This window comes from Anser brachyrhynchus, assembly GCF_964034855.1.
Source record: "Anser brachyrhynchus genome assembly, chromosome: 18".
NCBI classification, from domain to species: domain Eukaryota; kingdom Metazoa; phylum Chordata; class Aves; order Anseriformes; family Anatidae; genus Anser; species Anser brachyrhynchus.
Window position 1 is genome coordinate 2,151,168 of NC_137711.1, and position 60,948 is coordinate 2,212,115.

General features: G+C 39.4%; 1 long non-coding RNA gene across 2 annotated transcripts; it reads right to left on the reverse strand.

The window, feature by feature from the left end:
• Positions 1-33,549: 33,549 nt before the first annotated feature.
• Positions 33,550-60,716, reverse strand: LOC308179844. Of its 2 annotated transcripts, XR_013940626.1 has the most exons (4): positions 59,812-60,716; positions 37,832-37,927; positions 34,850-35,036; positions 33,550-34,001 (listed from the first exon to the last, which is right to left on the reverse strand). It is a non-coding gene; the product is annotated as an uncharacterized lncRNA (long non-coding RNA). The 2 variants fall into 2 exon arrangements; XR_013940627.1 differs by lacking the exons at positions 33,550-34,001; positions 34,850-35,036 and adding an exon at positions 35,639-36,006.
• Between the last annotated feature and the right edge of the window lie 232 nt (positions 60,717-60,948).

The window sequence follows — 60,948 nt, forward strand, 5'->3', positions numbered from 1 at the left end:
AAATCTAAATAAAAAATGAGGTGATACAATGCTAATAAAATTACCACTTAAATAGACTGGTCTTGGTTTTGGAAAAGAATTTCAAAATTTTAGCTGTAATTCAAAAACTGTGATTGCAAACAGAGATATAATCTCCAAATATTTTAGAAGGTGGAAATCCATTTTCTAACCAGCCCTACTTATGACTGGGTAGATGGTTTACTTATCCAAACTAACACTGACCTTCAAAAATGTTAGGGTTGATGTCAGTGTTTGGGCTGAGGTTTGGTTTGGCTAGTTCTTATTTTTCCATAGCAGTTTACCCATCCCTAGAAGAGATGCAGCTCTGAAATGAAATGAAAAGAATAATGCTAAGCACACATAGGCCAAACCGAGCTTCTGCTTAATAAAAATAATAAAAAACCCTCTTAACTCATCTTTATCTGGTTGCGCACAGTGCTTTTTAACACAGCAGCTGATCACATTATGAAAACCATCAGCCATAATAGCAATGCCTGATGAAAAGGAGGAAAGAAAACAGATTTATTAAACAGCTAAACTTTGTTTACATTGATAAATGAGCCTTTCTAGAGATCCCAAAGTTCATTTTAAAACCCTTTTTTAGCAGCTATGTAGCTGGCCAGCTGCGGGAGCCTCCTGGGATTCCCCCAGTGTCGTTCGCAGAAACCTTCCTTCTAAGTTTCTCCCGAGGTCTCCTGAGCTGTGCCCAGGTGCTGAGATTTAAGGATGTGCTATTCCTCACATCGGCTGCACAGGATGGACTCTCGCCCATACTGTCAGCACCCTGCGAACAAGAAAAGGCCTTCTTTGTGCGCTCTCTCAAGGCCCTGCACTGTGGCTATCTCATTCTGTTTCGAATTAACATTGGTGGCGATTTCCGCTGGGTTTGCTTTGTAGAAAGACCTCTATGTTCTGCGGCGGCTCTCCGATTGCAGGGCGCCATGGGAGGCTGCAGGCAGATGCAAATAGTGTTGTCTCAGGTCGCTGCCGTGGTTTTGCTCGCCTAGGAGGCTTAGAAGCAAAGAGATGGGGGTTCGGCCATTAGCGGGCCGGGTGGGCACAAAGAACAGAAAATTGGGTTTTAAGATATAGGGCGAGCTTTCCACGATGTGTTTTGTGCCAAACAGCGATGACTGCAACGTTGAGTGCAAAAATTCTGTCTTCCATCCTTTGGCCTCCAAAAAAGATGGAAAGGTTGTGCGTATTCATTGGGATAGCTGCAGAAATCAGAAAGGATGAGGCTAAAATACATTATTGTTACAAAATATGCAGGACAGGATACAAAAGCCCAATAGTGTCTAGTGAAAGAGCTGCAGAGAGTATTAGATCACAACCTAGACGTGATATAAATTTTAATCCAAGGTGCCGTGTTTAGACAAATCATTCCTGAGTCGTGCTCCAATCTCAGAGGTCCCATGTACTCCAACCACCAGGAAACGTGCGGAGCGAGGGGCAGCGCCTGGCAAGGAGTGCCGACTTCCTGCGGCTGCATTTTCCTGCACTCGTAGCAAGATCACAGACAATATATATAGGCCTGTACAAACATACAAGGATGATTAATACTTCCTTGTGATTAATGGCATGTTTACTCCAAGGAATTACTCAATAATTACATGAATGTTTTTCCAATCCTTTGATATATTTTATTACTTTACAGCAAGCTGCACCGTAGATGCATCATGAAATACGGAAAAAAGCCAGGGTCAAAGCTGTGCTTCTGATGCCGTGTCACCAGCCCTGCTCGTGGCCACAGACATCCTCTCAACAGTTTGGTTTGGGCTCACGGGTTGTGAATTGCCCCATGGTGGCTGAGCTGACAGTACAGAAAGTACAAAAAGCCTTGTCCATGTATGTATTTGGTAGAAACCAGTTTCAAAAAGGGAAGAGTATTGTACTCAAATTGCGCCCACAGTCCCAGAATAGATGGATGTTTTTGCAAAAGCAGACGGGAGAGTTAACTTGTTGACACTGTACTTTAAACAGTAGGATTCAAAGTCAACAGAAGGTTGGTGAAAATATCTCTTCAGATCTATTTATTTATTTAATTGCATTAAACAAAACTTGCCTTTACTTCCCAACAAACCAAGAAATAAACCGAAAATGGGCCAGTTTTGCCAGCGTATTCCAGTTTGGCAATGCAGATTTAATGCAGTTCAATCAGCATGGTTGTGGGGTTAAATATCCGAAGAATATTTTGCATGTCATGTATTTTTCAGGCATGCATCTAACAGCTCGGTGGAACCGTAAGCATTATGCCCAAGCGGTCTTCCTCATTGCTCCCAGGAGCACTGGGGAACAAGCAAGGCTTGAGACCTTAAACAGAAAACAGCCAAAGCAGCTCTGCAATAGCATTAAACGTGCATCGGTGCACGCACACGCTCTCACATACACATACTATTTTTCCTCCTTCCTTTTCCTTTTTCCTCTCTTCTTTACCACTGCATTTTGCAATGCAGTGGTTTTTTGAACATATCTCTTAACATGCAAATGATATTTGTAAATACAGTTATAGTTAATAATAATTACACTCTGCATTTTCAGGTAGATTGCAAGCTATGTGAAATGTGGAAACTTACAGCAGGAAATACGTTTTTATTTATATTTTGTGTAAACCTGTTTATTAATTAAACGTTAAAAAGTCAAAAAGAACATTAAAATGATCACTACTTATGTTTATCTAAAAATATTGTATAAAAAACAACCCTATAATAACATATTATATAATACTATATATATTAAATTTTATATATATTAAATATAATATTTTAAAACATTTTCCCTCACAGCATTTTATTATAATGGCAGACAATCTAGCACATACAGTGGTCTGAGCACAGTAGGCTTACTGAAAAGGAAATGCAAGTTTCAAAATGTATATGCGGTATCCAATTGCATTACAGATACAGCTTCGGCTATAACGAACTATTTTCCTAATGACTGTCTAGAGGAAAAAATCACTGAAATGATGGATTAGACATCTCTTATAATTGTTCATTTAAAAACCCATTCATCTCCTCTAGACTCCACGGTGAATTGCTATAGACAGACCAGACTTTAGAAGCATTATGAAAATGCAGGACTTGGGCAGGAAGAGCTCAGATGGGAGGAGATACCAAAAGTGAAGGGAAATGTAAAAAAAATAATAATAATAATTTCCTCCACCCAGCCCTAAAGAATGATGCCCACTTTAAGGAATTCCACAATGATAAATGGGTTTCCTATCACCACACTGATCCAGAAATCATTTTATTGTCCTTATAACATATGTAATTCTCCCCATCTCCTTCCAAAGACAGAAACTGTTTCAGGTTTATGCCTGAGCAACCTTTAGGCACCTTACAGGATATTTGGGAGTATTCTGAATTCAGGCTTTTGTTTTCTAGCTTCTCTGGTGCAAAGAGGAACGGATTTATATTTAGTCTGTGTTTCTGTGACTATTTTATAAACACAGGAGTTCTGAGACAAAATAATAATAATGTGAAAATGGACCAACCGCAGTGATGGCAAATATATGGATCACATTTTAGTTTACAGTTACACAGAAAATGTTTTGCTAAAGTGGTGGTCCATAATGTAAGACTCACTTTTAATTACCCAGTACACTCGTATTTTAGTCAAAAAGTAAATAGATAACAGAGATAGAAAGAAGGACAAGAATTTCAGTGATCATGAAGTCATTGACCAGACAACCGAAATGACATATTTTATTAATTTAACTTTGGCTGCATAGCCATAGCATTCCATTGCCTGCATAAGAATGTTTGATTTTAAGCTTTTATCTTTCCGGAGAATATTTTTTGCCCTTAAATATGTGAAGGTTATTTGTCTAACTCTGTTAAATTTCTAACTGCATTAGCAAATACTGTTTACTATTATTTAAACTAAAGTTAAAATTATTAGATATGAGATGAGGGCAATGAAATAGGAAACAATAACATTTACTTTTCCTTGTCCAGTAAATAATAAATACTTTAGATTTCTTACTTTAACTGTTCATTTGACTTTCCAGTCAGAAACATTATTACTAAATATATAGTTTAGTATATCAGTAAAGAGTCGCTATAGGAAAAGACTAGATGTTAAATTACATTTTCAGCTATCTTGACATGCCGTATTTGGCACAGCTTTCTCAGTGAACAAGCTGGTCTATATATTTCTGAGGAATTAAAACCATATGGCAACACCTTAAAAAAAAATCCTTCCCTGGAAGCATCCTTGGCGTTTTCAAAATGTATATGAATTAAATATAGTCATATTTATTTAGAAAGGATCTGTTCGGATTAGACATAGGCCCTCACTTCTGCTCCAAGAATGAAACTGCCAATATACTGCTCTAAGTCAAAACTTAGTGACTTTGTTTCTAGTAATAGCCTCTTCGTCTCTAAATTGAACAATGTATTTTATTTTGGCTAAGCTCAACTTTAGTGATGACTGTTAAATTAGGGCATTGATTAGAGGATGGGAACTTTCCCCTGCCAAGCCAGATAACTGGTATGATAATATTATCACTTAAAGGAGATTCCGGTCTTCAGTGTCATTGGAAGGACTTCAGAAGACTTTAAATTAAGAGAAAATATTTGGATAGATATTAGCTAGTGCTCTGTGAATCAGTACTGAAACAGGGTTGGAGCATCCCTAGTTTAAGGGCAGCCGGCATGTGCAGGAGGCAGGAGACCTCAGAGCACAAAGCTCCTTCCAAAATTCACATTCAGGAAACAGGACCAGGAAGGTGGCACAAGTGAGCTCTGGACAGATACAGTAGTGCTCCTTACGTTCATCAATGGTTGTCTAATATTAACATTTAGAAGGTCTCCAATCTCTCCAAGGTGATGAGGAGGAGGGGGTTGCAGTGCCTTCTCTTCCTCATGCACTTGAAATGGAAAAATGTGCCTCTCTTGTTGAATGACCTGGTGACATTATAAGCTTTGACAAGAAGAGAAAACTCCTCCAACTCCTACCCAGCCCAAGATGTGGTCAAATATATGACTTAAGCGGAAAGCATTTGATTAGATGAATGTAGGTATATAAAACCATTCAATTTGGTATAGATATTTTGATATAGGAAACATATTTTCAATTTTGTATTTTATGTCAGTGAGGAAGCATGTAAAAACTTTTCAGCAATATAATACCCTAAAAACTAAAGCCCTCAATTTTCCCCCTCCTCTTTTCCTATATACTTCTTGTATATTTGCACATTTGGCTATGATGACAATTAGTTCTGTGCTACGGGACTGGATTGATTTCGCTTTCTGGGTCTCGTCCAGCTAAAACGTTACAGGTTCAAATACAGAAGCCTCTGGTTAATGAACTCCAGAAAGTGTAAAATACTGAGGCCCTGCAGTTACACGATCACCCTTCCGAACAGAAGCACTAATATCTAACAAGGCGAGCTACTGTTCTACCCTTTAGAAGAAGCTCATAAAAAGTAGGTTTAATTTGTCTGGGAAAAATAGACTTTAAAAAAGTGGTATAAGTTCCCTGGTGGAAAAACATGCTTCTATTATGAAGCCTTCCCACCAAATGTCTTGGAAATTAGGCAAAGTTAACATGTCCAGTTGGAGCTGAGCCAGGAACCGAACAGTGGATGTTCTCTTGTAAAACTCCTGAAAGCTGCAAGTAACCCATAAACAGTTTGCAGAGTGAGTCAAAATGGACCATTTTATGTTCCCTAATGGAAATACAGCTTATTTGTACATGGATTCAAAGTAACAATGTGATGTCATCAAATGATTTAAGGTCAGAAGCATAGCAAGAGTCAATATACAGTGGTGGATGGAAACATCCTATTCTTACTGAAGTATTTTGGAGGAACCTCCAGTACTAGGGTTTGTCTTGGCCCTTTGGAGCTAGTACAGGAAAACCTCAGCAGCTCTATTCCTGGAATTGTAAGGTGGGAAGTTTACTGTAACCATCAGTCTAAGGTGGGCTTCCAGGACTATTAGTGAAGTTTGCATTCAGCTCAGAAGAAAAGAGAAATTTCCCAAAGAAAAGCACACCTCTGACTGACATGACCAAACGATCAGTGTTCAGCCTTATCTCCAGAATTAACACTGAAATTTGCAGATCAGATTAAAAGCACAAATGGTTTTGAATCAGGTATTCTAGTTCACAGATTTGCTGTGGAAAAAATGCACACCTGAAAAAAGTCTCCCTTGAGGATCAAGCTTCCTCCAAAGCAAGGGGAGGCGGGATGTCCCTCAACCTTTGACTTACTGCCAGAGGCCCTTTTCTTGCATTCTGAAATGTGAGATTTGATCTCTTCTTTCACAATATGATTTTAATTTGTAAAGTGGTTTTGAGCCTGTGGCAGAAAAACCAGAAGGTTGAAGTGTTGTCCAGCACTGATACATGTTTTTTTCCAAAACTTTAGAACCAGATGGGCTAAGAAGAGTCCTTCCACATGTCTTTGAAAGGCAGAAAACAGCAGTGGAAAGTTCAAATGAGGTGCTTGCAAACAGATAAATATGCAAATTTTGCCCAGATAATATAACTCCCATAGATTATTTAGAGCAGCAAAAGCTTGTTCATCAGCAGTTAGCTTCTTAACTTCTTGAAGTAAAGTTTGACAGTGGCTCTTGAGCCATTTCTAGTATTTATCTCATGCCATTTAGTTCATTACTGTTATACTTAATTATTAAGATAAGAAAACATACACATCTTTTGGATTTGGATCTTGTTTTGCAGTTAGTTATAACAGTTATCTTTTGTTTAAGAACTTACTATATACTGGTCTAGCTCAACTGCTTACTGAAAAAGCCAATACACAATCTCTAATTAAGGATGAATTTTGGAACGTGAACTTATATCTGAACTGCATGTTCTGGTCTCAGTAAGAATATTAAAAGTTTCATAAGAAATAGTATAGCTGACATGAGTGGATAAATGGAGAATATAAGTAATTAATAGGAAGGATTCTGATTAAATAACTGAAGATACATGCATGGATCACAGAGCACACTCAGGTAGCTCCCCAGGACATTGCATTCTTTACAGTCCCAGCTGGCTTTCCTTTACAGATGTTTTCCTACATGGTTTGGTGAAGTGAGTAGGATGACTACAAACAAACACAGGCACAGCAAAATGACATGAGATTACCAAGGTCAGATGGAGGTAAATGGTAGAATATAGTAGATTTCTATTCCCTGACTTCCAATCCATGGGTCTTTTCTTATTCCATGGATTGCATGGTTCATCTTGTCTAAGAAAATTTCTGAAACAAGTTGACAGCTTGCTCTTTGAAAAGATATGGGAAATATTCAGTCAGTTATTGAGAAATTTTTGGGAAACTTTCATTTGGGAAAAAACAGTTCATTGTTTACTGAAAAAAATTAAACCTATAATTTTCAGGTTTATTTATTTTGATGAAAACTCCTAAATCAGTTCTACTTATTTATGTTTGCAAGCAGTGCACTCATTTGTCTTTAATTTTGGCGGTAGCTCAGTTGCAGATTCAGTGGAACAAGTCACTATTTAATCACCTTTCTGTATTTCATGGCAGCTGCCAATTAGAAGGTGGGAGAGAGGTACGGATAGGCAAGAACCATCTGGTGTACTCTAAAAGTAGATAATTTAGGAATGACATTTATTTGTATAAAAAATAGTGCCTTCTCTTACCTACCTGTTAGGCATGGCCCTTTCATGAATCTTGCCCACTGTTGCAAGAAAAGCAAATTGGAATAAAATGAGATGCCAAGAACAGCACTTGCTGGTTGGGAACATTACTGTTTTATTATAGGAAAATGCCTGTATCACACTCATAAAGAAACTATTAAAAATGTAGGTAGGCTACCCTTTCTACCTCCTTCCACATACCCACACCTACGCACAAAACCTTCCTTTCTTCTGAGCCCCAGTTTCAGCCAATTTCTTTATGAGGGTTGTGTCTAACCGAGCATCAGGAAAGTCACAGACAAGGAAGGGTATGAGTGGGAGGAATCATTCTGTTGCCATTACGATTTCATAAAATTTCAGTCCAAAAGGTGTAGCTTGGGATGCAGTGAGGAGTTCACTCATACACACAAAGTCTGCATAGGAAAGGAGTGCCTACAAACCCAAATATACACATCAGCATGTGTAGGCTCGTAACCTTTGTACTTGTCCTGCAATAAGTAGACATGATTCTGAAAGATTTAATTAGATACACGCTAAAATGTTGCTGAGAAAAAGAAATTCAAGAGGAGAACTAACAAACTGCCTTCCTCTTCAGCCTTTTGGTTGAGCTGTGTGGAGCTGGAGTTGAGCAGAAGCCACTAAATAAAGCAAGGAATTTAAATGTTGTTTTCTTGCAAGTTGACTGAAACCAAATATACTTGATAACAGGGCTAAGTCCTTGTGGGAGCTGAGCCGAGTCTTTCACACATTTCCTCAGGTAGGAAACCGCTGTGCAACATTTCAAAGAAAGGTCCCTCCCATTTTTCTTAAAAGAGCTCTTTAGTGACTCCCTAGGTTGTGGTTTCTGAGTCCCACACACTGGACATGCCACTGGTTCTTTATAGGACATGGTATATGGGAGTCTCTCAGGAACATATTTTGCCTCGTTTACAGATCCACACTCCCACCCTGTGGCATTACCTGGCCTGGAAAGCCCACAGAAGAGAGCTCCCTCGCTCCAGCCAGGCCCATAGCCTTGCTTTTGGGGCACGCTCTTGCCTCCAAGCTTATAAATAAGGATGAGTCTCAGGGATTACACAGAAAAAAGAGGACACAATTCAAAACTGTTTTAGAGTAACCTTGAGGACAGCAAAACTCAGAGCTCAGTCCTCTTCATGCACAGTAAAAATTGAAATTATGTTCACTGTATCAAGAAAGATCCTCTGGATTTCCACCAGATGGGACAGAGGAATTTAACATCTGGAATTCATCCAAAGGCTAAAAGATCTTATAACTATAATGTCTGCGCTAGACTATTTCATTTCTATACAACATTTTCATTTCCAATTAGAATATACATGCACTCAAATCACTATGCTTGTAACTTTCCTATGGCAGCCTCTCACAGAGGGTTAGCACAGCAGTTCTTGAGAACTATTATGGCTTCAGCCTACCCTGTGTTCTCCACATCCAGATTCCCAATTTTTGTTATGCCATTGTAAATCTAGAGAAACTGCAGTGATTTTAGTGAACTCGGGCTAGTGGAAAGCCAAAGTAAATACAATGAGTTGTCAGAGAAGTTATATCACATCTGCACTAGGATAACTGAAAGCATAATTTGCACTATTTTTTAATAATATGGTGTCCTAGCTCATTAAGAATGAGATCCTGCAAGCACTTACATACACTTACATACGTGAGTAACTTCCTTCTTGAGAGTAGACCCTGTGCTGTCTATTTTTGTGAAGAATGCCAATATGCCAGATTTTGGGATTTCAGCAGAAACCACCCTGACTTACACCAGCTAAAGCTCTGGTTTACCATGCTCATACAGAGAAATGTCTGCTGGGTCCTTCTGATAACGTCCCCAGGAGACAATAAAAATAATAGCTAAGAAGCCTCGAAACAGGTTTCTGGCAAACACTGTAAATCTGTAGAGCAGAAAATCTTGAGACTTAGGAATGGGGTGGTGGGGATGGTAAAAGACTTAAAAATAGGATTGGCTTCGAGTGACAGTCTCAGAGTCAGAAGAGAGATGAAACTTTTGGCTCCTTTGAACTATTTGGCACTGAAATCATACAAAAGCTGGGAAGGAAGTTACAATTCAGAAAGAAATCCTTCATGTTCAGATAATCTTCTTGCTAGCGGAATCTGATCCCTCAATTCTCCTTCCTGTGAACCAACAATAAAGATAACTCTTGTCACAGCCACTGCTATTACTGCAACGGAGCAGAACAGGCTTCCCAGCCAGCTGTATCCCACCACAGCAACAAGCACTCATTACCACATTTATATTTCAGAAGAGTAAATGACGTTACATCTTGCCTAAACAGTGTGCTGGTAGCACCAGACCCATTGGGAACAGATGAGCAAAACGAGAGCAATAGAAAGGATAAATTCAAAGGTGAGATCTTGGTCCCATTAAATGCAGTGGTAGCACTCTCACTGTTTTCTAAATCTGAGTTTTGCCCCAGTTTAGATTCCAGTGACACAATTTTCCGTGGTGGCATGGTATGACTGAGGTAAAGCATTGCATTCAGCTCCTTCCATTTAAACTATTTCTGGGATATAGGAATGAAGAACGGAGTTTGTTGGGGGTTTGTTTTCAATGAAAAGGTATTCCAATATGCCTTTAAAAAATATGTTCCAGAGAAAACATAAGGAAATTAAGTTTGGGTATGGCTACACAGCCATTTCCCCCCGCCCCCAGCCCAGATTCACTTAGAGACATTAAACAACATCTTGATATTTCATTTTGAAGGCTCCTTTCTTCAGCCTTTTAGAAACAAATTTTACCTTGCATACAGTTGTAAATAAAAAAGTAACAAAATCAATTCATCATGGACTTTTATGAAGTGAAGAGAAAGCTAGCACACACCATTGGTTATAAATTGATTTCTGAAGGCATAAGGACCAATAAAGCGCATTTCTTATTTGCCCCCATCTACTTGCGTGGAGTTTCCTACAGGTCAGAAGGCACACGAGCTAAGGTCAACCCCTAGGGTGTATAATTTGCAACACAGTGCCTTCATTTCAGAGCTTCCCTGCCACAAGGCGCAAATATGTTTTCCTTGGCCAGAGGAACTGTATGAAATAAATTATTCTGCAGCCAGTCTGACAGAGCTGGGCATGGGGTACAGAGAACTGGACAATTTCCCAGTGGCCTCTTGCCTAGAATTTGTTCTGAATACATGAAGCTGAGCAGGATTTGCAGAAGACAGATGTGGAGAGTGTGCATTAATTCCCAATTCAAGTTTATCTCTTCATGTCACAAAAGGACAATGTGTTGCTTCAGCAAATCCCACTTAGCAGAATGCGATGTGACTTCTGCCATAGCTGGGAAACTCAAATGTATCTGTGCCTTAGCATGTTTAAGGTGCTCGCTCTCAAACCTACTGTCTTATCATATATTTCACGGCTGTACAGAAAGACTTCTAGGTTAAATTCGTTGCTGGTGTAACTCTATCAAAGCCATGTGTGCAGGGCTCTTGTCACAGGTTACGTGTGAACCTTACAGCAATAGTGCTTATCTGATAAAGGGGAAAAAACAGGACATGCAATATTCCTTTTGTTTTGAAATATATGCTTCCATTTTGACCAGAAAAAAAGAAAAGAAAAAAATTACCCTTAGCTTTTGCTTTTAGACATTGAAGGTCAGATTAAAAAAGCTATTTTGGTGAAGAAAGTCAGCAAGATGAACTTAGGAGGTTTGCTTTTAAAAATACAATTATGTATGATCATTAAGTAAATACTCTGTTCTGTTTGACTCTAGACACGTACCTGTCCTGTCTCCCAAATCTTCAATATATTTAATGTTTAAATGCACACGTACAACAAATGCAAGGAACACAGGGCAGGGACGAAGGAATTGGGGAGAGGGGAGACAAGAACTACTGGTGTAGTTAATACAAAAATATTAAAAAGCTAACCAAGTTACTGAGTTTGCTATTGGGAAAAAAAATCATGTAAATGAGAATTTGCCATTTACACAATCATACGTTATGACATTGCAGTGATACAGACTTTTGGGTTTCTTAAGAAATAGACATGCAGATATTGCTTAACAGACAATGCTATTCAAAGACTCTAGCCTCTCAGGCAGAAAGGTAATATATGCTAACTATGGGATTTTATATCTGTAGAATAATATACATTGTGCCAGCAGGTGGAAAATAACCACTCTCTTTATTATATAGTCTTAGCATGCAAAAGTTGAAATATTAACACTATTGAACACAGACCTACAATCACCTCTTTCTGTCCTGCAAGAATATTAATGCAATTTCACGGAATCCACCCTAGCAGTTTATGAATTTGCAAAATAAAATACAATAGTCCTGTTAGTAAATTCAGGCAGCTTTCTGTCCAGTGTCAGTTTTTTCAGTGCTTCTTGATAATATCTGTTATCTACCCAGAAGTTGCCTGAGACTCCTAGCTACTACAACAGGTGATACCAAGCCACGACTGCCTTTTCTGCATATTTTACATGTTCCCCAAGGAATCTGAAAGGTAACAACTGCCCCATATGTCTAGGTAGCTGCAGAAAATCTCCCCTGAAAAAATCTCCCCACAATTACGTGCTTGAGTGGCTGCCACGGAGGCAGATTAAAGATCCAGAGGAATCAAGAACTGTATAGTTGGCAAACACTAGTAAAGGCCAGGCTGGAATTGCCGTGAGTACTGACTCCTGAAAAGAGTAAAAATAGAAAACATATATCTCAGCAGCTCCATGTCATGGAATACCATCAAGATTCAGAACAAAGGATAAATCATACAGATTTAAATAAAATAAATTTGTTTAGAATGAAACTACATTTTTTGGTGAGGGAGAAGATAATTGTAAGAAAACTTTTAGCTGACTTCCTGGAGAATCTGTTGATTAAGAAAGAAACCTTGATTTTTAAATTGAGGAAGAAGCCTCGGATCCCTCTCTTTCTCTGAGTTATTCTACACATTTACTGAAAAGGAAAATACTATGACACAGGAAAAATGAGGTCCAGAAGTTGTTTCTGCACTAGGTCACACAGTAGCTGCTTGGAAGGACAAGTCCAAATTAAAGGCAATGCAAGGTGATGGTTTCATACACTGAAATTTTGACTGGATTGCTTATTGAAGCTTTTTTTCTGCCTGAAAAACAAACATTTTAAAACAGCTGCATCCCACATTGCATATAACAAAGTGGAAAATGCATTCCTTTCAGCCTTCAAATTTGAAAGCAAAGAACTAATACAGCAAAAGTCTATCAACTGTGATAAGATAAATCCTACATTATTAAAAGTGAGAGGAAGAGAATTCTGGTGCTAGTGACTATCTGAGTGTGTTTCCAGAACGTCTGGCTATTATTTCATCTTGAATATTCATTCAAAATAGTTGGGAAGTCAAAGCACAGCAAATATCTCCTGGCGCTTGTTGGACATACCTGGTACATTATTTAATAGTTAAGTGGGTAATGGTGTGAAATAAGCCTACAAAAACCAACACACTTCATAGTTAATATTTTTTCAGAGTGTAGTTAAGTTACTATGACACATCTGTCATAACTCTTATGGGGTGCTTCATAATGTGTCTGATCTTATATACTCCGAGCTGTAATGTATCTCTTGAACTGCACTAGACCTATGGAAACTGAATATCCGCAGGTCAACGGCAATATATTTAATAGTGTCAATAGAGTATATAGTTACAACGGCAGGGTGTAATAATGCCAAGGTCTCATCTTGTCCTAAAGGATCTTCTTTTCCACCTGTGCACTGACTTAGAAAGCTTTGCAATTCATTTTCCTGGAGGAGATCAGCACCCAGGTGGGATTCTGGCATCATGTTGTGTGCTGCCATGGCACAGGGCTCTCTGCCTGATAAAAGCCCTGACTTCTGCATGCATCAGTCCTGCAAGGAGCTCTCTGAAAACTCCTAGGCAAGGAAAGGAGAGTGTCACAGAGTCCTGTGAAGCTGATGAATGCTTTCATGTACTGGACTGGACAGTGAGGTAAGAATTTCCAGTCTGAGAGACAGTCCTACCATTACATTTTAGCTAAAAATGCTCAAACTGAAGGTGAAAAAATAGCATTCGCGTCTCATTTTCCATAACTGAAAAAAAAAAAAAAAAAAAAAAGAAAACCATAACCTGTTGTGATGGTGCTTGAAGCCTCAGCCGGGGCTCCCAGTCCCTGAAGGCTGTGGTGGGAGAGGTGAGAGAGCGAGGTCGCCGAGAGGCCAGGAGGGCTGTGAAGCCCCCACGCACCCTGCTGTAGCAGGTCAGCCTCCTCCACGTCTGGATTCAGGGATAAAAATCATGGGGCAAAGCCTCCCCAGAGCCTTGCCTCTTCCTCACGCAGTGACAGACTGATTTCATGTAACGCTGGCCTCCTACAGATGGTTATTACTCAACTCCTGTTCTTTCATTAACACAGCATCTCTATTGCAGCTGAGAAACTGTGCCAGTGGAGAGCAAACGATGGTGAAATCTCCAGCTGTTCTCCAAACTGAACCTCCAAAAGGAGCAGATGTTGCCTTAGCACACCGGGAAAAACAGACTGCTTATTAAGGTTGCCTACTACAGACTGCAGAGCCTGGCACAAATTGCGATTAAAAACAATCTACCTCATTAATCCATTACATTTATTATTTTATAACTTTACTGAGATGAAGAACTGTTAATACTAAGGATCTGCATTCTAGGTGAAAGTAAATTTGCATTCTTCAAATTTATTATAAAAAACAGGGTGTCTAAAAAGTTGAAGGAATAACTGAGCAGCACTGCCATAACTCATTTACTCTCTTGTCAACATCTCTTCAAGAATTGTTTTAACGGATGGCATGGGACCATCCACAGGGGCTGAGGTGAGCACTTTCTAAAAGCTGGATCAGTCCACACAGCTTTAGCACACTGACCCCTCCTTTTTTCTCCAGTACCCTGTGTCAACAAGGTTCTTATATATATATATTTAATAACCAACAATGCAAGAGATTGAATGTTTACTAATGAACAAAGTTGCATTTGGTACTCTTGCTATGCCTGAGAAGGACCTACATCAATACCTAAGCAAACCAAGAATTTTGTTCTATTCTTGGAAGTGACCCTTTTGTATCCACAACTGCTCTCCAGGCTTTCAAATGAAGAGGAGCAGAGAGGCAGAGAGTGATCTGCTTGACGGCAGGTCTGGTACATCTGGGCCTCAGACACCTACAGCTATGGGATTCCCATTCAATACAGCACGAAGTGTGAAATTTGGAAGTCTTGATTCTCACTAGCAAACTGTGGGTCTGGGCTGGCTTTGCTTTTATTTTTTAATCCACATAAAAGGAGAAGAATCCAATGTAACAGCCAGCTACCAAAATTATTCCTGTATTACCAGCAACGAAGGTTTGAGTCTTGAAATATGTTGGATTCCTCCACACTTTGAGAATGAGGAGTGGATTGTACTTTATGGGTACCCCTGATTAATTGCTATAGTTTTAGGTCAAATTGTCTCACAGAGCCCGAGCTCTGCTTCGTGTTAAGTGCTGACTTCCAGGATTTTGGCTGAGCTCAGCAGGGAGATGGGAGTCATTTCCAGGGAACAGACTTAGCTCCAGATTCTGATTTCAGAGAAACCTGAGGGTGTCCGGAATATTTCTTCAAACCTAAACCCTTCTCCCTGGCTTGGACAAAGACACAAAAACCGACTCCACTTAGCTCAGTCTGCAAGACAGAAAGAGGGTGAGCAGAATTGTGAGTTCTTGATAACATTGTCCAACTTTGAAATATTTACTGGACTTCCCTTTTAATAGAGTTAACATTATCAAATGATTTGAGGGGGCATATTAAATGTGGAGCAGACACCTAACCGTACGGCTACAGGGGCAGTGCGTCAGCTCCAACATTTAGCACTTATCTCTGCGCAAAAGCAGGTAACTCCAGAGCCTCCCATCCCGATGTCTGGGGTACGGGCTTTGCATACAGCACAAAGCTTATAGCTGAAAGGGTTAATGACAGGGTTTCCACCTAGAGGCTCTTCTTTAAAAATGAAACGAAATGAAATGGAAAGAACTCAAATCAAATCAAATCCTCCATCCTTCTGATAGAATGGTGCTAAAAGGTTAACTTACAAAATGGTATTGCTCTTGGGCCGATCCTGTGGTGGCTCTGTGGTTTCCGCCTATATAAATTTGATAATATTTTACAAATGCAGTATATGAAATATATTCTTAACATGTGTTTAATACATTTACAATCTATTAAAATGAAAAACAGAATATGCTTCAAATACTGCTTGGCTATTTGCTTAATGCAGTATGTCTGGAACATGTTAAACATTATTTTAGAGGTAATTGAAACATTTCACACACATTCACCCTGCGTACTGTATGTGTGTACTGCGTGCACTTTGGGGGCAAATCTCGCCCCGAGCACACAGCCTGAGTATCCAGGCTGCAGACCGAGAGGTCCTGTTGGAGGTTCCTGGCATTTCCCTTCCTGCAGAGGTGCCCCGGTCCCCATGGCTCTCCCAAGGAAGCATAATTCCTCTCTTCCTTCGCCCCACTGGCTCACGGCCAGGGGTTCCTTGTAGCTTAGGGCTCTCTGCATCTCTCAGCTTCAGTTTTGCTGAATAAATTTGATCCAAATTTACTTTGGGCAACTGGTTACCGAGGCACAGCGTATTATTTCAGCTCACTTCGGCACACAGCCTGTCAAAGCGGCCATTAAATACTTCTCAGATGAATATTTATGTAAATACACATGGTACAGGAATATTCCTGCGTAAGTATTTGCTTAGTTTCACAATATGTTCCTCTCACTCATGCCAATGTTCCCAAAAAGTGAACAAGGTGTATAGAATAATGATGGAGAGAATTCCTCGCTCTTACTCAAATAAATGGCCACAAAGACTTGATTATAGTATTTTCCTTGTTATCTCTAAATAATCATTTCATGTCCCATATGTCCCCCATATTAATACATTATACACATGTATTTAAGGTGATCGAGTGGCTATCCTTACTCCAGGGAAGCAGTGCAGTTTAATGGACACAAGTGAAAAATGTGTTTATTTCCAATGGAAAAAAATAAAAATGAAACAATTGTGATGTGTCCCATGCATCTGACTTCCCTATGCCACTACCTTCTCATTATCTGCCTGTGTACAAAATATACTTTTCAGACTAGAAACTTAAGCTTGACTTGCCATACAGCTTTATGTTTTCCCATTCTTTCAACCTAGCTCAACAAATAATAAATATTTGTATATTATTTATATATGTATATATAATATATATGTATATTATATATTATTATAAGAAATATAATAATAAATATCATAAATATTGATAGAGATAGTAGTTAAGCTTCTAGCTGCCTGTCAGAAAAGTTGTACTTCGTGTTGAGAGATTTGCTGCTTGGAAGAAGGCCATGTATGTACAATGCAAACTCCTAAAGCTAAAAAGTCAGGGTTTGCTCCATGTGCATGTGGATGTTTTGCTTAGCACTTAGCATCCAACCCCTTTGCTAGAAAAGGAGCTAGGAAAGCAAATTAATTATGGAAAAAACATGAGAGATGAGAAGCGAGAAGATCCTTGTTCCCATGAAAACAAGATAACAGCAATAATCAGCCATTTTCTGTCTTATTCTTAGCTGGCAGTCTCATACAGTATGGGCCCTGATATCTCAGCTTCGTTTTCCCAGTAGAGCCTTTTAGTACATGTACTGCCTCCTCCTAATTTTTTTTCATCTTTCTAAAATCTTTTCCCTTTGCCAAGTAATGTGGGCAGCTATAAATTTGTTCTGGTTGTGGTAACTACAAGTTATTTATCATTTCAACTTTGGTTGAGACACAAATTTTAGCTGGGAGCCATTAGAAATAATAATAATAAAAAAAAAATCATCAAAGCTTAAAACAGCCTAAATTAGGTCTCATTACAGTGGTTTGCGGATGTTCAATAATATCTGTATGATCCTTTTTCTATAGCTTCTTCAGTGAGTTCCCTTAGTACATTCATTCAGGTAAGATGGCCCTTGAAATGAATTCATACAAGAAAGTAGATCAATCATTTTATAAGGACAGCTCAAGCCAGAGAGCATAATTTTAATGTATCATATTTCTGTCCCTCTTTGCATTTGGGCTATACCTCAAGCAAGCAGCTAATGGAAAGGAGAGACTGTACTCTGTATTCCAGTTTCTTCAAAGGAAATAACTTCTTTCAATTTGAGGTTGTGCTGGGTAATTATTCTTTTAAAAGAAGAATTATTACACAATAAATAAATAAATAAAACCTCCTGTTGTCTTAATGTGCTCTATTCGTGCAGCCAGACGTTTTAAGATATTTTGTAGGAATTTCAACTGGAAGACAGTTGCTGGCAAGTACTACATAATATGAAAGGTTCTTACTAAAAGGAGATTGCTAATTGCAGTCATAAATGCCCTACGTACCAGGACCTGAAAGCCTATCTCAAAGGCAAGGGTATCTCAGATTCTGAATGCCCCCAGAAAGTTTTTATTTGAAGCTGATTTTCATGTTCATGGTAGATCTTAAATGTAAATGTTGTCATCGATACTAGGTCTGTCATCTGAATAAACCAATAAAAAAATAGAGTTGAAAGAGTCCAGCATGGCAAAAGCCCCAGTACTGAATTTCTTCAAGTAGTGCACAGGGGGTGGAATATTACACATTACGCAAATATTACACATTTGGTGTAGAAAAGAAGTGGAGAAGCTGTACCACTCACATCTGTAGTGATGGTTTCTGTACTTTGTACTGACAAGAGCCAAAACCCTAAATCGGCCCCATGGTTTAGAAATAATTTCTAGTCCTCTGGATAACAAACATTATTAACTCTTTCTGCTGGTGTAAAAGGCTTTTTTTTTTTTTTTTTTTTTTCCAGTTTTAGTGTCTGAAGTTTTCTCACCATTTTTCAACTTTCACCTAAGGGCAAGGAAGGGCAAATATCTATCTACACAATTTGCTTCTCATTTCAAAATTCTCAGCATTCACAATGCTGTGAAACAGAGACATGGCCAGCAAAGAATTTTAGTTTGTGTACTTTACATTTTTGGCAAGTCAGGTTTTATTCCTTGCTCCCTTTCCTTTCATCTCTTCTTCTCCTTCAAGCCACTCTGTCCAAACCCAGCTTGCCCTTTCAGCCCAGGAGCCTAAAGGAAAGTTTGTAGATTAAAAATTTGAATAAACTTCATTTGAACAGTAAACAAGCAAAAAATGACCACATTGGTGTCATATTCCTGATAAATATTAGGCCTGACGTAGGTTGGGGTTTTTCTTTGGACTTCTGCTTGCTGTTTGCGTTCCAGGAATACTTTTTTTTTTTAATCTTTTTCTTCTTTTTTTTTTTTTTTTTTAACTAGGTCTTTTCTTCTTCTTCTTCATTTTATTCTAATTTATTTTTTCATTATATTGTATTGAAGTTCTCAAAAAGTAGACTTTGTGTCTGAAAAACAACCAGACATGCATGTCCTCTGAAAAGCAATTTCCACATGAAAAGTAAAGAAAGCTGCCAATGCAGGAATTATTTAACTCAAGCAGAACTTATTAACGATAAGGCACTTCTGAAATATCCACCGGATTCTTTGTCCCATCCGATGCTGAGTTATAGCTTCTCATGTGACTCGAGCAATTTTTAAAGCAAAGAATGGCAAAAGAGGGACAGAAGGCACAAGTCATCATGTGAAAGAAATGGAAAAAGACAGGTTTTTGTATATGGTACAGAAAGATGGACCATAAGATAAGACTCAGGAAATGATCACAGGTCTTCAGAAATGGGTGAGATTATAACAAATTAGACTTTCCAGGTCTTGGAAGCCTCAAGTGTTTTATTATTTTATTTTATTTTATTTTATTTTATTTTATTTTATTTTATTTTATTTTATTTTTTATTCAGAGCAGTGTTTCAAATATAGGAGTGGTTGAACCACAAGGAAATCTGACTGCCCACATACTTTTTCCAGTGAGTGTCTTTCTGAAAACAGGTGACTTTGCTGGTGAGGAATGAAAGGTTTTAAAAATCTGCTCAATTGCTAAACATAAAATAAAGATTAATCAACATGTGGGAGATCTGAATACCATCCTCTACTAAAAGGCTCAAGTTCCGAATTCTTTTAACAACACAAGTAATTTCAGCAAGCCCTGAATAAAAGTGTTAGGGTAGAATCTAAAGAAATTAAGAAATCTGAGCCCAATCCTGCACATTCCATTGAAAAGGTTTGCTTGGACCAGTGGTCCCAACAAGGAGTTGTGTCCAGTCCAGAGCTCACTGGAGAGTGTACAATAATTTTCTTTATCTTGAGGGGGACAGGATCAAATCATAGGTGGGATAAAGCTACTCAGAAAAGTAAAGGAGCCGTCAGTGAGTTCACTGCGTTCTGGGACCAGCTGAAAAGAACAGGCGGTGCTGAACAGGCAACCCGGAATGTGACTGGGAATTATCTGGGAAATCTGATGATGCATCCTTGAGGAGACTGGCCCCATCTTTAGCCCTGACACAAGACCCTTCTTATATTGAAGCTGTTTTTAAAATCCTGGACAAATTCTGCAAAATATGTTTTAGTCAGCATTCGGTTGAATTTTAGTGATGGTCAGCTATGTTTTGTCTTTTTTTTCTTTTCTTTTTTTTTTCTCTCAGTCTGTTCACCTTTATCAGTCCTGTTTTGCATCCCTTTGTTCAGCCTGCTATTCTCTTAGGCTGAAAAGTACCTGCGGCAGGGTCTGCCTGCCTTTTATTCTGTGTTTATCACAGAAGGGACCTGTCTGAGATCTACACACACCGGTAAATAACAATACAGCTGATGGCTTTGTTTCGATAGCATTCATGTCCTACTTTCTGAAAATACTGCAACAGTTGAATTTATGATAATACCTAGTCACGACAAGTGGGATCTGAGCTGATAAATACCAGAAGAATGAATGAGCACTGCAGTCAGACAGCAAGAGCATTCACCTGATCTCTCTGGATAGGGAATAAATAAAGAAACAAACAATTCTGAATGTTAAATACCCTTAATCAACTGATCAACAATAACATATATGTTTAGTTCAGTATTTTTCTTCAATTATTCAGATTTTTTTTCCCTCCACTACCATTGCATTATCTATAAGAATTCTGCAACTGCTCCACCTAAGGCTGTGGTCTAAGATGGGCTGGGCATGTTTATTTGTACTTAGACTGGAAACCTCTAAAAATAAGTTATAAACCAGGTGTATCGAGAAGTGATGCTAAGTGACTCAAGAGGTGGCATCCAGCCCACTGAGTCAATACTGCACTGAAGATCTGGCACCGAGTGAGGACACAATGTCTTCTTGCTGGAGCCTTATGCAAAACAAGGCATCAAACTTCCAGATTTTCATACGTAATATAGCATATTGTTTTCTCTTCCTTTTCTTAGGTTTCATGAGCTTGCAGCTGGGAAAATGAATCTAGGTTTTCTGAATAAGAGACAAGGCCTGTTGGAATTAAGAATGGGTTACTCTCAACGCATAGCTACTCAACACTTTGTCAGGAAGCCCAAGTAGATGGCAGTGCTGGAACATCCCAACCTAATTCCAGGCTGCCTTAAAGCTGGAGGACTTGACTGGGCTCTCAAGCCTGGACTCACCAGTCCCTGATGAACAGCAGCAGCACAAACTCACCATCTTTCCCAGTAGGACGCATTTCCCTCCCAGCATTACAAGCCTTGCTGCTGGAGGGAACAGAAATTGCATATGTTCTGCAGCTAAAAAGATGACTCACGACTACTGCCGATAGTGTTTGTTGTACAAATATTGCTCAGACAAAATAAACAAAATAATCACTGGCTGGCAGTCTCCCTCTGCCACCGCAGAAATGGAAGTGTCATCTATTTTGGTGGTCAAGCTGCAAACGGGCAAAGAGATCTCAGCCTCGCCCCGGTACCGAGAGTGACACCACACGCTGTGGCAGCCAGGAGCTGAAACATCGGGGGCCAGGCCAACACCAATTTCATATCCAAAATCGAAAGGAAAGGAGATCGTAATACATGCCAGGAGAGCAGCTTTGGCATTTACGTTTCCTGAGTGAAGCAGTCTTTCAGGGAGGGTCCCTTGCCCACACCGATACGGCCGGACACAGTGCCAGCCACGCTACCGCAAAAGGGACAGCCGCTGGCGTGTCCCACGGCAAACGCCTCCCGCTGGGACAGGGATGCTTCATGGCAGCCCGGCTACATCACTCTGTAAACCTATTGTTGTTGACTTGCCATTACATAATTTCCACCAGCATAAATCAGCGTGTGTTTAGAGATGAAATTTGGTCAGCAGGGTCTGAGAGCTTTCCAAGTTTCATGGCTAGTTAGCTCCATATTACTTCCCCAAATGCTCCTATCTTTGCCTGCTCCTACAGAAGTTTCCAGTCTCATTCTAAATGACTTATTCCTTTTTTTTTTTTTTTTTCTCTAAGAAAGTAAAATCTGTGTGCTTTCTTATTAAGCCACTTTATTCTTGGCAGGCTTTGAAAAAAGGCCCTACTTCAGCAATTTAAGCTTTTCTTCCTGGAGGCACAATACTCAGACACGAGGAAAAGTAAGTCAAGAAGACAAAATAAACATTTTTTTTTCAGGAAGACTCTAAGCCAACTGGAACTTTCAATGAATGATTGAGAGACTAGTGCTTTTGATATGCGCAAATACATCCCAGCGATGCATACCCCATGCAGGCACACACCACAGTGCTGCATATTGCAGACTTGTAGTGGCAAGGGGGGAAACTCTAAGAGATATTGGAGTTTGTCTCCAACACATTGGCTTCGAAATGCACATACAGCTCAGTAAAGGTTGTACACATTTATGAATAACTCAATTAAATTTCTATTACCTGGAAAACAAAGGAGGAAAGGAAAGAATCACTGTTTTTGAGTTGTTCATAAAATATTCCAGAATAGCCCAGGATCTAGAGTGTTTGACAAAATCCTAAAGCTTGCATTTACTTTCTACTCTCCATTTACCTGCTCAAATAAGATAAAGCAAATATCACTGGATTAATATTGTGGTCTTACTCAGACCAGATTTATTAAAAAAAATATTCATGATCTTTAGTAGTATATCGCACTCTGCTGTCTTCTTTAAACTGAAGCATTTTTATCTAGCAAAGAGGATCCAAACGCCTGATTGGAGAATGCACCAAAATAATTAGTGGGAAACCAGTGGGAAAGTGATTCACACAGCTACAAAAATTACACTAATAGAAATTGCCAAATAGTTCTGGGCATAGAAATCATTGCCTTGAAATATCCTCAAGCACCTTGAGCAGAGGACACCCATGTACAGATCATATGTCCTAGAACCTGTACAAATTGACTCATGAATTTGCTCATGGATGTCAAGACAGCTTCTTGCTCCTAACTACTTCTTTTACTGAAGACAAAAGAGCAGAACCTCCCACACAGGAGGCGGAAAGAAATGCATTTAATCCATGACCCTGCCTGACTGTACAAGGTTTGTGTGTCTAGCACTACTTCAGGGCTTCACCCTTGAAGTGACCAGGGAAGAAAGTCGCAGTGAGAGGAGTTCTGGAACCTCTCCAGGCAAGTTCAGATTAGTTTTGTTCTTGAGGATGAAGAAAACTAGGGGATTAAAACAAACTCTGAAATCATGGACTCTTCAAAATCAAATAAATGCCAACAGTTCCTGCTCTAATTACCCCTGCAGGCAGCAGTTTAATTCATGAGACTGGCAGAACCGCATAGGGCAGGAAAGCAAACCATATCAAGGTGGAACTGAAACCAGAGGACCAGCATATTTACTGTGATTGCAAACGTCACCTTCCGTGTGCTTAATGCCCTTGAAATTTATTCCATGTTTATGTGATTGATATGGGAGAGAGAAATGCAGTTCAAGCCCAGTTCAACATGGCCCGTGAAACCTTCTCTATTCAGATGGCCTTATACACGAAATAGCTCTGCACCACTTCTGTTCCCCTATAACTGAAATTGAATTTGAAGTTCAGGTTATGCAACAACATAGCATTGTCTCATTTTATTAAGGCCACCAGCTTCTGGAGGTCTTTGGCATGTTATTGTTCTCAATTAACACACTTCTCCTCTTTCTCTCTGGAATCCTTCCCGCTGGTTTGCATTGTAATAATACCTCCAACGTATAGTCTCCGAGATAGATTTCAATTTGTGAGGCCAGTTCACTTCATAACCCGCTATTCACAGCCCCCATTCTAACATGCTGCATTAATTAGGAGGAAATTAGTAGAAACAAACAAACAAACTTTTTTTTTTTTTTCTTAAGAGATTGCATTTGTGTGTGGAATGAATCTTTACATTAGAAAAAGCAGTCAGCAAACGAAGCCAGACAGTAGCTGTGTCTTTTGGCAATGGGAATAATCTAATAAAACATCACCTTTCAAAGACAAAAAGAGAAAGAAAAAATCTTTCTCTGGACACTCAGTAACGTCACCTCAGCACGAAATATATTCCACTCTTGGTTTGTGTTTTTTGGACCAATGCAGCTTAGGATGGTTGTTATCCCAAGACCATGCCACCAGAGTTGGAATTAATAATATAAACGGTGCGCCCAAGCTCTGATTGACAGCTCTGATTCTGTTAATACCTTCTAGTTGGTCTTCTACCACGGTCACAAGTTAAAATTTATTTTGACAAGCTTTCTGATGGTTATGGAGGCTAGAAGCTTTATACCGGGGTATCCAGTGATTAAATATCTGGCATAGATTATCAAAAACTATAGGGAAAGGCAAGGAAGGCCTCTTGATGACAAACTAGATCCTGCAGTGCATAGAACTTGGTTTTAATTAAGTTATTACCTTCCTTAATAGGAAGTAGCTGTTCCTTTGTTCTTTTGCAAGTCAGCAGACAGTAACTGAGCGTGGAATGTAAGCAACTCAATTAAGGAAAGGCTGCCTTGACGGATGCTTGCCTGTACATGGAGGTCGCCCCGCTAAAGTACCTGCTGGTTTCTGTTTCACCCGGTGGAGACGGCCTCTGCAATGAGCAGCACAGGATTTCTGGGGTGACAGTGTCATGGCTCAGGCATATAAACTCTGCGAGGGTCAAAATGAGTAATTCAGGATTAAGAGGAGAGCTCCTGGGCTTAATCAGTGGATTCATAGTAATTAAAGGCAGAAAGCTCTATGAGTCAACCCATTTATTTCCCAGGGCAGTGGCAGGACTGTCTCTATAGTTCATTTTCTATAAGGCCTCAGTGCACTGGATGAGTATTTCAAAGATTTTTCATAAGAGAGACTTCCGTATTCTGCCTCTGTATAATCTGTTTGATCACCTGTACCAGTAGCATTCAATAGCAGTAACAGAGAAGCCAAGAAAAGCCTATTTCTTCCTTCACTTCCACAGCAGTAGCTTATAAATCTAGAGCCACCGCTGTTCCAAATATTATGATTGAATCCAATTCTGATTTCACTGATAGCAATTTTACTTCACAAAATGTCAGCAACATCAGCATTAAGTGCAAAATCAGATCCATTAGTTTTCACTTTAATCTCATAAAATTGACTCTAATCACTAATTGCAGCAGGAAAAACCCGACGTGTTGAGTCTGCAAGCAAAACTAAAATCAGTTATTGTAGAAAAGGGCAGCACAACTCACAGAGGGATGTCTGAAATAATCCATTTCTATTCTTTACCCCTCTGGAACCACCTTTCCTGCAGACTTAAAAATTCCCTGTGGAGTAAAATGTGATATCAAACTCACTCCAGTCACCTAGTCTTTATAGCATAATATTAGTTGATGTAGTGTAAGACTATAAAATCCCATGGGATACTGCAGAAAACTGCTATGTAGGCCATTCTTGTACAGAATCAATCAAGAGCAACAAACATCCCATACCATAGCCCTGCTGGTGACGGTTTGTATGGAAGTGCAGTCAAGCACAGATGCTACATATGGTCACGAGAACCGCTCGTATAGAGGGAGTAGCCACCCAAAACTAACTTCAGACTATACACTTTACAAAGAGGTAATCCCCGTGAAGGGTTTATTAGGAAAAAAGAGACAGAGAGTTTAAAAGAAAATGAGAAAAAGGCCATTTTCAGAAGTCTAAACTTTTTTGGTCAGAGCCTACAAGTGAAGGTGTCAGTCACTTCTCTCTCTTTGTGGATTACTGAACCTGTGTGCGAAGGTAGTAGAACTGTTGCAATGTTTAAGAAATGGGTATTTAATGTCTTTAAATAGTGAAAACAGGAAAACAGTTTAATAGCAAAGGAATACCAAGCACATTCCATACTATGCTGTATGATAATCTCAGATATTTTATTACACCGAACTCTGGAAGGACTGCTCAGCACGCCCTGCCCTGTCCATATAGCTAATAGGAGGAGCAGTACTGAACTGACACCTCACTTCAGATGGGGCCATAGGCTATAAAGATACCATGGTTGCCAGCAGATCTCACAGTCAAAAATGGGAAAATTACTAAAAGACCAAGTGGAGTTAAAATTAGAAGTCTTACTTGCTACAAGGGAATGGGAATAATTGCTACAATAAAACAGTATAATTCTATTATTGTTATTATAGTTATAATAACAATAATATAACAATTATTATGTTTCATTATAGCAATACTTGTGATTGTAATAACTGATTTAGACAAGACAAGCACCAATCTGTAGTGCAAATCTTTTTTTTTTTTTCTGCACACAGTCCTTGCTGCTTGAAAGAAAGATATTCTGAAACCAGTTGATTATACATTTGTGTCTGAAGGGTGAGGGCTTTTTTCAGTTAATTCATAAGAAATTTTAGGACCTCAACAGTTCACTACCAAGTACTTTCACTCTGGCTAAAAGGAGAGATTTGGTTCAGGAGTAACTGCTGATTCATCAGAAGAGGAAATAACAGAAAATCAGATCAGAGAGATACGACTTTGGGGATGGTCCTATAGGGAATGGGTCCTCAGTAAATACTTTAATTAATAAAAGCGCCAGAGCTTGCCTTGAGAACGTACCCAGAGAAGACAATAAACGTAGAACAGCTTCTCTTGTGCTAAGCTAGCATGTTCCCAAACAGACACATGGGAGATACGATTGCATAAAACCTTGGTTGCACATAAATTAGGAATGTTCCTGTGAGGCAAGCCTCATGTTGACAGATTAAGTATCACTGAATAAAAAGCTAATCTCATCGTAGACAATGACCTGGTTGCACAGTCTTCATCATCTTGGATAGCATCAGCTACAATTGTATAAAAGGTAACTGAGATTTAAAATATGAATATTTGTTTCTTGGGAAGAGTCTTAGCTAACAGATGGTTCAAGATTGCTTCCAAACTCCTTGTAGCAACAGGCACAAAATGCTTTAGGAGAGTTCCTTTGTAAATAGATACCATCAGAATAAATTGGTATGTAGGGATCAGGAAAGATCCTACCTTGGTGGCATATCATAGATTATTTCATTTCTGCATTACGCTTTTTTGTTTCATCAATGCATTGGAGCCATTTCAAAAGGCAGCGAATGATCTAGTACAGGCTTTCCGCATGGACGACATGGTCTTTTATGAAAATAACTTCCCAAAATTCTTGCATATTGAGCTAGCCAAATACATTTCATTTCACATTAGTTCAGCATGAAACTTCATCTTCTCATAGTGCCTTCAGAGCGTTATTGTTCCAGCAGTGTCAATCCCCACCAGCTATGCGCACGGTTCCTTTTGATGAGCTCCCCAGCCAGACTATGATGCAGTGCTACTCTGGGCTGACGTGTGTAATTAATCCTGGGAGTTATGAAAGTCCAGGTACATAATGAGAGATGTTGGGAAAGGGATGTGTATCCAAGTGGAACTTTCTCAGATTTGTGAACCAGGACTGGAATTTCTTGCAGGCTATATTCATCATATCACAGCTTCTCTGCAGATTCATCTGCACACTGCTCTCTGGTTTCTCTTCAGATCCTATAAATCTTTTGCCTTTTACAAACAATTTCCATGGAGAGAAACTCATGAGTTTCATCACTGATTTTCTTTTTTTTTTTTCAGGCACCGTATTTGATATTTTACTTGGAGGTTGGTTAATATCCAGGCATCCTTTAGACAATTATGAAGCTTTTGTATAGGAAATGAACATCTAATCCCCAGATCCCATGAGACTATGCACCCTTATAGAACGAATATGGTTTTCAAGAAAATCCTTTGCCCTTTGCTTTAAGAAAACCCTTTGCCCTAAGTCTCATAAAACAAAGCAGCTTAGGGATCTTTGCAATAGCAGGGCTGAACTAAACATGCTTAACAAAGTTTCCCTTTGTCAACAGCATTTTAGTGAGGTTCCCTCCTGCAGGATGAGTGTCAGGCTTCAGGCTAATCTCTGTAATTCTTTAACTAGAGATTTGCACGTTATTAAGTGGTAGTTTTCTCTGTGGGTGGAAAGCTATCATGCAGTGGAACATTTCTCCTGGTGGAAAGCTCAAATGCTTCATTCTTCACATAAGAGGCCAATGCTGTGCGTCTCAGCTGAAGGACAAAAATGGCAAATGAAATCAGAATAAAATCCCTATTGAAAGAGGGGATTATATTCACCACATCTATCCATAGGCTGTGGGCAAGTGGAGATTTCTTAAGTTAGCCCCAACCATTAATTAGTCTCTACAGGTAATTACAGATTTTGAAATGATCATTGCTGTGCATAGTCAACAATCACAGCTTGGATTGCATGGGACAAACTAGGAGATAGTGTTACGCAGTGGTAAAGTACTGAAGAAGCAAGCAAACCTCAGGGTCTGTCTACTTCCAGCATCCACAACAAAGACTATCTTTTACTGTCATTTCAGCTAAGTCTTGATAATCTTGATTCTTTTCTACTGGGAGACATGTTCCACACACAGCCTTTTAAACATAGTAAGTTTGTTACATCAGAGACTTGTTTTTGGTTTTGGCTAATACTATCCTTTTATAGGCAGTAAGAAAAAAAATACTTTCACTTTTTATAACTGGGTACCAAATGTTTAAAGGTAAACTACCTCAGACCCTCTGGTCTGAGATAGAGCTCCTACAAACAAGGTCCACGCATAGCACACCAGCCCTGCACCAGTACAAACAGTGGGGAAAGTGAAAAACATGCAGGAGGGCGGCACGCTAAGTTCTATGCGAATCTGCAAGGTGGGAAATCAGAAGGAAACTCTCCATGCTCTATTGAAGCCATTTTGGTGAATAATCTACTCAAGCCTTTGGCAAACCAGGGACATTTCTCTGAAACAATCCATCCCATTGTCATTTATTAAGATTGCTTCCACATCCAACTTTAAACCTCCTTCCCTTAACAAACATAGGGCCAAACTCCCCTGAGGTCTTTACAATGGCTTTGCTGGGTCCCTGTGCAGGCAAACTCCTGTTGGCACTGCGATTTGATCCTCAAGCTTCATCTTGAATTCATTTGCGTGTGGCATTTGCATGCTGATTTCTTTGACGCCCTAATGGTTCAATTTCAAAGCACATCTTTTCCCTTTTATCTCTAGCTGAATGAGATGTCTCAATAAGCGCCAGATAAAGACGGAAGTCTTTTGTCTGAAAGCACACAGGCATGGCCAGCTGTGATGAAAACTGGCTGAAGTTTCACAGGCTGCTTGTCTGCCTCCAAACTGGAGCTCCAGCTCCTTTCAGTCTGGAGGAGCAGAGTAGGGGGAAAAGGCCTTTCTTGTACACATGGTTGCCAAAACAGCTGAGCGTCTTCCAGTGTTTATTTTTCCTTCCAGAAGTTATTTTTGATAAAGGGTTTGGGGGGAGCAAAAGGGAAGGGATCAACAGGGAAGAAAGAAAGAAAAAGAGAGCAGACAATAACAGTTAAATCAGTGATTTGTATCATATGAGGTATTAGATGGAACACCATCTTTATACTGAGAGTAGACACTGCCGTTTGCATTTGGCCTCTGAGCCAGACGTTATTCAGTTGTTTAACAGTGGGATGTCCCTGTGCATTTTTTTTTCTTTTTTTTTTTCTGATTTTAAAAAGACTTGCCTTTGTGCCTTTGAGTTAGTTGACCTGTTGAATACAAACGGTCTGGCATTGAAAAACAAAGGTTATTTTTTGAGCCAGCTAATAGTGAACAAAATTGTGTCTATCTTAAAAAAAAAAAAAAGTCAATAGGCCTACAGGATGGCATAATTAAGGAAGGATTATTACAAAATCAAGGGTACTAGTAAGGTGTGCATTTTGAATAATATTTTTACAGGTTTTAAGAGATCTACCAAATATGAAACCTCCTATACAGTACTCAACACTAGTTACATACCAACCACATTTGCTCAGGGTGGTGCATTAGAAATTGGAAAGATCTAATTCTACTGCCTATGCCAAAAAAATCTAGATGGTGAGTTTGTTCCCCAAATGATCTGCCCCGAAGCTAAAGCAAGCTTATGCGTTTTTCATGGAGTTATTGAAAACATATTGAATTTAAGCTCAAGAGGTCTTGACACATGGAGAACAGTTTAAAGCCTGCAAGGCCATGATGCTTGTTAGGATTATACATGGTGGAGACTGACTAGCAGTTGCTGATTTTGGTCTCATTACAGCCTGTAATGCGGTTTGTGCAGATTGTAGCTTGGCATGGGCTGCTCTCTGTAAAACCAAAGAGTAAGAGCTACCGGCGCATCTTTGACCGCACTTTGCACAAAGACTTGGGTGTCAACCTAAACTCTAACATTCCTGCCAAACCAGCGCCATTTTATTAGCCTTTCAGTAGAATGACAAAGAAACACAGCTTCCCTGCAGGAGCTCCAAGGGGTTAAATTCCCTTGGAGAAAGGAAAGTCAGATGGGCTAGTCTCAAATAAGCCGCCCATCTGGGAAATGTCAAGTTTTCTCACAATGTTTTTAAGGGTTTGTAATGTGGCTGATCGTTTGCATGCATGAAAACAGCATGGGAATGCAATATTTCCTACTATATGTGTGGTGGAGCCCTCCAGTCCAGCTGTATTTTCCTTGTCATGTTCTTGAATTCTGACACCATTTAGAACATGCCAGTTACTACCGTAGAAAATGCATTTTCATTCTGTTCCTTGGATGAAAAGCACATTAAGGCAGAAGAGAAAAACCAGCAAATTCTGAAGTTAAAGTTATCAGTGAGGTCTCTTTTGCCTCCCCCCCCCAGCTTTTTTTTTTCCTTTTTTTTTTTTTTCTTTTTTAATAACATATCATTTCATCAGGGGGTTGAGTAGGTGGGGGTAAAACTCAGTTTGACACCATCCTAAAAATGAGAATGTGAAAGTCTGGGCTTGATGCCACAGAGGAAGAGAGAGAATGATGACAACATTACTGTCACTATATTACCACACACTGTAAATTAAAGTTAGTGGTAGGCAGTTTAAGCAGTATTCCTGTCTGATTCATTAAAAAAATACAGTAGCTACATGGGCACAAAAGTCTTGTTCTTCATGTATCTGATATATGATTGGAAAGTTGCATTATATCCTGTCTTGAGGAAAGGCCTGTGCTCTCGGCATCCCAGGCGGAACAGCAGATTTGTAGCCATTGACTTCTGTGGATAGGAACCCATGCCTGATGTGTTGGCCATGTCTGAGGAGAATCGTCGCTGAAATATGTGAGCCAGATCCTCCGTAGGTGTAAACTGGCAAATCCCTATTAAAGTTAATGATTTACTGATTTAGTCCAGCTGAGGTCTGGCACTCTGTGTGCAAGTGTCAAGAAGAGGAACTATTTATTCCTAAGTGAACCATTAACTTCGGGTCCTTTATGTTCATCTCTGCAGTTAAAATTCCTACTGCATTTCTTCAAAAGAAAAAAGGGTGATATATACGTGAGTCATATGTCTACATACCATGCACCATGAACAGCAGAAGCTGTAATTAGTACTTCTCAATAGAGCTATATAAGTAACTGACTTCTCCTCTTACTGCCAAGTCAAGTATAAACTTTTTGGATCAAATTATTACAAAAATATTTTAATGCAAATTGATACGTCAAAATGTGCTTCTTGGGGGTAAAATAATGCTCAGAATTTCATTTAGATTCAGGCCTGTTTAGGTATATTTTAATTAGAAGGAATTTTGGAACGCAAAAGTCATGTCAGGAAGAAAAGAACATTTCACTGTCAAACAGCAAAACAAAGTTTTCTGAATACACCCTCTAGACATATGTATACAGACATATATATCACTCCAATGAGTAACTGAGCAAGAACAAGATGAGTACAGTATGCAAAGCTGTCTCTAAAACTACATATTTTTCACCAAAATATGCTTTATCAGAACATTTTCACCCAGCTCTATTACTTTCTGCAGAGACATCTACAAGAAAACATATATTTTCTAGGATTATCTGCAGTGGGTGTTGTTTGTATTACCTTGTCTGTCTACTTAACCATTCATCTAGCCTAGACAGTATTTACAGACAACAGTAAAGGAGATTGAGGCCTCCACATGACCACAACAGGTACAGTAGGTCTTTTTGCAGTGGAGGTCAGGTTATCCATCCACACAGGTAGCAGAGATGGATGCACTGCTCTCTCTGCTTCGTTTGCAGACAACTATGATACCGTTTGAGCCCATGCTGTTTGATATCAGAATGTTTTTTATTCTGTTTTTCCTAAATCTAAAGATCATTTATGGCTGCGTGACTATAACACACAGGCCTAATGGAGCTGTTGAAAAGAAAAAGAGTAACAAAGCTGAGAGCTGTTGACTCGGCCTTGTTTCTGTTCCTGTAATTTATGCACTTATGGTTGCTGCTGTGCTTCATTTTTAAGGTGTCTGAGGTTAAAATATTAAAAAAAATAAATGGATAAGAAAGGAAAGAAAAGCAAAATCTATAAAGCAGCATTATTGTACTTGTTTAACGATAAGAAACTCTTTCTATTTGGTGACCACTTCTGCCTGTTTAATATTCTTGTTTTGCGCCTCCGAGTGGAGGAGAAATCTTGCTTGAATACCATTTCTAGCAGTTCAGGTTTGAAATTACTTGGCTTTGGTAGTCAGCAGTATTTCTGCAACTTGTAGCCCGCTTCTGCAGACAGAAGAGGCTCATACTGGGGTCACAGCAAGCTGTAGTGGCAGCCATGGGAAAGGTAAGCCTTGCAGAGTGTAATTCTCACTGTTTGATGTATGTTGTCCATGCAGAGATTGCTGGATAAAGCAACTTCATTAAATAAAAATGGAGGGGGAAAAAAAAAAGGAAGAAAAAAGAAAAAAGGAAACAAGCCTCTCTTCTTTAATGTGACCAAAATACACTGACTTCTGTTCCCTCTACAACGACGAAACAGCAGGTTTCCACCAGATGAGCTATATGAGAACATAATTTGTCTCAATGCCTTATTTTGTGGTTGGGATGGGCAATTAAAAAGCCATACACATGCAATAGTCAAGTCCCAGACTCACACCTAATAACTGTACTGCACATCATCACGGCTTCAGACAAAACAATTACATGCAAAAAGACAGACCTATTACTAATCCCACTAAGGACTTTGCGCAATCAGATACTTCCAAGAAATAGGATCATATTTCCTGAAGTGTCTTAAAGTTATCATTGACTTGTTACATGAGATTTTCCAAATACACTCTGGATGGAATATCATTCTTGGTGACTTCCAGTTCTTAATGAGTCACCTCTTTACAATCACTCAAGAACAATGAGTATGCTACTGATTTCAGCGTGCCAAAATTTTAATTTTAGTAGGCTCATTTCTTGAAAAAATAATTTGTTGCTGATTCCAGTGACGGAGAAGAAAACAAAAGTCTTTGTTTTTACCACCTTTAGTCTTAATAATAAATGAACGTGTAGTGGCTTCAGCCAGTATTATTACTTAGAACATTCATACAAAAAAAAAAAATATATATCATTTTAGGTCAGCCAAAACTATTGGCGAATTTGAGTCAAACAGAAAGAAGAAAAATATTAAAAAGACAAAATTTTTATCTTGAAGCTTAAAAATGTAATGACCACAGGAATGCAAACAATATGAGATCTAAAATGTTACTGAAAGCATAAAATAATTTCCCCTGTGATAGATATCAGAACACGTCTTATTTCAGTTTGCTGGTTTGACTTATTTATTGCTTTGGTGCTCACAAGTTGAGCAGACTGGGTTGGAAAGCAATCTGAGTACAAGCTGTGAAAACTCATAGAATATCTGAGTTGGAAGGGACCCACAAAGATCATCGAGTCCAACTCCTGGGTCCCCAAAGAAATAAAAAGTCAGATCATGTGTCTGAGAGAGTTTTCCACACACTTCTTGAACTCAGTCAGGCTTGGTGCTGTGACCACTTCCCTGGGGAGCCTGTTCCAGTGCCTGACTACCCTCTCGGTGAAGAACTTTTTCCTGATATCCAGTCTGGAAAAAAAATACAGTTCCCGCTTCCTGCTGGGCATGGGCTGGGCTGTGCCACGGGAAGGCCGCAGCGAGCAGGCCGGGCCAGGCCGCAGAACCTGGCCAGGACATCTCCTCTCAGAAGATCCATTTCAACATTACAAAATTTCATCTAAGCTTGTAGCTACCTGAGAATGAAATGGAGATAGAAATTATGAAAAAGATTTTTTTATTATTATTATTTATATATATAAATATTTACTTCTGGAAGTTTTCTAACTCTTTGCTATGCTGGTGAATAATTTTATCCAGACAAAACAAAGCCACAGCCACTGGACATGAACTTCTTTTCTTTTCTCGTTTTTGGAAAAGACAATCATACATGTCCATGTACACTATGAACGTGAAATGTATACACAAACAGTGGCACAAGACTGAACAGCAATTTGAAGTAGAATATTCTGGTGAAACTAAAATTATTCAAAACGTGAGTTCCACCTCTTAAAGATGATTCTACTCCGAACTCTGCTGTTATGAACACTTGGCCAGGATTAATAAATAAATCAGCTATTTTTCTGAGATTTGATTTCATCAAACGTCATTAGACAAACTCCTATGGAATGTTTAACATGACAGTGCTCTTATCTAGCTGCCCAGCATGGGACTGCTTTTTGGAATCATCCGATACATTTATTAAAAGCCTTCAGAAGGTCACTCACACTGCAAACTAAGGTCAGCCATAATAATGTCTGTATTTAGATGGATGAACTGCTCTGGGCTCCCCCACCTGCTGAAGGGTCTAATGAGCCAGCTGAGAGTTCCTGTCATAGCAAACATACCCCTTCTCAATTATAACCCATAGAGTAGGTTGAAAATGCGTGAGCATGTAGAGCTTTAGGAGTAGGCATTTGACAGTGATGAAAGAAATAAAAACAGGCCCAGAAGGAACACTGACACGGAGCTGAAAAAAAAAAAAAAGTTCGCCACACTACGGCGAAAGATATAATGCGTTTCACTCTGAACTCTGGGCACGGACCTTATTTATGTCTCTTTTAAACCAGATTGCTAGTGAGTGATACGGTTTGTTTCTACAAGGATCCTGCGGTAACAGTCACAGAGAGCGAAACAGCCTCAGGTGCAGACAGGCCACCGTAAAGCCTTCCACACTGCTTGGCCTCCTCCAAAACGTCGTGTTACTGTGCAGACAGCCCATCCATTACGTCCTGTAAAAGGAGATGATAGGGATACCAGGCTTGCAGAAGGATTCTGCCTCATTTCCTCAAGAAAGGAGCCTAAATTTACTACGCAATACAGATGCTGTTGCCCCACCTGTTTCAGAATCATTTGTTTGTTAGTCAGAGTAACTTAAATGGTGGCATTTAGGGAAGGATGTTTAGGGGCTGGCGTGTCAATCAGATGATGATGGGAGGGCATGGCTGCAGCCAGAGGAGCTCTGTTACCTCCACTCATGGCACACAGCTTTCCGTGTGCCAAGATTACACACCACAGTGACCAACCTCCTGCCAGCCACGACACAGTAAAATACAGATGTGTACTTCTTAAAACAGAAACTGAGCAAGTGAAAGAAAATAGATTTGGCACATGGAGCTGGGGTAGGCTACAGGCTTCCCCACAGGCACAAAAGGCCACCACGGAGGTGCGGGTCTGACAACCAAGGCCATCCCCTGTCCCACAGCGAGGCAGGGGCGGGCTGGGCACCGCCTGAGGGGACGCAGAGGAGGGGAGCTGTCGGGAACGCCCCGCTGACAGGAGCGTGGCTGCTCCTTCTCTCTCTCTATCTGAAATCCATGAAAATCGTTCAAAATTAACCAGTCTATACATACATATTTGTCTAAATACGAACGCCAGGTAAAAACTGGCACCGCCGCTAAGGGCTGAGAGGAAAAAAGCGGTCTCGCAGCGGCGGCACCGCGCTGCCATCTGCAGGGCGACGGCGGGAACGCGGTCTCGGGCCCTGCGGGCCAGGCAGGGACGGCCAGAGGCAGGCTGAGGCACTCAGGAACAGGCAGGGACAGGAGATGGAAGAAACAGGCAGGGCAGGACCCGAGATGGCACAGAAAGGATCAGCCCAGATGGGGCAGGTGGTGCCTGCGTGAGCAGGCCTCAGCCATGGTGGAGCAGCCTGAAGCCATGACAGGGCCCTGAAGAGGCGCACCGTTGCCTTCACCGGGTCTGAAATATTTCAGATCGTTAGAACAGCGACTGTCACATGTGTCTCGCACTCCAGTTGTAGTAACAAGCCAGGCCAGTGTTAAGCCTGGTGCAATGACAAGATCACACTAAGAAGTTATATTGATAACCGTGGTATTTACAGCACATCACTAATAATGCCACTGGGGCAAATCCTTTGAAGGAAATTAGGATAATCTAGGAACTATGTGAGGGTAAAAGGTGCTGTGCTAAACTGGGGTGTTACTGTGTGAAACCTTGTGAGAATTATAGAATCATTAGGGCTGGAAAGGACCTCTAAGATCGTCTGGTCCAACCATCACCCTACCACGAATATCACCCTACCACCAATATCACCCACTAAACCACGTCCCTAAGCACCATGTCCAGCCTTTCCTTAAACACCCCCAGGGATGGTGACTCCACCACCTCCATGGGCAACCAGTTCCAATGCCTGACTACTCTTTCTGAGAAGAAATATCTCCTTATTTCCACCCTAAACCTTCCTTGGCCATTGAGGCCATTCCCTCTAGTCCTACTGCTCATTAAAAGTGACTTATCGGTCATCATGCTGAGTTTCCCACTCACCATTGGGAAACTCAGGTACAAAAAGGGGTTGTTTAGGACTGAAGGACAGGGAATTGTTCAAAGGGTTGCCAATACCATTGCCCATGGTATGGGAGGTCCTAACTAGAGACAGGACATTTTGCTGTAAACTTGATCATGAATTCACTACTGCCCTTCATTCAGTAGGAACAGTCAAACCTCTTTCCTTCTGTGATCTATTGGGGGTACTTAGATTATTCTTTACTATTAGTCACGTTCGCTGCCCTGTGATGAGGCTTAGCACTAATTTCTGCAAGTGACAAGATGATGTAATGGTGCAGAGGTACCTCTGAAACTCAGCAAAATTAAACAATTTGCTTCCTACTAACTAACTGTAGGTTAATGCAGAGAAATGAGTGATGTCAACTAGTCTATATTCACAATGCAGTCAGGCAGAGTCATGAAAAATTACAAAAAGAGAAACATTGATATTTTTTCCTAGTGAAGAGGCAGCTTTCAGCTTCAGGCTTCTGAAAGGTTTATGAGAAATTTTCAGAAATATTTAAATCTAGAAATAAAGAAACCAGTATCCCTTAGAAGTGAATCATTGCCTGGAACATGTATGTATATATATTATCTATTCCACTGAGCTGTAATAAACAAAAACTACCTTTCTTCTGAAAGCGGACAGCCTATGGGTCAGGTTTAGCATAATAGCTGTTTTTTAGGCAAAGATCTGTACAGCTTTGGTGCCTTGGCTTTGCTATTGTAAACTGTCTGCTTAGCTTCATTTCAAAACATGGGGGTTTGAAATCAATCATGGTTTGCTTTTGGTTGATACTTGTTTGCTCTACTTCTCAGCTTTTAATACTTCACGGCACTGACTCAGAAGTCTGTGCCAAGAACTGCATCACGTTGATATGAACAAAACTCTTGCAAATTCAGGCTGGCCCTCAAAATCCATTAGTGCCCTAGGAAATTCAGGAGTTGGAATCGTCGCAATAGAAAGGTATAGATTTGGTTTACATATGTTGACATGAGGATCTCAGTTGCACCCGTTATGAGAGTAACCGCACTTGGTGATGAGTGAGTGGGTTCTCCAAGGGGGAATGGAAAAATCAGAAATGGACCCTGTGTGGGAGCAATACGCTAAGGTGCTGACAGCTTAATGAATAACTTGACTGTTATGACAGTAGGACACCTTGCAGTTCCAAGAGCAAATATTTGAAATCATATGCAATGCAGGAAATGTATATATGTATGTAGAGAATACATGGCTTACCCGTATCACTAACAGATGGTCTATGTTTTCACTTCAGAGGTTTTCTTCTGTGCAATCATGAGTTACTGGGGGTGAGAGTGAATCCATAGCTTGCAACTGATGACATAAAATGGAACAGTGTATTAAAGTCCCCTTTTTTATGGTGGCCATATGGCTCAGAGGTTTTGGTAACAGCTAATTAAGATATTTGCCTGTAGCCCCCCTCTATAAACCTATATCTCCTTCTACTGCTCCAAAAGCTCTAGTTAGCCGAGATGGTAAAACAAGGTGGTGATTATAAGAAGATTCTTTATGGATATATCTATATTCAAAAAAAAGGGGGGGGGGGGGGAGAGAGAAAAGAAAAAAAAAGATTCTGGTCCTTTACACTGTTATTTACATTCTTATAAAGCTCCAGTGGATTATGAATACAAAATCTGGCTTTTGTCTAAAGCAAGCTTTAGGGTTCATATTAAAGAGAAGAATTTGCAAGGATCTGGAAATACCATTTTCTGCCATGTATCAGTTCTGGGGACTTGAAGACTGTTCCAGATTTACTTATCTGTAGCCTCTTATATACCATCATTCCCTAACACAACTGAAATCAGGCAGCCCTTCTTTTCTATGAAGGCTGTGAACAGCTGATCCCATCAAGAGTTATTCTCTCTTGAGAATGGATGAGAATCCTTGAAATTCATGGCTTTGGGGATTTTCTTCACTTATTCAGGGGTGGTTAGTATCTTTTGCAGAACGCTCAGATTTTGAGCACCTTTTTTCCTTAAAAGTAACTATTTTGCAAAGAAGCTGTGACATTTTTCATTAAGAAATTCACTCTTTAGCCTCCTGTTCAAGAATATTGTTTGTTTTTATTTTATCAATTTGTACTGTGTATTAGGAATAGGATATTTTTCTGTTTCCAGAAAATAGACCTTTATGAATGTTCTGCTCATATTAGCTAAAAAAACAAAACAAAACAAAAAAACCACACAAGCAAAAACTTTGGAAGCTGAAGACAGTGAATTATTTAAAGCAGCAGAAAGAACAGACCGATCCACAATAGAAAAAGAAAATGATGGAACTCCAGTCAAACTGTTCCTACAGGACTGGTGGGGGAAAAGGAAAAAAAAAAAGACTGCCTATTGACACAATGCTGTAGGAATTTATTTAGTACTAATGTATTGATGTGAATAACTGAGGGGAGTAGATCATTATGATTAACTGAAATTCACTTTTTGTTGTTGTTGTTGTATTAACTGCTAATAATGAGAATTAGTGCACGAGGTTTCCTTAAAGGAAGCACTTCTTCCCATGCTCACTACCGTTTTAGCTTTACTTTTCTGGTTGTTAGGTACATCTCACAGTTCATCTTGTGGGAGTCAACTTTTCAGTCCTACATACAGAATTTGGTAGGGCTCAGTCCTTGGGGAAAGAACAGTCCAACACAAGCATTTCATGTGAGCCTGGCAAGGTAATTGTCTCCTGCAGCTGTCAGGACTAATCACTCAATGCAAACCAGGCCCCAGCATTTGTGGTAGCCTCAGGGCAAGCAAAATATCAATTGGGCTACAAATCAAGACTGCAGCATCCTCTTGCACCATGAATCAGTTAAATGAGACAGGCAATTCAAGTGCTAAGTCAACATGGTCTGTATAAACAGGAGTTTGAAAACTGTATTTCAGTGATTTGCTTCACCTTATTTTTAGAAGGCAACTAAAAAAGAGAGAGAACATGAATAAACTGCTTGGGCTGGGCAGACTAATTTGGATAAAATAACCATAATCCTGATGTCGTCACAGAAATTCCGGTTGAATATATATATAATCTATGTTGGTGGTTGGAAAAAATTTGATCAGCTTTAAAAAAACACTCTATACTTCATTCATGTTCATTTAATTGCAAACTGAAGCAGAAGTATAATATACTAGATGTCACTTGAAATCTGTTTGTATTCATCTGAAAGCAAAGACTGGGTTATCCAGCAAGAAAGCTTGTGCATTTGTGATTTGCAGACTGATTTACAGATAAAGAAACTGGAATCAGCTTTGCAGAGAAGAGCCTTCTAAGTAGGAAAATCCCTGTGACAATAAGCTGAGAGATGAAACTTGGCAATTTTGCCTGAATGTCTAGTTTCCATTCATCCCAAATTCACATTTGAGGGTGTGACTCAAAACCAGAAGAAAATTGCAACGTAAGTCCAGGAAATTACATGCCACTAATTAATAGTGGAATAGTGATGATTACATGATTATCTTTTTGTATAAAAGCAGCAGTAAATAATTTCCAATGAGTTCAATGGACTGCACTGGTCATAAAAAGAATAAAAGACAGTAAAATGGGCAATAACAAAATCAGCTGCTGCCATCTCGCCGTGGATGAGATGTCTCCTAAGGTGTGGTCTTATATGCCCTTGTCCAGACACTTTGTAGATTATTCTTGAGGCAGTGACATTATCAGGGGGAGAAAAGCATGGGACATGCCATATTTACTGCCAGTTTAGTGGTAGCTCTTTCAGTCCAGCATAGACAGGCATGGCTGAATAGAATTTCATCTGTGAACACAGAATTGGAGGAAAAAGAACCAAATTTAATAAGAAAAAAGGGAAAAAAAGAAAAAGCAGGCCAAAAATGACGTTATATGTACAAGCAGCTTTCTGTTTAGAATGGGACACCACTGTACTGGGTATGAAGTATAATGTTGTGCTGATAAGGGGTAGCTCCTGCCTGAGTCTCCTCCCACAGTCTCCATCTGTACCAAATCATTCGCGTCTACCGTCTGTCTGGCATCATTGATTTTCTTTCAAGGTAAATATTTCCCTTCACTAACAGGTCCAGTAATGGGAACCCAGCCCATTTGCACCATCTTAAGTAGGTGATATCCGTGTGTTTCTATAATATATGTTTGTAACACACATCAGTACTCAAAATGCATTCTCCTCTCACTTACACTGCTTCTGCACTGATGTAACTCCAATACCTCTGCTAATCCTTTCTTACACTAAGGGGAGAATAAGAGTCTTAGTGTTTCTAAATATGAAGCTACCAACATAGTACAGACCCTTGATTGTATGTGCCAGCTGTGTAGAGCACAGCCTTGGACATCAGTTTCAACTCATCAGATATGGATTTAAATAATCATAACATCCACATCTCATTTGCGACCAAAGATGGAAGAGAGTTCAAAATGATGGAATAAATACATGGGGTTTGGGAGACTGAGACAGGAATACCTACTCAAGATGGAGAACAGGCTCAAAGTTGAGCTTTAGTCTAGCATCATAATAAATGAGTATTTCTGCTTTGAACTGGAATAAAGTAAAAATACTATGGCATAGAAATAGGTAAAGATATTGAGTGTCATCACTTTGGAATTGAATCAATCTTTAAGAGTATAGGGAAGCTTCATACTTGAAGTTTTGTCATTGGGGTGTCCAGACCTGTGAGAATAAAAATAAAAAAGCTTATATACTTTCATGGAAAAGGGTCATTCTCTTCAACTAAATTAAAAAAAACAAATATGTGAATTAAAAAAAAAAATCCATGTTCTTCTCTGCTTTTTCTTCTTGCATTTCTCTGGTCTATGCAGGAAGACAAAGTAAAAAAATAAAAGTGTAAGTGGCTGAAGTGCCTAAATTTCTCTTCTAAGAAATTTTATGTAGAAAAGGTGGATTCTGTTGTTATATCCTATGAGATGTGCTTGCACTCACTTCCGCTGTAAAATGTCATCTTGGAAAAAAAGGGAAGGAAGCCAATCTGTGTACTCTGCATCATCCACACAAGCAGAAGCCCTGTATTGAAGATCATGTGTCAGGTCTTGAAATGCAAAACCAACTCAAGTATATCAGCCGCTGCTGTCACAGAATGGGACAGAGACGACGTCAAGTAAACATCATCTTTATCAGAAGGGAGGGGGACTATGAGGCTATTGCTTGCAACTTGCTCAAAGTTCTGGGAAAGGGGTAAGGCTCATTAGAGCCAGATATCTGTGCCGACTTCCCGCTCCCCCGACTGCCACTTGATTCTAGACGTGAAGAACAGACAAAAACTTATCATTGCCAGTGTCTTTAAAGATGCCCACACATGTTCCCTGCAGACCAGAGAGAGGGGAAAAAAGCCCATTTTGTCTGGACAGGTATCAGCTTTAAGCTTGTCTTATCTTCACACACCCACCAACCTCCCCATGTGGGAGCGGGACTATCGCTGTACAGTGTGCAGGGTGAACTCCAGCTCTGCCTTCTGAGGACTGATAAGAAAGGATGCATGAATTGCCCTTTTCAGCCAAGCTCACGGTGTGCAGCCAATCTTTATCTCCAGTCTTGAGGAAGGAAAAGCAGAAACCAGCTAAAAGCCTTTCTTTCCCCTATTCTCTGATATTCTATAAGTCACATTGGGAGATTAATATTGCAACCTTTCCCTCCTCCTCCCCAACCCCCCAAAAATCCCCATTGCAAATAAGCAGGCTGATAAATTTCAAAATAAAAACAGATGTGGCAGGAAGAATGATTTATGGACTCCCCTAAACACTTCAGTTTTTATATAATGCCAGGGGTTTTTGTGCCTTTTTTTCCCCCCCAGTTTTATTGTCTACGTATTATTCAACCTATTTCTACTTCCAGATTCAGAAAGGAAGAGAGAATAGGACCAATACCCAAATGAACAAGCATGGGAACATTGAAGCACTACGACAATGTCATAGATCCAAACTGATGGCTGCAGTTTACAGATGCAAAATGAGAAAAAAAATATGTGGAAAGGAAGTAGGAGAAAGGCAAAAAAAAATTCCTCTCTTCCCCAGCCACCTAGTGGAAAGTCAATTAACAAAATACAATAAATGAACTCTTTATTGGTCAGTAAGGAGAAAGTAGAAATAACTAGAACAGGGAGAAGTAAAACTGAGGGTGATAAGTACGGTAGTGAAAAAATACAGAGATATGAAGGGAAAATGCTATGCTCAAGTGTCAGCTAAAGAACGGTAAATTCATCTGAAATACACTCCAAGAACTTCCAGCTACTCCCAGTCAGCTTCTTGCCTTTAGGCAGTGATCCTACCTAACATACACTGCTGTCCTTGGGAAGGAGCACAGATTAAGTCATACAGAAATGCAAGTATTTGGAGGAGAAACTTGGGGAATAAATTCCCATAGCATGGAAGGGGGGTTCAGCGGCTTAAATTCATGTTTACAACATATATTATTGAGAGTAACTATCAGTCTTGGGATGCTTCTAGATTTGAAAGCTCAAGCTTCAGATACCTTAAATGGGAGCTGATAGCACAATTACTGATATTTGGTTATTAAAATCTTCATTGAATGACTATATCAGCAAGACAATCAAATTATTTTCTGCTGTACTCAAGGCCTTATGGGAACAAAACTGTTGAATTTATTTTTACTATGTATAAGCTTATTTTTTAAATTTCATGTCACATTAAGCTTCCCCAAAGACACATGCAAATGCCTCTATCAGCGTACAGGTAAATCCCCAATAAACTGGGAGAAAATGTACTTCGCTGGACAACATCCAGGAGAGGAGGTGCTTGAACTTGAGGCAGTCGCATGGCACAGTTGCTGGTATCTGTGTGCTGGTTCAGATCACATGCTATCTAGATTTCTTTGCTGGCTTTCTAGCATTTCATGCCTGTTTTCACTCAAGTGTTTATTTCTATAAACAGACCTAACCTTAGAAAACAATATAATGACATCCTTCCTGGGGGAGGAGGGGGAGAGAAGTTTCCTCAAATTACTCAGGAGGGTTTCCGCTGGTGTTTTATTTTCAATAATCCAAGAGGTAAATGGCCGCTTTTGAACTCTGCCCTCTGCCCTTTTTATTTTGCAACTTGGGCAAAGATCAAGCCCAGAGTCAAAAGTGTCAGCAAAAATGCCTGTGATATGCGTGTGCTTTCCTTTATGAAAGTCCTCCTGATTTTGTTTACAGAATTTGGTATAAACTCAGAGTCCAGATTAAAAGCAAATGTCTAAGTGTCCTGTGGGGAATTGCAAAGTTGAGGATGCAGCGTCTAAGAGATGCACAGGGTCAATAGGGAGTTATGAGCATTACCAGGGAAAAGGGAGCAGAGTTATGATAAAGGCGAAATGTGGACATCGAGGTCATGAAGAGGTCTAAAGGTAAAGGTGGAGAAGAAAGAAAAAAGTCAGACAAAGTACCACAAGCACACCAAAAACAAGACAAAACAGCACAGGACGTGTGTGTTCAAAGTGGTCCAAACTTCTAGCAATATGGCAGAATCCCTGGTGAAGAAAAATCTATCAAAAATGTGAAATAGAAACAGTCCAAGACAGAATTTACCAAACCATGCTGAAAACAAAAAAAATTCTAGATATCTAGGGCTCCTTCTGAACACATCAAAAGGCATTTAGTAGCATGACGTGCAGAGAAAGATGACACGTGAGGGAAAGCCAACTGTATGCCTACTTATTCACTTTTCATACCCCTCCATCCCAACCTTTATATGAATGTTGGCATGCCATCTTCTGTTACCTACTGCGTCAAGACCTCTGTGCCACAGACCCAAGGGGTAATAAAACCCTTGGCTAAAATATATAGTTTAGCAGTGACATGTCCTTTTAGATTACCAAATAGCATTTTTCATTTTGAGGAAGGATCTGGAAACACCGGAGAGGCAAATGGACTAAATAGGTCTCTTTTCTTCTGAAAGAGCTTCATGCTAATTGCTGCTGACAGGGCTCCTCTACGGCAGTAAGGTCTCAGGAAGAGCTGGAAACCATCTTAGAGCTGATTAACAGGAGGTGTTATCCCTGACCCCTGTCATGCAGCAACCAGCTCTAGGCCCAGCACCAGTGATAGGGAAGTGGTGGATATTAGTTGATCTGGGATAGGATTAGGAGGAAGTGGATGAGAAGTAAATTGATTTACGTTGGTTCCCAAAATGACTATAGATAACTTGTTTGCCTTTTTTTTTTGGTTATAACTATTTTGAGACTGTTAGTGCAACTGGTGAGAGCCATTTGTGACAGGGCTCAGAGAACCAAATTTTATTTTTTTTTTAAAGCTTTTATTTGGTTGGCAGATGTCAGCGGTGAAGGTGGGGCTGTCTACAGTGCTCGAAGTCCTCCAGAACAAAACCACTTTGGATACCCCCGCCTACCATGTACACAGGTGGATGGGAGCCCAACATGGGGAACCTCTTGAAATTACCTTAATTACAATCACACCTAATTAGTAAAAAGCAAAGGATACAAAATGCTGCACCACAGTGCATACATTCAACTGAACAACAGCCTGTAGGCACTACTAACTGGTATGGAACTGAAGTATCATCTTGCAACTAATGATCTGGATTTTTCTTTAAGCTACACTAAAAGACTCTTCACATTTTGTGCAACTTAGCAACTATACTGTAGCCTACGTAGCTTTAAGCATATTTGATTTCATTGAAGTAAAATGGGCAACTGTATAGCCCCAGGAGTCTCTTTAATGGGTCACTCATCCATCAGGTTAGTGGGCAACAGGCTGCTTGTCCTTTGTGGATTGTTCGTACTCTTACAGCACAGCATCCCTCCAGCTCTCCCGAGAGCTGCTTTGAAATGGCCAGCATATACCGAGGATATATTCAGATTTCACTTTACCCTGGCTGTCAAACTTTGTGTATTTTTCCAATGTCAAACAGATTTTAAGATTGAGGAAGGAGATAATGTGATGATAAAAAGACTTGACCATTTTAAAGGTAGCTTTTAAAATATTATATATAGCATGGGACAATTTACTTTTTCCCCAAAAATCTCAGTGTTAATGGAACATGTATACATAGACTGGGCCAGAAACATACTTTCATAAAGAAAATGTGTGCATTACTCTTACGTGCATGTGCACATGCATGGACACAATCAAACATGGTGCTGGATTTTTAGTTTTTCCTCTAAGGAATATTTTAAACTTTCTTTTCTATCAGCTTGTAAAACATTATTTTTATTCTTCCTTTAATGGCCTGGGCTAATTACTCACAGTGACCTTTGACCTTCAAGTGCCTTCATTTATGGTAGCGCATTCCTTTCAACAGAAACATATTGGCTCGATTTTACAGGGTGCTGATGTCTGGCCTGGCAGCCCAAGCCTCAGCAGTCCTACCACCATCTACAGTACAGCCACGTTTTTGGAGTCCAAAGCATCATCCTTGCACAGGCAAAGTTGCTCAAAAACTGAAAATCTCACCTGAGCAGAAACACCAAGATTTGCTTTCAGTATTAAGATTCTGCCGTTGGAATTTATTTCAGGCAAAAATGCATAAATCAGATTTGGAAAACTGTGAAAATGTCTTAGCTAGATCAGGGAATGAAGCAAAGTTTCATTTCACTGGTGGAAAGTCCCACCTGGTTTAATACAACCTAACTTCTCAGGAGGACTGAGCCCTGCACAGCCAAACCATACAATTGCTCTTAATTGCTACATGGTCTAGATCTAGCAATTTTTGGTGAGGTATCTCTGCATTTAATTTCCACAAATTAATATACCATATGGAATACTTTTAGTGCTCAAATTTTTCTAGGAACAGGAGTCTTCTCCCCACTATTTAATAGTAAAATCCAGGCATATCACCAGGTTCCAAAACTGTTGTTAGAATTTGGCAAGGATACTCTGGTGAAAACATCATGAAAGAGTTCTGTTAAATACATGCATGTTCCTGAAAATAAAGAGACCCAAGATCCTGGAATATCTATTACAAGCATCAACAGGATCCCATGAAAGCAAGGAATTTGAGGTGGTCTCGTGGTTGGGGCAATTGGTCAAGTTTTTAAAAAAATACCTTCAATTTTTGACAAATTATTTAATATTTTAACATGGAATTTGCTCAAACTTCTGGCCCCAGTTCAAATAGTCATGAAAGCCCCATATTAATTTAAAATACAAGAGCAACTCCAACTCCATTCAAAAAGATACTTGGATGCATGTCTGAATTCTTGAACAGGATGGGCAAACTGAAATGGGTTTTCTGTCCCAGCTTTTTATATTCAACAGAACTCACATCTTGTGATGGGGAGCAGTTACATAAATATATTAAAGCTACTCAAATGCTATTGAGATGATAGAAACAGCTAGCTAAACAAAATATCTGTGGATATTCTGCAGTACAAAAAAAAATTGTCAGTGCTTGTGTACCTAAAAAGGCAAAGCAAAGGAGATGCACAGAAGGAGATGCACTCAGACAGTTTGCTTGAGAAAGAAAATGAAGGGTTGTGCAGAAAATGAATGTGTTCCTAGGTGTTTTGCAGTAGTAACATAGTTTTCATGATAAGCCTTTAAGCTTCAGGGTTATTTTTCTTGGGTCTTTTTAGATTCTTTTTTTCTTCCTCAGCCTCCTCTGCACTAATACAGACTCTCAGAGAAAGACCATTTACTTGCTCTGTTGTCAACGCATCTGGACATCTTGTCAAAACAATATAATTTTACTTTGTAACTTTTTGACACTGGTATTTATTGCACCTGTCTTTAGTCATGATTTATGACTTGTCTGGTGAGTATTACTCTACAGCTCCAAGTTTACAATACCAGATAAGTGAAGCATTTGAAGTCCCGAATGGGCTACAGATTTATAGATGTATATTCCTCTCCCCTCCTCCAAAAAGGGAAATTAAGATGAGTATTTTCTCCCATTTTTCTGGGTGGTAGAAAGCAAGACAATTGAAAGTTCTTTGGAAAGAAAAAAAGAGACTAATGCTATCTGCTGCTGTCCCTATTAGGAGGATTACAGTTAAGTGATCTTTGTTAGGGGCGTGCTCTGCAGTCAAAGTAGGGTTTTGTTTTAGTTAATTGATAGCTGGCTATCTGTACAGCATTTTCACACCAAAACTGTGCATCAGTAGCAGCAACATAGCATTATGACTCTTGGAGCATTTGGAAGTTTATCCATCAATTTGACATTCTGAATTACTAAGTTTGTAACACATTTCCTAGGATAATACAATCTACTTAACTCTAAAAGGCCAAATACGTAAATATCAACTTCACCTGAGTAACCTCACTGAACAAAATTCATACAGATAATGTTAACTGCCTATGAAAAAACTGTCATAGAATGAAAATCTAAACATTTCATTAAAATAATCTTACATTGTTAAAAAAAGGATTAAAAACTAGGTTTGGAGCCTTAATCAACCCGACAGCATCCCTTAAATATATGCTTGAAAGGTATTTATTATTCTGCTGCTGTTAAAGCAGGTCTTTCAAATTTGCCAGACTTTAAAACAAATCCGGGCTTCCTTCCTAGTTAAGGTTCTTTTCAAATCTGATCCGGTATTGCAGCTGTAACACAAGACTGTTGACACAGTTTGGGTGTTGCAATACAAGTATCCCTCCAGCATATCTCTCATCTAAGCCAAAGCAACATGTGAATGTGTGAATGTCAGACAAAATTGTTTTGTAAACATACAGTCACTTTCATTTGTCAAAATTTCATTAAATTATAAAGGAATTTGACAGGGCTTACTAACGTAACCCCCTAGGGATATATGTATTAGCAAGGTTCCCCGTGCTTATCATTTTTCTGTTCATTCATCTCCACCGATCTGATGCTTTGATAGAAATCAGGTGGAAATCAGGCACTGCAAGTGCTGAGGAGCTCTAGAAAGAAAAGCTGAGGCTTCTTTTCCAAGTACTTTTTAGTGCTTTAAAGATAAATCAAATCTCTTTATGAAGGGTACATAGCAAACAACAGTACGAGGAGGCAGAGAAACCCCTCGCTCGCCAAGCCGTTGTCTCAAACACAGCTTGAGACCAGCAAAAGCCAGTGACTTCCTGTAACGAAGCAACACGGGACCTGGTGTCTGGAGACAACACGGATTGGCTCTCTTGCCCCAAACTTTACACATTCTCAAATCCTTTGATGGACTGCCAATGAAAATATTGGGCAGGCATCAACTGTGAGGTTGCCATGGAGATCTAGTAAGCCAGGGCAGTGGGAGCACAGATTTCAATCAGCAGGACTTTAACAAAAGCCTTGATTCAGTGGTGAGTTCTTAGGTTAGATGCTTCTGGGCTTTAGCAGGGTGCACAGAAAATTGTGAATTTACTACAAAGCTTGCTAAGCAATTGCAAACCACGATTCCTTCAGGAAAGAAAGCACAAACCTACTTTTCTTTCTGATTCAAGATTGACCTTTTGAATTCTTCCTTGCCCCTTAAAATGAGAAATAACGAGGCTTGCTCTGTAACAGAGAAAGGCAACTCGTTGCCTTTTGGACATACCTGCATTACAGTTTTGGCTCACAGAATTATGCCATCAGTTGCTACACGTTCTCAGCTCACAAATTACTTGCTGCTTTGAAAATGTAGCAGAAATACCTCCCATTGCTGTGACAGTCACAGAGAACAAAGTCTGTCTGTACATAAAGCTGATCGACCTTATATTTGCCACAGAAAAAACATTAAATATTTTTATCATTAGAGAGCCTGCTGTCAGTTTTATAATGCTGCAAATACAGAAAACCTTGACAGAGCAGACAGACGTAGCAAAGCACTATGCTTTCAAAACCGCCTCATTTCAGCTGTTGTGCACAAAACTGTGTATGGAGACATTTAAATTTCAATGTGACTGCATTTAAAGCAATATTAGACTCATTTAATGTATTTTCATATTTTTTTCTGTAACAGCCAGCAAGTTTGTGGGATAATTGTGTATAAACTAATGTGAATTTGTACTCACATGAAGTAGCTGGTTCTAGTTTAAAAATAGAACTTACAAATTTAGCAACTGAACTCCTTAAATGTGATGAGCATAAGACTTGAATTTAGAAAGAAAAACTAAAATTTTACTATATTACGAGGCTTTAAATGCAGAATGAAAATAATGTTAAAATAAGAAGCTTGATTGTTTACAGATTTCCATCTAACTAGAAATATTTTCAGGCACTTATAAAAGTAATTAAATTATACATCTTGATAAACAAGCACAAATTACGTGAAATTTTATATGAAGTTTAAATCAACCTCAGACCATTTGAAGATTATCTTAGGGAAAATTCTTGAAGCACCAAGCTAAGGGCTTTTCTAAAAATTCGAGTGCTGATGTTCTTTTCTAGAAGTCACAGAGACTGGTTTCAGGTTCAATGGCAGCAAAGTGAGAGAAAATCTCTATCCACAGCCATTCAACTGAGCACAGTTCGGTGGTAGAAGACGTGATCTACGATATTCAATAAGGAAGAACAACCAGTGAAAGCAATCGTATTAAACAGATGCCAATGTGGCAATAATAGCTAACATATGAAAGGAACAGTAAGCTTCATGTTTCTGTCTTCAATACCATCACCAGCAGAGATCAGGCTGAATTTCTATACGGACACGTTACTCCACAGTTCTGCACCCTATGGAAGGGTTTAATCCTCCATTGAAGCACCTGGCAATGTCAAAACACCCTGGTAGCCAGGCTTTGGTTTCAGTTTATTTTACATTATCAGTGAGATGGGGAACAAATTTCAACGCAGAACATTTATCCATTTAGATTATATGGAATTTTGCTGTTATTCTCGGTGTCACCAGACTTAATCCAGTGTACAAGGCTTGATGGAGCTTTCACTGGAATTGAACCAGAACATCCAGAATGCCACGTGGAACTGATGTTCCTTCCATCCACATGCACCTGCCTTATCTGAAACATACCTAGATGGGTAGCAGATAACTATTTCATTATTGACCTGATAGATCAGGATTAAATCCTTAACAGAGAACATGATGAAAGTCCAAGAGACTTTGCTTTGGCTCTGGTCTGTTGATAAAATAGCACTAAACAAATGATAATTTCTTTAACACTACCACCAGACAGTTAGGATGTTATACCAGCACACAGTGCTTCCATTTCTTTTATATATAACAAGCACAAGTGAATTCTTTTGGTAGAAATTGGGGAAAACTACATTGCTACTCATGCTTAACCAACTCTACCAGTGAGTTGCCAAGCTCATGACATCATCACTGGCAACATGTGAGCTTCAGATTAGAAGTAGCCTGATGACATCAGCCTTCCAGTTTCTATCTAACAGATGGTTTCTGTATATTGTGTAATTTTAGATCATTATTCATGGTTTTGGTCAGTATAATTCAGGAAGCGAAAAAACTGCCAAGAAAAATTGACCTGGAACTAGTTCAAAGAGACTAAATTATTTTATTGATTAGACTCCTTAGCTTTCATTTTCCAGCAAAGCCATCATGAATCATCAATACACAATAATATCTGAGTAATTTCTATGTGAGCTGAATTAAGTGCTCCAAAACAAGGTAAGCTTTGAAGGATTAGGCCTTCAAGCTGTTTGAAAACAAGATAGTTAAGAAGATTTTCTAGGCAGTCCTGAAAGGGGGCCAGAAACTATTTACTGAGGCAAGTGGTTTGTTTGAACTGGATTTTTATTTATTTTCATATTATACTTGTTGACTTCATATCCGCCTTCAGCTCAAACACTCTGGAGAGGCCTGTTTTTCACCAACATGAACATAGGCCAGAAAGGAAGCACCTTCTGAGAGGCCTCAGCAGGCACAGGCCCAGCACTGAGATAAAGCACTGTGCAGGCCCAGCAGGGCAAGCTTGGAGGAGGGAGGGAAACAGAGAGGGAAGGAGAGTAAGAGAAGGCCTTGGAATCTTTTTATTACAAAGATTTACAAGAGTGCAGACATACAGAAGCCTTCATGTAACAAATATTCAGAGGGCAGTGATGAGAGAAGCTACACAATTCACATACCAGTCAGATTCGTATATAGCACAGAGTACACAGGTTTATCACCAAAGCATGCCATGACAGAGATCATCTCCCTTCTAACTGACCAAATATTCTTCTGACTGACTTGGTTTGCAGGCATAGATTGCCCCAACCATCTTGGTGGCAGCAGAAACCAGGGAGGCAGTTGTAGAGAGAGAAAAAGGGGAAACAGTTGAAAGAAATTATCCAAACTTAGCTTTGGGCCTTGCTCACCATCAGAAATGATACCTGACTATCACTCCTATATCAACTCTGAGGCCCTTTGAGATTGAAAAAGACGGACTAAGTGCCAGGTTTGCCATTTAGTTCCCTAGTGTCCTCTAGCCACTGTTGGGAGGCAGAAAATGAAATCTCAATTTTCTATTTTTTATTTTTAAAAACAGCATTCTCCTTGTGAGATCTACAGTTATTTAAATCTATTTGGTGATGTGCTAGAACCCACCAGTGGAGTATTTTTGGAGTAACAATGCTAAATGGTGAGTCGCACATAGCAGGGACTCCTCCTGCATATACCAGGACTTCCCTGAAGAAAATGAACTGCTGAAATTTTGGGAATCCTTCAGCTACTGGTGTGAATAACATCAACATGCTGGACAGATATTTTCTTTTCATGAAGGATTTATGCAGAATACTATTTAATTGTCACGGGAGTCCCATCATTTGTAGAAAAGACCTCAGTAGCAAGAAGTCAGAGGACAATTTCTTCCCCATAGAACAGAATGAACCATTGCATTTCAAGCAAAGCACCTCAATTAGCCTATTTTCAAACTGAATATTTATGATTCCTGCTATCGACAGTCAGGCTGTTCCCTAAACTGGATGCATTCTTGCCTTAGATTTTTATGAGCAGCAAAATACACCTTAGCCAGGTCAAATATCTATTACCTTTACAATAACTAAGGTTTCTGTATATTGTCTCTGCTGAGATTTTGGTTGTTTGTTCTCCAAAGACAAGAATTTTCAGTTTTATAAGAGTATAATGCAAGAATACCACATAGAAGAAAAATTAGAACTAATAATCTTTCAGTTCTTTGCTGCACAGAAGAAAATGTAACAGCTGCTCTACAGGCATTTTTCCTCTTTTCTTGTCACTTTTAAATAAAAGACCATTAAGATTTAGTTATGTAAGATGTTTTAAGCCTATTCTCATTAATACAATCCTTCAAATATTTCTGTACAGAAAACCTACTTATGAAGAATGCACAAGTATAACTTTTCATGTGGTAAGTTCCACATTACTACTATATGTGCTAACTTTACCAAGATTTTTAGAATAAAATCCTAGAAATTACTAGATGCTGTTTAACTAAATGTCTTCTTATCAAACTATTCTGGTTTGCCAGATCTAAATATTTAGGAAAGACATCCTAGTTTAATTAAAATCTTTATGGGGAAAAAAATTCAGGCCTTCCCTTTCCAAGTCAGAGAGAACTAAAATACAGCATGTAAAACCTGTCTTTCCATCCCAAAACATATGGTTTGACACAATCCTGTTTTGTAAGAATATTTTACAAGTTTGGGTTTTGTACTAATGTAAAATTAAAATAAATTTTAAAACTTTGAGGTTGGCTGCAAAGCCGGAAGTGCTGCTCAAATGCCAAAGTTAACACCTAGCTTTTGTTACTTAAGTTGCAGGTGCTGAGGTTGCAAGAGTTGGGAGGTTTTTTTTTGTTGTTTTTTTTTTTTAGAGAGGCTCGGATTTTAAAAATCCTCTTCTGTGCATAATGCAGACACCTTATTTTTGGCATGCTGCAACTTGACCCCAGTAACACAGCTGTACGTGCAAACTGGTATCATCTGTACAACATGATTTTGGTAGAAATGTTTATACCACATATCAGGAATGTAATTGGAAGAACGGGTTGTGCACAGAGCATTTTCAGGTGGAGTGAAAGATTCTTCAATACCAGCACTGCTGACATTCTTGACTGAAAGAAGAATGAGTATCCTCGAAAGCAAATGCCTACTTAATTACCATTTTTATTCCTTCATTTTGTTTGACGGAATAGAAGCCTACTTGTAAGATTATCATAGAACCATTCAGGTTGGAAAATAAAAGATCACTGAGATCATCTAGTCCAACCTTTAACCTAGTAAGGGTAGAAGCATTACATTGTCAAGAGTTTCCAAGCTGATCAGCTTCCCCGAGTGGCTCCAGCAGAGATTATCAACCATGATAAACTGCTCTGTACTCTCATTTCCCACTAATAGCGTTCAGAATCTGAATGGAAATCCAAAATATTTTTCCATTTTAGAAAGAACATCCAAGAAAGCCCAGTCACAAAGCCCAGGGTTGTCAACAACAATAAAAAGATTCAAAATGACCTGTCTTAACCTGAGGGAAGGCTAAACTAAAAGTCTTACCTCTTTAGATGATTATCCAATTTTTTCATGAAAACTAATCATAACCATAAATATGTTCTGAGATATTCCTTCTCCATACATATATAGCCAATAAGTGAACAAAGACTCCCTAAAATTTTGATTTTTATTAAGTTAGTATTTATTGCCAAGAAACATTTTGTCTTCTGGTTATTTTGGGTTTTTGTTTGCCAACTGTTTGAGTAGAAAAATATTTCCTCCTTCCTGATTTCAATAGCCAAATGAAAATCAATGTAGTGATCAAGACTCAATTCTTTTCTTTCAAATCTCATGCATTAAGTACTTTTCTCAAACACTTCCAAATTGGACAGCGTCCCTTTCTGAACAACCTACTTCAGGAAGGGGAAAAAATACATTTTCCTTATCAGTTTTGTGAGGATCAGCTCAGAATTTTTGTAGTATTTAACACACCACATGGAGGAGACAGCATGGATTTGGAGGAGGATGTCTACAGATAAGAAGTTTCTCTTGGCTATGTTTGCCAAAACCACGTAACATGCTGATGAATATTTGCTTTATCCCATTTCAATGTTTTGTCTTCATTTTCTTGCTCTTAAAGGAGAAAGTCCTGCTTGAAAAAATGGAGAGGGAATATTGCACATGCTTAATATGACCTATATTTGCTATTGCCTAAGTAATCTAGTGAAATATTAGCCAGCTGGAATGGGGGAGATGATGCTTGCATAGTTCTCCAACAGTGACCCTTGAGGTCTGGAACATAGATGTATTAGTTATAGCCAGAAGGGAGCACTTTGTCTCCTAAATCCCTTGGAGTAAGTTGGTTTTTCTTGCCAGTCTGCAGTTGATTGAGTCATCACAGGTCAGTGATGACTGTGGATAAATATTTCCTTTGAAGACGTCAGACTTTAAAAAACGGTACAATAAATTCCCTGCACTTGGGCTGAGTCAAATTAGCAGGATTGCAGCAGTCACAGCTGGTGTGAAAGGAATATCTGTGGGACCTAAACCAACACCACCATGTGGAGACCTGTGTAACAAAGAGCATTGGACTCATGTTGTTTTCAAGGCTTCTTCTCCTGAGGCATTTGCAATTACTTTGTTTCCTGGGCTTTCCCTGTCCCCATCTATGCTTTCCCAGGAAATCAAAGACCATACAAACAGTACAATATACAAAACTTGAATGTTTCAGATGGAAGGTGGAATTTATTCATCTATTGTTCAGGAGTATCAAGACAAAGACCACCAACCTTCTAATTTGACTGAAATAGACATACAAGGAAGAAAAGATGGCATTCAAACCTCCCCACAGCTCCTCACCTTCAGCAACATCATGGTGCCTAACAAAAGGATCTGACTATATCCTGTCAGCTCCATATGCAGAATATTTCATGCAGCATTCCCAATGAAAGCATGCAAATTTTACTAATATGTTACAATGACCAATTAAATATAGAATCTATTAATGTTCACTGAAGATTATATTCCTATGAATGGAATTGTCATTCTTGGACAGGCAGAAGGTCAAGAAGATGATTTCCCCCTTTAGCTTCTCTGAAATTAACCCCAAAATTCAACATCAAGACTAGCTATAGATTAAAACCCCTTGTTTTTCAAGACCTATTTTGCTTCTTAATGGATTAAAATAGTTCCCAGCTGTGCAAAGTTCTCATTATGTTCATTACTTATAATGCACCTCACAATGAGATGATTAATTCAGCACACTTGCAGACCCCTCATTGAATGCTGTTGATTAAGCAATTATGTTAATCCACTTGTGTTTGTTTTCTCACTGCTCTGATGATGGTCAGGGCCAATTTCTTTGCTGAATTATTTCATGTACATGCTAGCAGCTTTGCTAACATTTGCAAAGGCCAAACCCACAATTCACTAACAATGTGAAGGTGAAAATTGCAGATTATTTGTCTCCAGTGTATTTTGGATTGCTAAGAAAAGTGCTTAACTTTATTATGATTCTTCCTTTTTTGGGCCAGCTCCTGAAGTGGAGTGACTTTTTTTTAATTTTGGCTTTAACACTGAAGTGAAGTTTTCAAGCCAAGTAGGGATGAATCTTCATTTGTCTTCTCATATTGATTTTATTCAATAGATCTCATATTGCCACTAGACTCTAGACTAATAAAATTGTTTTTTGGAAATGTCGTACGGATGGATATGCAAGTACCCCAAGTATCATGCCACTCAGTCAGAAACCTGGTGTCTGCAGGAGGAGCCTGACCAACTCAACTTGACTACCACCAAGAAAGATGAAAAATTGCTCTTCTTACTCGCCATAGATTCAGTCTCTACTTTGATATAAAGCAGTAGATGATTAGAAGAACATTCTCCTACCTGTAGATAAAAGTATTTTTGACAGTAACAAAAATGGAAAGGGAAATACTGTGGTAGGAGAAATAGGCAATGTATTTTAAACAGTCTTTGCTCAGTTTAGTTGGATGGGGCAGTGGTTCTTTAAGTATATTTGTCAGTTACCTACAAAGACATGTGATGGAAATATTTTCTAGCAGCCAGAAACATCCTGCCCTATGCAATACACTCAGCTCTCTGGGTGTCCGAGGAACCACCAGCGATCATTTGTAATAGTTGTCGTTTACCGTTCCGCCAGCTTAGCCAGCCACGATGGCCAGCTTCAGTGGAAAGGAAAGGAAAGACTGAACTGAGTTATACCTCAACAGACTAAACAGTAACCCCGCAGCAGTGCCCAGCTTTAGTTTGGTTGAATCACTGGCGGATCTCATGAATAATAGACATGAAAAATGCTAACAGACTTCCCACCCATCAGAGGAGCCAAAACCAAAACGCAAAATATTCATACAAGCCAAACCTGAATGCCACTACCTATCCTAAAGGACCTTTGATAACTTTTGAGTTCCCTATTTAGGAAAAATGATAGCAGCTTATCAATGCAAAGCAGCAAGATTCATGATAACCTCCAAGGCTTTCTATTATTTGCCATTCTTTTCCTTAGTTTTTGCATTTGAGTTTATATTTACAACAGCTCCACCAATGCTTTCTGAACACAGACCGTCAGTGACCACAGCTTTTATTTCGGGAGGTCCATTTCCGTAGCAACAGCTCATAAAAGATACTAAATAAAGCTTAGATCTCTGCAGCTCAGGTTGATATATTATATATTAGTCACTGCAGCGTGTTGACGGCTTTCCTGCAATGTGGCCTGTATCTTTTTTATTATGTACATTCTTGGTGAGTGTTGGGGAGATTGATCCCATTCTGGTATCCAGATTTTAAAACAGATGTGAGGCAAAAAGCTGCAGAGGGTGCAGGGAAGGGGTGCAAAAATCGAAAGACCCTGAGAAAAAGCCTTGCAGGGACCTGCTGAGGTTTGTCCAAGAGGGCTGAACTAGCCTGATACCAGAGTAAAAATACCTTGAGGAAAGGAAAGCACAAGTTGCTGAATAAGCCTAAATTTACTAGCAAAGGATTAGCGTGCTTAGCAAAGGGAACTGTTAAGGAATCAGCAAGTTCTCTACATCTTTTTTCTTCAGATCAAGAGCAGACGCTTTTCTAGCGGTGATGATCTAGATAGATGGAGATTACTGTTATTGGTAGGATGCAACAGTGAAATTTAATGTTAAACTACAGAATCAGGTATTGTCTTCTAGATTTCAATTATATTCATCAATTAATAAAATGTCATCAAGGTTGTCAGAGGGTTTAATTGGGGGGTTTAATTCAAAACAAGCTTCTTTCCAAATAAAATCTTTGAGAGGAAGCATTCCGCGCCCCCCCCCCCCCCCAAAAAATCCACCAACATTCCTGTTGTAGGATTAAAAAATCAAATAAAGCCTGAAGGACAGTTGGCAGTCATAGGAAAATATTTAACCTTACAGTAATGAATACTTTTCTTTGTTCTTTCCAACTCCTCCAAGAAGCAGCATTATCTGGTCTTTTCTAGCAGCACTGTAACTTAAAGGTAGATCACAGAACAATTATTTTTGTGCCATCCAGTACTCTGATTTCTTTTATCTGCCCCCCTATCCTCCCCATGAGCTGAGAGTTCTGTAACTGTGTTTTTATATGTATTTTTTAAAATCTGCTTCAAGGAACCAAGAGTTCCTAGTACTTCACAAGGCAGTTAAGTACAGTGTGGAATTTGCTCTTAATATTCATCCACATGTTTTATGAATTTCCATATTTGAGCTTAAACCTGGAGTCCAAAGACAGACTTGTTTTAATTCATTTATGTCTTAAACTCAACACCAGTTTCTATGTTCTCCTATTTTGGGAAACCTGAGTTGAATTTCTTAGCAGAGGAGAAAACCGATCAGAATTTTTTTTCTCCTTAAAAACTGTACTAAGATTGTGTAGCCAGCTGTTAATCTCAGGCCAAACTCCCATCAAGTTCAGCAGAAGGCGCTTGCCATAACGTAACATTAGAAATCATGAAAATCCCAATAGGCATAAGAAGGTGTTGAAGGGGGGTCAAGGAGCATGATAGACATGAAAAGACTTTTTTTGCAGCTGGTTCCTTTCTCCTATCAACTGTACAAAGACAGGCAAGGGAGAGGGAGGGCAGCAGAGAAGTGAAGCTGGATTATGAAATGGGCACGCTTTCCATCCATGTTCAGGAAGCCAGGGAGACAAAAGGCACACAGCAGCAACCACATGGCAAGGGGGCTTCAGAAAACAGGCTACTTCCTCTGTTGTTTCCTCAGAAGTCCAGAATCCATTGCTTAGTTTGTTTTTCCAAGGAAATAATTAAAGATGTGGATTAAAAAAAGGTAACAAAAGACTGACCCTTCCTCCTTTTTTTTTTCCCTCCCTTTTTTTTTCTGCCTGCCTGCTTTAAGGGAAATCATTTTCATACCCCCCTTCCGCTCTCCATACACAATGAGAGCCCCGACACTGGGGCAGGGATTGGTTTACATCCCAGTAGAAGGGAATACTTAAGGAAACCTTTGGCAGTATTATGGATTGAAGTGCAAGGAGATGGTTTTATCAGGAGGCTTCAAGGCTATTATTGTCCAAATAAACACTTGCTTTGCCAGACATGATCTACAGCTGCTGCACAGAGACCCTTGAATTTCATCTGAATTTCAATCTCCATGTCCTTTTCGCCTTTCCCACTTCACTGTTTTCAGACCTGAATAGCCTACTGTACTGGATTACTTCATTTTTTCCATCTTAATAGGCTTCACTAGGCTCTGACTCCTGACTTCCTGCCCACGACTCTAGTCCCCACTTCATCTAGGTTAAGGAAGCTTTAACACGTCCCTTCCCCAACACGCACACACCCATTTGCCAGGGGACAGGATGCTCCCCCAGACCTCACTATCATGATGCAGCATTTCTCTGCTGATCAGAGCAGTGCTATTTCAGCACAGCAAAACCCCGTGCTGATACACGCCTCCTCACGCGCATTAGAGACAGACAAATTGCTTAAAAAAAAAGTAACAAGTGGCTGAGCCAAGCTCACCAAAATAGTTGTTAAATCCTTATCATTTTCCACTTTCTGATATCCATGCTGTTCTGTAGTCTGGCAAACAGACGCTTAAGTGACAAAGTACAGCAGGAGAAGCTGTTTCTGCAGCATCATTGTGATATAAGAAAATAGATTAAGCTTCACTAAAAAGACCATTTCTAAGTAATTTCAAAGACAGATCTGCAAAAGGAAAAGAGTAGGAAGGAATGTTTCAATTTGTTTTCCTCACAGAAAAAAAAAAAATATTTCAGAAAGAGTTTATTCCAGCAAAACAGCCAGGAATATAAAATTCTTTATATAATATCTTCAGAAGTTATCTTCTGCTTACTCTTCCTTCTCAGTCTCGGTTTAGAAATTCTGAAGTCTAAATAGTCATGTTATCTTTATCGCATTAGGTATTTTAGCACAAAAAATGCTCACTACCAAAACCACTGAAAAACTAGATAAGCCAATACACTCATACTGAATTTAGCTCATAACTTACCTGAGCAACTCTCTGTAGCACAGCTCCCATAGACAAACTGGCTTCTTCCAAGCTCACTTAGGCTAAATACTAAATATTCAACCCAACTATAGCACAAAGCAGGAACTTTGCTACAAGCAGTTCCCCAAAGATGCCAAACTCAGCAGAGCCCCCAGGGGAGGGTTATATTCAGGGTCTGCCTTGTAGTGCAATCGTTCACACCTGGGTGCTCAGACCCAAATGTTTTTGGCCTTGCACCATCAAGATCACTCAAAGTTCCAGCTGGGATCACTCTCTTCTGTTGGTTTGCCCTAGAAGCAGTACTCCAAGTCTTGTGTGTAGCATTGTTTAGCATTCTAATTAATATCCTGACTTTAATTACACAATTTGCCAGATATATAAACTGTTTTCTATAACAAACACAGGAAAAGCAGCCTTCCAATAAGGGGAATCTTTGTTTGAACTTCCTAAGAATTACACTAGTACTAGCACACACAAGGATACCCTAAATGTACTGTTAATGCTGTTCTAATATATATAATAACCTCTTAATGATTAGAGATGCAGAAAAAGGTTGGGTAAATGTAGCTCCCAAATTTTGATTTCTATCACAAATTCAGAAATATTCATTTATAATATTTAAACTTGAGAGCTGTCAAGTTGGAACTGCAGATCTCGTATCGATAGCCCATGTTGATAGCTCTGAGCTTTGCCCCTAAACTCAGTATCTTTTTAACTCCATGCGCCAATCTGAATGTTTTCCTCCTGCCACCAAGAAGGGTTCAGATCTGTGGCCCCAGTAAAGGACTACAAAAACAGAAGAGCCGAACCACTATGTCGTAATTGTTCAAGACGTTCCCTGTTTACTTGAGTTTAGAGAGCAGATCACACATCCATTTCTGCCTAACCTAGAAATCCCAATAAACCCTTGCCCCTGATTCTTACTCACACCACAAAGACATGATGTTTCATGTACTGTTTTTTGCACGTGATGTTTTAGAGAGCAACTGCATGGCTTACAGCAAACGAGCCAAGCTTTAAAGGACAGTTGGGTTTTATCTGGTACTTTGGTTTGTTCTTGAGTAGCTGAAAAATTACTAAGCTGGGTTTTCTGTTCTTTTATCCATTATCCTTCTTTCTGGCTCTTGTGAAGGTAAA